General features: G+C 45.1%; 1 protein-coding gene across 1 annotated transcript; it reads right to left on the bottom strand.

Moving 5' to 3' along the window:
* Window positions 1-18,480: 18,480 nt before the first annotated feature.
* On the bottom strand, window positions 18,481-29,591 carry CBY2 (chibby family member 2). Its single transcript, XM_049701207.1, is given in 3 exon segments — window positions 18,481-19,899; window positions 19,901-19,966; window positions 29,538-29,591. Coding segments are annotated over 3 exon segments (1,368 nt in total). The 3' UTR covers window positions 18,481-18,651.
* Between the last annotated feature and the right edge of the window lie 42,498 nt (window positions 29,592-72,089).

The following is a 72,089-nucleotide window of genomic DNA, read 5'->3' as shown; positions in this document are numbered from 1 at the left end:
ACCTCCAGCACCACGTCTACCTTCATGATGGGAAGAAGAAAAGGGGAGGAACTAGCTTCAGTCCCAACCCTGTGGTACAAAAGGTAGGGCAGATGCCCAGGCCTCATGCTTGGGGAAGAAGGGGCATACTTTAGAAAGGTGGGTATGGGGGAGATGTATCTTTTTCTCCTAAATCCACAGGCCATGACTCAGGGTTTTATCAGCTGGTCACCTTTTTGAAATTTTTTTGCTTGGAGGGGTCTCCTTTTTGTAATATGCACAAAAGCACTATTTATGCTGGTAGACTTGGACCTAGTACCCTCAGCTGAAGAGCCTCTGCTTCTCACCCTCCAAGGATGCCCTTAGCCGGCAGTAATGCTCACTTTTCCTATAAAAGTGACCAACAGTTTGGAAAACAGTGCCTTGGGGTTAGAGCGCGTAGCCCACGATGGGTCATCGCTGCAATATATACAGCCCCGTGCTAATCTTAATCCGCACCTCTTTCCCACACCATCACCGCCACTAGCAGCAGGATCCAGACACACAACAGGTTCTTACCTCTCCTTACGGCAGCTGACTGGCAATTCATTCCCACCAAAATCTTAGCAGATAATGACCAAGCATTATGCCCCTGGGAGCCCCTGATACTAAGAGGCTACCATGGAAGTAGCAAAGCTTTTCCTAGAGCTCGAGGGCCTAGGGTAGTTATGGGGCTGAGAGAAGAGGGCAGCTCTCTGGAGGCAGGCCGTCTGACTCCTGCAATCCCACTTCCGGTTCCGGTTCCGGTTCCGGTTCCAGAGGCCAGATGGGATTTTCTGCCACCCCCACTCTGAGAGGGAAGCTGCGCCCATTCCCTAAAGACAGCTCTCACAAATGGCATTTCTGGCTGGGAAAATTGCCCTGCAGCAGAAAGAGCTGGGGCTAATTTAGCGTTCACTTCTCATCAGCTGAAATGTTTTTATTTTTGGAGAGAATCGGCGAGCCACAATTATTATTGATCTCTGTGACAGCAATCAGAGAAAGCTTTCGTGTACCCTCAAAAGAGCAGGACCAGAAATAGATGCCAGCCAATCAGAGCTTCTTCTTGCTCTAAATTGATTTTAGAGCTGACTTGCCATTTAAAGAAAAATAATAATAATAAAGTTCTACAGAGTGAATCTGGATGTGGCAATCACTCCCCTGTCAGTATTTATGGAGCGTTCACTGAGGTCCTAGCCATACAGTCTTAGAGAATGTCTTACCTGACTTTCAACAGATGGATATTAATGGGATATTTATTTACAGAGTACAATTAAACTGGAGCTGCATCTTAATGTACAATTTACATAATCAGCTTTGTTCTGAACTGATGAGCTGTTTTCAATAGCTCTTGGGACCCTTCAGTCACAGCTGCCTCAAAGCCACAGCCACTGAGAATGGAGATTAAACAGCTTCCTGAAGCCAGAAGTCTTGATGAGGATCTATTACCCCATCCTGGAGACCTCATCATTTCTCTAGACACTGGCAAAGGATCAAAGATCCATGTTCGCTTCCTGCCATCATTCGGGATCAAAAGAAAGACGTTCAATTTGCATTTGGAAACCATTACAGCCATGGATAATCTCACCCTCACTTCTATAAAGTTTATGGCATTTCAATTTTTTAATGTCTCACATTCCAAACAACACACATCATTACCGACGTACCACACCATGTGCTTGGGGAGCCTGGAGGAAATCTTCCTAATGATTAATTTCATTTTAATACCTGTGCACATAAAGCTGGTTTCCAGGGAGAGCTGATCACAGGCAAGGCACATTTAGAGCCTGGAGGGGTACAGGGAGTAAATGCTCAAGGAGAGAGCCGGGTTGACAGAACTGGACCCTCAATAAGGAACTGTTATCTCCTTATCCCGACCCCCGCCCAGAGGGCAGTGCGTTGACCAAATACTTCCTGTCCTTCCAACGCATCTGATCTTAACCTGGTGAACAGCATTGCTCCTGCAAGAAGTCACAGCAAATAAACACTTCCTGAAAACTCAAGCTCTTTACGCGGGCCTCTCACTGTTGTGGCCTCTCCCGTTGCGGAGCACAGGCTCCAGACGCGCAGGCTCAGCGGCCATGGCTCACGGGCCCAGCCGCTCCGCGGCATGTGGGACCCTCCCGGATCGGGGCACGAACCCGTGTCCCCTGCATCGGCAGGCGGACTCTCAACCACTGCGCCACCAGGGAAGCCCCAAAACTCAAGCTCTTTAAGTTTGCTTTGTTCATTCCTTCAGACAGCCTTAGAAGACAGCAATTATTACTGGCCCACCACCCTTTCCAGATGAGAAAACTGAGTCCTAGAGAAATTAAGTAATTAGTCCCCAACCCCCTAGTGCATTAAATCGAATAACCGGAGTTTGAACCCAGTCTGTCTGGCTCCATAATACAAAGTGCTTACCCACCCTGTCCTACACAGTCTCCTAGAGCAAACAACACGGACAGTTCTACTAGTAGACCTGAGGTTCCCAAATATTAACAGAAATATAAGAAGAGGCTTAAAATGAGACTTCTGCAACCCAGGGCTGTATTTGCTAACCTTGATTCTTACGTTGGGCAAACAAAAAAATCCTTAAAGGAGAGGTTGATGTAAATTATTTATTCATCCATTCACTCATTTATTCATTACAATAGGGCTTGTAAGCTATAGTTAAGATATAACAAAGAGGTCAACATCATACCCCGTGGGGAGCAAGCAATGTACACCACTGGAATCTCTACAAATTTGGGGTTTTGTGATGTCAACTGGTTATCTAAATAAACTTCAATTCTAACAGAAAGGTTCGTATATGTGAAACATATTCCTAAAATTCACTGAGCTAATTAGCGACCACAAATGCGGTAGGAGAAACATACACCTGGAGGAGGGTCTATTGATTCCTCCACCCGCTAAGCACGCAACCCTCAGCTCGTGGACCTATGTTCCATGATGGGATAAATGGCTAATGACATCCTGTTCACTCCTGAAAGCCTAACTCAGGGGACTTCCCTGGTGGCACAGTGGTTGGGAATCCGCCTGCCAATGCGGGGGACACGGGTTCAAGCCCCGGCCTGGGAAGATCCTACATGCCGCAGAGCAACTAAGCCCATGTCCCACAACTACTGAAGCCCGTGCGCCTAGAGCCTGTGCTCCGCAACAAGAGAAGCCACTGCAGTGAGAAGCCCACGCACCACAACAAAGAGCAGCCCCCGCTCACCGCAACTTAGAGAAAGCCAGTGTGCAGCAATGAAGACCCAACGCAGCCAAAAATAAATTAATAAATAAATAAAAATTGTTTTAAAAAAGCCTAACTCAGTTCCACTGCAGACTCCACGCTTGCTCTGTAATGATCCAGGAACAAATAGATGAGAGCAAGAGAGTGGTCTATTTCCCCATGGCGTCCAGGAAGGGGAGCCCCGCATATATAAGACGCAAAATTAGGAAAGGTCAAACTCTGACTTCTCACTCGGGGTACCCTTTCATGGTTTCAGTCTGCGGGGGACACAAGGTCTTCAGCTAAACATAATCCAGTCCTTTACCCTGTAATGCTCCATGTACCTGACCATTCTTGCCTCTTATTGCTTTACTAAAATTGGCCTCATCTGTCCCCTTCCCCTAGCATCCTGCTCTCTATCCTGTGCTAATGGGCACTAAAAAGTTCAGGTCGGGGTTTCCCTGGTGGCGCAGTGGTTGAGAGTCCGCCTGCCGATGCAGGGGACACGGGTTCGTGCCCCGGTCAGGGAAGATCACACGTGCCGCGGAGCGGCTGGGCCCGTGAGCCATGGCCGCTGAGCCTGCGCGTCCCAAGCCTGTGCTCCGCAACGGGAGGGGCCACAACAGTGAGAGGCCCACGTACCGCAAAAATAAATAAATAAATAAAATTAAAAGTTCAGGTGACCTTTTGCAGAGATATTTTACTTTTAAATAGGAGCTCTCTAGAGGTACTGCGCTTAAATTTCAGTTGTGTTTCCAAACGGCAGCAATTTCAGGCCAAGGCAACAAGTTGAGAGAGAAACGGGTGGGGGGAGAGATGACCACTGTAGTGGGTTGGATGGTGGCCCCCCAAAATATATGTTCATATTCTAACCCCCGGAAATTGTGAAGGTGACCTTATTTGGAAAAGGAGTCTTTATAAGTATAATTAAGTTAGGATCTCAGGATGAAATCATCCTGGATTACCCAGATGGACCCTACCTCCAATAACACGTCCTTATAAGAAACAGAAGAGGAGACACAGACACAGAGGAGAACACCATGTAAAGATGGAGGCAGAGATTGGAGTGATGCAGCCACAGGCCAAGAAGCACCTGGAGCCACCAGAAGCTGGAAGAGGCAAGGAAGGACCCTCCCCCTTGCGCTTTCAGACTTCAGGCACGCTCTTGGAGAGCTGTCTCCCAGGTTGCAGCCCAGTATTCTTCGTGGCATTCTTCCCTACCAACCCACATGCTTACACTGGGAAGAAGGTGGGGAGCAAATGCCAACAGTCTTAAGACCCCAGATCGGGAGGATGGATCGTGAGGAAAATCTGTAGCACCAGGACATGCTTAAGAGAGAAAGTCACAATTTCCTAAGATATTGAAGAAAGGTTTAATATAACAAAGGGGATGGATGGGATAAAGAAATAATGGAATTAAAATGAGAAAACAAATACTTGGACAAGTTCACAAGTTCATTTCCCTGGTGGCGCAGTGGTTAAGAATCCGCCTGCCAATGCAGGGGACACGGGTTCGAGCCCTGGTCCGAGAAGAGGCCGCAGAGCAACCAAGCCCGTGCACCACAACTACTGAGCCTGCGCTCTAGAACCCGCGAGACACAACTACTGAGCCCACGTGCCACAACTACTGAAGCCTGTGCGCCCTAGAGCCCGTGCTCCACAACAAGAGAAGCCACCACAATGAGAAGCCCATGCACCGCAACGAAGAGTAGCCCCCGCTCACCGCAACTAGAGAAAGCCCATGTGCAGCAACAAAGACCCAATGCAGCCAAAAATAAGGGAGGGAGGGAGGGAGGGAGGGAGAGAGAGAGAGAAAGAGAGAGAGAGAGAGAGAGAGAGAGAGGAAGAAAGGAAAGAAAGAAAGAAAGAAAGAAAGAAAGAAAGAAAGAAAAAAGAAAGAAAAAAGAAAGAAAGAAAGAAAACAGGAGGAAAACCAGGTTAGAGCAAGGACTACTGTTCTTCTCTATTAAAAAAAAAAGAACTAAAATTAGAGTACAAAATGATGTCTATAGGTAGATGATGGAAGACTTGTCACTCAGAACATTTAAAGCTAAATCAGTCTGCAGGATACACACAGGAGAAGCGAGATGCATCACTCAGGCCATTATTCAAATGACTCAGGAAGAAAAAGAAAAACGCTCTGTGGGACTAAAACAGTTCTCTTGTCTGAAAAATCTGCATTTGATCTTCATGGAGATTCAATTTACCTGGCAACTGCTTGTCTACTTCTTTGTATACACCCAGATTTTTAAATGCATTTACCTTTCTTAGGAGTACCTAGTTGAGGTTAGGAAAACATCCTCTGCAAGCAGGACAATCAAATTACCGTAAAGACAATTTCAACAGCTTCCAAGAGTTCTGGAAACCAAAGGTCTCCACCTAGGTGCTCTGAGAGGTGAAATGCAGGGGGAGTTTGTGAGCAGGCCCTGCGGCTCCTGCAGCCCCACCATCTTTCTCCATCCCCCTCATCCACACAACAGGGCAGATTACTCTGAGGGCCATGATGTCATTGCTTGAAGGACCCCATCCCTGTGAGGTCACCTAACCAACCTCGTCTGTAGAAGGAGGCGGGAGGGGGCACTCTCCGTCCTCCCAGAGCTCAGTCCCAGTCACCCTTCCCCATAAGGCTCAGCCAGGAACGTACTCTGCCTTCCTCGAAAATCAGCTTTTACCCACGCTGTGCACAAGCTCCTTTACTGCAATGAGCGATTCCCATCAGCACTGTGTCCGCTTCCACTCTGCTTGCTTGGGTCGCGTGTTAGCGTTCCAAGAGATGCATGCAAAAAGGAGGTGAGGTGGGCAATTCCTACTGTAAATTTTCTATCTCTATAGTATGTGTAGAAGTAATCAGGAGCGTGCCATTTTATCTTTTTTGCTTATATCTCCAAGATAAGTGTTTCCATTTAAAAGGTAAAACCTGGGACTTCCCTGGTGGTCCAGGGCCAAGGCTCCATGCTCCCAGTGCAGGGGGCCCGGGTTCCATCCCTGGTCAGGGAACTAGATGCCGCGTGCCGCAACTAAAGTTCCCACACGCCGCAAGGAACCTCCCACGTGCCACAACTAAGACCCGGCACAGCCAAATAAATAAATGAATATTTAAAAAAAATAAAAGTAAAAATAAAATGTAAGACCTTCCAGTCTTCCCACATGGCCCCACAGATGCCCTGAGATCCAGCCCTTGCCTCCATCCTGAACCTGCCTCCTCTCACCTGCCTTTTTTTTAAAACAAGTGATCAGTTTATTAAGAATTAAATGAGGGTATGGAATGTGATACAAGACACTCAAGATGGATATAATAGTACTACTCACACAAAAAGTTAAATCTCTTTTAAAAAACAATCACAAGACAAATGAAAAAGCAATTCTATCATCATAAAGTAAGGTATTTCATGCAAAAACTTCAAAGAAATCCCCAGTCCCCCCCAAACCCCCCCAAAGCTCCTAACAAAGCTATCTGAAATATTGCCATGCTAACATATTAACCACAATATAATCATTCATAGAAAAGCAACACACTAATGAAGCAATGGATTAGATGAAACAACACAGGCTGCAATATCGTAAACTCATAGACCACGACGATTTTACATGATAAGCAGTTCCAGAGTCACTCATAGCCACCTTCTGCCTTGACGCTCATTCAGCCACACTGGCCTCCACAGCAGGCTGCTGCTGCCTCAGGGCCTTTGAACGTGCCACTCACCTGCCTGGAAAAGCACCCCCACCCGTTCCTCCCTCCACAGCTCCTCCTCTTCATTCCAATCTCAGCTCAAGACATATCAAAGGGGCCTTTCACTCTGGTTTCCAGCCAGCACACGAGGAACTTGGAAGTTGTCATTCCCGTCCATCCTCACAAGAAAAACTTTATACAACCTAAAAATCAACACCTCTTCTTAGACCTGTCAGAGAATTGAGGTCACAGGGAAAATCACTGCCCCCCAAATTGGAGAGACAGGAAGAGGGTAACAGAATCACAACTTACTGGAGCAGAAACTTCCGTGAGAACGACTGCTGAGGCAGGAAACTCTGAACTGTAACTGACGAATCGCTGGAGGTTCCGAGTGTACAATTCTGAAAGGAACCCAGCCATGGGGGAACCATCATACTTTTGAGAGTTTTAGGAGCTCCATCAGATTCTCATGGTGGAGATCAGAGAAGAATCCCCTCGCACTTTCGGCAGGGGGAGGAGAAAGGTAGCCATTTTGAAATACACCAGAATGCTCTGTTCTTCTTAACGGGGCCTGCCCTGAGGAGACACTTCCACCAGCACCTAACCTGCGGGGTTTTTATCAGAGCCCAGCCTACCTTGGGGAAGGGAAATACCTAACTCCAGCCCCCTCTAGCCATCCTGTCCCACCTAAAGAGGGGGAAAACTGAGAAGCACTTGTGAAGGTCACAGCCCAGAATCACCAAAAGGCTGACACCATAGGACAACAGACTGCTTCCCCTCCCCCACACCTCTGCAACACATCAGTATACATATGACATCACATCACATCTTCCCACATCACATCATATCACATATCACATCACGTATCACATCACATCTTCCCACATCACATCATATCACATCACATATCACATCACATATGACATATCACATCACATCACACCTTCCCAACACATCAGTACACATCCTGTATAAAAACAGGGGAATGCAATAAAGAACTTCACATCTCACATCTTATTTAAGCAGTCTCAAAGAGGCCTTTCCTTGACGGTGCTGTCTCAAACCGTACACACCTTCCATTCCAGCAGCTCATTCCCTATGTCTTTTTTCATAGCATTTAGCATTACCTAAGATCATCTTGCTTACATGATTACTTGTTTATTGTTTGTTTCTCCTACTGGAATATAAACTCTATGCCTGCCCTGCTCCTTAGTGAAACCCCAGTACCTGTAACAAAGCTGGAACAGAGTGAGGTGTTTAGAAACTATTTGGTAAATTACTGAATAACTGAATAAACACAAGCCCGTTGGTCTATGCATCAGTAGCAAGACTTTCACACTCAGAACATATATTTTGAGCAGCTCCTCTTCTTTGTCTTGGATATTCTTTTTTTGTTTGTTTGTTTTTGTTTTTGTGGTACGCGGGCCTCTCACTGTTGTGGCCTCTCCCGTTGCGGAGCACAGGCTCCGGACGTGCAGGCCCAGCGGCCATGGTTCACGGGCCCAGCCGCTCCGCAGCATGTGGGATCTTCCCGGACCAGGGCACGAACCCGTGTCCCCTGCATCGGCAGGTGTACTCTCAACCACTGCACCACCAGGGAAGCCCTGTCTTGGATATTCTTAAGATGCTTTCCATTTTTCTTGGAAAAAAAATATATATATATATATATACACATATATAAAATGTGTGTATATATGCATATATTTTATGTGTATACTGTACTCCAGCTCTTTATGATGAATGATAACTTAATATAGCTATGCATACACATATCATCAAAACTGTCTCCATATTGAAAGAAGTCAGCCACAGCCATTGGGCAGTCGCTATCTGTTTCACAGATATGGAGAAAGCAGAACGTTAGTAGCTGGGAGTAAGACTTAGGGTTAGAATAAGACTTCAGTTCATTTCCCCCCTCTCATATCCATAATAATATTTTTTTGTCACAGTGCCACTTGCTCTATTTCAGACAGATTTTTTTTTCACTACATTGTAGTATATCAGTTCTTGGATATTAAAATTTGTTAATGTTGGAGAATGCCTAGCTCTTTTGAACATTAGCCAATCCCTGGAGCCCACAAGATCAGAAAGATGAGTTAGGCTGTGATGATCAAATGTTCCCTTGCTGACACTGTAGGGATCCGCTGAACCTAGCAGATGGTGTACAGACATGCTGTCTGATTATACCTTCCCACGGTTTATAACACACATCCAGGGAAAGCTAATTCCTCCCTACCAAGAGGGCCCCGTTATCAAAAATCACTGCTGTACTGGCTCTGTCCTCTTTCTTACTCAAATATCCAGACGCATCACTGCCTCCTCCCTGACCTTTGCTCCACTAAGACAGACCAGGAAAGAAAAGAGGCCATTGTAACTTAACCATGGTGTCCTATTAAGGACACCAATGGAGAACATCTCCATCTTGAAGACCTCGGGACACAGAGGCCTAGGCGAACACTTCTGTAGCTGCTGGGCTCCACAAATCATATTTCTAAAGGGAGCACGTCCTCCGAACTCAAGTGTGTGTGTGTATGTGTGTGTTTTCAAGATCAAGATGTGAGATTTCTACAAACTTCTGGTGTCTCCAACTGGCAGCATCATTCTCTAGTCTCTTTACACGTATATAATCTAGGAAGTGGTTATTTTCTACCAACTAATAGTCTACAAACCCTAACAACTAAAATAACACTAAACTCTCAGGGCTGCAGAAATGGCAACATAAGACCACAGTGCATCTCAGCATCCGGAGGTTTCCTTTCTAATGTAACAATTCTCACTTCTCTGTCACCACCACCCCTGCCCCGCCTTATCAGTACACATAAGTCACTGATTATGACTTAACACCTCATAATCCAGTGCTGGTGGACAATTTCGATCAGACCCCATTAGCGAAGGGCAGGAAGGCATTGGGTTTTTAGCTAAACTGTGAGCAGATGAATGAGCATTGTAGCTCTCCTCCACGTTTTCTCTTGAGCTTATTTACTGAGCACCTACTGTGTGCCAGGCACTGGGCCAGGTAGTAGGAATTCCTAGATGATTAATGTTGTCTTGAAGGGACTTGCAGGCTGGGAGAGGCGACACATACAAAACCAAACTGCTTCTTGGTAGTATGGTGAGTGATCTGGGAAAAGAATACTCATGGCCAGAGGTTTGGCGGGGAGACACAAAAGATGGCCCATTGGCCTAAACTTGAATTTCCAAGAAGGCTTCCTAAAACAGATGGTTCTGGAATGGATTCTTGGAGGATAAATAAGAATTGCAAGATACAAAAGTGTTCAAAGAATGTTTCAGATACCGAGAACTGTGCGGGCAAAGAATGATATCAAGAGGGCTGAAGACAAGAGCTTGGATTTTATTCCATAAGCCTGTGTGCATCGTGGTACACATGGTAAATGACACCTGCGTGGAATATGGAGGTAAATAAATGAGGCTGCTCACAACCGGGCCACCCCTGGAGCCAAAGGGATCAATATTTCCATACACACGTAATCCAACCCAGCATGCCGGTGGGGAAGGTCCACTGAAAGAAATAAGGATCCATTAAAAGCTCTGAAGGAGGGTTATTACACAGTCAGAATTGTAGTTTAAATGGCTCTCTCCGGCTGCAGTGCAGAAACTGGATTTACTTAGGATCTGACTACAATAGATTAGTCAAAGGCTGATGAGGATAGGAGCTGGGTCAGTGGTCATATGGATAAAGAGAAAGGGACAAGTTCAAGAAACATTAAGGAAGAAAAATTGGCCTAATTTGGTGATTTACTACATGGAGGAAATGAGGGAGAAAACATGGTCTAGAGCAGCTTTCTGGTTTCTAGCCTGGATATTGAATGAATGTGTAAATACATAAATCTACTTTGTCCAAAAGATTAAGATCTTTCCCCGTTAACCACATCCACATAGAGAACTAGAGGGCCTGCTGGCTTGTTTTTTAAGACTTCCTATTTCAGACAGGCAAAGAAAATACTGGGGGCTTTTGGCATCCTCTCTTCCTTCCCCAAGTCCTATATGACTACCAGAGCCAATACCCTTAAAGAGGGTGGGATGAATTGAAAGAGTAGCATTGACATATATACACTACCATGTGTAAAATAGATAGCTAGTGGGAAGCAGCCGCATAGCACAGGGAGCTCAGCTCGGTGCTTTGTGACCACCTAGAGGGGTGGGATAGGGAGGGTGGGAGGGAGGGAGACGCAAGAGGGAGGGGATATATGTATACATATAGCTGATTCACTTTGCTGTACAGCAGAAACTAACACAACATTGTAAAGCAATTATACTCCAATAAAAAAATAATTAAAAAAAAAGAAATTTGGTTTCTTGTGTGACAGCCTGATATTAAACTCTCTTTAGCTTGGGGACAGCTCGCCATCTGTCACCTTCTTTGCTTCCATTCTTCCCAAGACTTCAGGTCTCAAGATAATGGTGTGGGTCTCAAATCTTTCAGATGACCTTGAGATTAATCAAGTAGGTCACTTAGGCATTATTGATTCATCACGTCATAGCTCTCGGGAGCACATTTCTGAATAGTTCTAAATCAGGGTGTCTTTAAACACACCAAATGGCATCATCAATGTTTCCTGGGAGATGCAGAAAAAAGTTCCGAAAACCACACTGGTACATGTACCCTGGGTCCATTAGGCCTTTTTCATGTCCCTGGCAGGCTGGACCTCGAATAACACTAGCCAATTCTGGACGCTCCAAGAACTGCACAAGATTCTCTTCCTATAAAACAAACTTATGTTTCTTACATAACAACAAATGCAGTGTATGGATCTCATTTGGATCGGACAATGGGAGAAATTTTATTATGGACTGGATATTAGATGATATTCAGGAATTATGGTTAATTTGGATAGGTGTGATTATAATATGGTAATTATATTAAAAATGTCTATCACTGATACATCCTGAAACATTTATGTGACATCTGGGATTTGCATTAAAAAACTCTACCCAAAAAAGAAAAAACAAAAAAAGAAAGAAAGTTGGGGAGTAAATGAAGACAGACCCATTGATCTACAGAAGATGCATAATGGAGGTATGGGGAATTATTATGTTTTCTCTCTACCTATGTGTATGTGAGAAAATTTCCACTTTGTTCTGCTTCTTCTTCAGGCATTGATCACCTATTAGATTTCTCAGCATCATGCTTATGCCAACTTGTGTTTGTTTTAGCAGTGACGTGGGGCTGTATAAAAGGCAGATTCTTTTCCAAAGCATTAACCTTGTTGCCACAATATAATAATCATAGATACCATTTAGTGTTTATTACATTCCAGATACTGAGTTAATCATTTTGTATACACTAATTTATTCAATCCTCACAATAAATCTGTGTTTAAGAGCATAAGGAGAAGGGACTTCCCTGGTGGTCCAGTGGTAAAGAATCTGCCTTCCAATGCAGGGGACGTGGGTTCGATCCCTGGTCGGGGAACTAAGAGCCCACATGCCGCGGGGCAACTAAGCCTGTGCATCACAACTACAGAGCCCACGCGCCCTAGAGCCTGCACGCCACAACTAGAGAGAGAAAACCCGCACGCCACAACTAGAGAGATCCCGCGCGCTGCAAAGAAGAGCCCATGCGCCACAACAAAGACTCGATGCAGATAAATAAATATTTTTTTTAAAAAAGAAAAGAGCGTAAAGAGGTCAGGTGCTGATTTTAGACACAGCTCTTCCAGGACCACAAAAAAATTATTCTAAACGAACTAAAAAATCCTCAAGAGTCTTTGAGGTAGTTTTCTATGAATTGCCCTAATTTCTATCTATATTTTTAAAGATACGCACAAAAAAATATTACGATAGTAATGTGTAAAACATATTGAGTGCTTACAATGTACTAGTCTCTGTTCTTGTTTTTAGTGTAGCTATAATTTTTATTTTTTTAATATTTATTTATTTATTTTTGGCTGCACCTGGTCTTCGTTATGGCATGCAGACTCCCAGTTGCAGCACGCATGTGGGATCTAGTTCCCCAACCAGGCCTCCTGCATTGGGAGCACAGAGTCTTACCCACTGGAGCACCAGGGAAGTCCCTACTAGCCTCTGTTCTAATAAGCACTTTGTATGTACTATCTCGCCTGATTCGCACAACAACCTGTAACGTAGTATAGTGGATGAAGTGCACTGGGAGCTCCAACCAGATGCTTCCCTGCCTCCACGCCTGTCACAGCTCTTGTCCTCAGGAGGTGGAACGCATTTCCCAACCCTTGAATCTGGGCTGACCCTGTGACTTGCTTTTGCCTATAGAAAGTGGTCAGTAGAAGTAAGGATGGGCCAGTCCCGAGCCTAGACTTCAAGAGGTCTTGCACATCGCTGCTTTCTCTCTCTTGGGCCTCTGCTGTGAGACCTCACCTGAGGTAACTTGCTGGAGGATGAGAGACCACATACAGAAGAACGAAAGGGCCGTAAGTGACAGTCGGACAATCACCTAGCAACCTGCCAGCCAAGCGCAGGGGCACGAGTGGGCTCAGTTGCTGCCCAGCTGAAGCCAGCCTAACTAAATAAGTGTTTCAGCAGCCACTAAGTTCTGGAATGGGTTTATGATGCAACAAGAGTTAACTGATATAGCAGGTGTCACTGTTTTCTCTAGAAGAAGAAACCATGACACAGAATGGTTAAGAGGCTTGCCCAAAGTCACACAGTAAGTGGGGTAGCTGAGACAGATACCCAGAAGTCTGACTCTGAAGTCCATGCTGCTGGTGCATCGCTGTTCGGAGTAAGGACAAAGGAGCAAGGTGAGAGGCTATTGGGCTTTGACACCCGATGGCCCAATCATGGCCAGGAAAGATTCATTACAACCACCTGACAACAGAGGTGTCTCCATCCTTCCTCACTACCCTGAGTACATCTTCCCTAGAGCTCTGCCTGCCCTTCGCAGAAGAAGGAATCTCCCGTCTCTGGATGTAACCTCCAAGAGACAAAGCGGACGTTTGATGAAATGACGTTGAATTCTGAAGGAGCCCACTGGGGGCCCTGAGAAGCACTGATGTGTTAAATGAATTCAGTATATTCAGAAGACTATAAAGTAGCATCCACACTTAAGCCAGAGACCCACAGTAAAGTTTTATTGTGCCCTAAAGACCGTGGAACGCTAGCGATGAATTTTAAATAAGGAAATAATATAACGTTCACATATATAACAAAATCAGTCTGGCTGCAACATGAAGAATGGGCTGAAAGTAACCTTGGCCATATGGAGATAAACTCAGACTTGGAGCAGTCACCCAGGAGATGACGGTGGCCGGGACTAGGGTTACACCCATGGGAACAGAGAGAGGTAGGATTCAAGGGCTATTTAGGAGGTAACACCAGCAGGACCTGACAACTGGCTGAATGAGTGAAGGAAAGGGAAAAGGTGAGGACAACCTGACCATAGGTCCACAAAAAGTAACTGACAACCAGGAAGTTCTGTTCCATCCCTCACAGTGTTTACGGAGCGACAACTGACCGATTTCTGAAAAGGGTTTAGGACTTAGTCTCCCCACGGTGCAAGGGTTCCTGATGGAGAGCTCGGAATCACCCTATTTGCAAAGAATAAAGGCGGGCTTGGAGGGAGAACATGTCGTAAATGAAACAGCCACGTGTCTTGACAGCATTAAAAATAATCTGTCACCTGCTCCTAACTTTGTTTTGTCCCAAAGGCCATTGTGTGAATGAACAAAGAGGGTAAGGAATCTGGAAAGAACTGTTTACCCAGAGACACTGACAAGAGCTCAAGCTGAAGACGACTTGCATGTGAATGAGGAGGGCGGTGGGCAGCTCCAAGCACAAACGTGCTGCAAATAACTCCGGGACTCAATGTTATGAACAGAAAGAATGCAGTTTCCAGTAGCTGCTCTTGGCATTTCCAGAATATTCTAACATTGACTGGTTTCTCGGTGGAAGCCATTTCGCATCTGATGATTCAGAAATTCAACTCAGGGGACAATATAATGATTGTTACTTTTTTTTTTTTTTTTTTTTGCGGTACGCGGGCCTCTCACTGCTGTGGCCTCTCCCGTTGCGGAGCACAGGCTCCGGACGCGCAGGCTCAGCGGCCATGGCTCACGGGCCCAGCCGCTCCGCGGCATGTGGGATCTTCCCGGACCGGGGCACGAACCCGCGTCCCCTGCATCGGCAGGCGGACTCTCAACCACTGCGCCACCAGGGAAGCCCATAATGATGGTTATTGACAAGGCTCTCCAACTTCCTCCATCAGACACCTTACCCCAACGCGCCCAGCTCCCAGCTGCTTCCCATGCTGCCCGACCTACCCCTTGGCTCCTGCAAGCATGCCCGACAGGCAGGTGGAGGTCACTCCACTTTATGAAAAGTCCTTAGGAAAGGGAAGAGTTCAAGAACAGAATCTGAGCGTACAAAAGCCTGCCAGATTTTCTCCACGATTGTTTTGATTCTGATTCCTACGGCCGAAGGATTAGTCTTGCACAGATGATTTTCCTATTGAAAAAATTCGTTCTAATTCTTTAGTTTCCATGAACTAAATACTAGTTTAAGGTTGTGAGTGTTCCCTATTTGACCTGACCCTCAATTTACAAGCACAAAATAGGCCGACAGCCAGGACTCAGGCAGTTCAGTAGGAGGATTATAGTTGATTCCAACAACCAAGAGTGCCAGCCAGCCAGCCAAGGGCCACATGAGAGAGGCTAGGAAAGGCAGCGTGCTTAGCTCTCTAAAGGCAAACCCTAGAAGCTTGGAGCCAAGACCTGACTTGCATAGAGAAAACAAACTTGGCCGTTAGACAAGGACTTCCGGGTGGACCCGGAGGCAACAGAAAGAGTTGGAAAAGGAGCAGAGATGCTTAAAGGAAGCTCTCCACGAAGAATGGAATTTCACTCTGTTCTCCAAGAGGTGAGCTGCCGCTGGATGTTAGCTAATCTGTGACAGATTGCACTACACAATGAAACATTGTTTTGAAGTAAAGCTCCCCCACTCCATAAAAATAACATTTTATGGTTGGTCTTGCTAATTTTTCACCCATTTAGATCCTGCGTGACAGAGAAAGTTCACCGTGTTAAATAGTATTAAGTCCTCCAAGCTCCCTCAGCTTGCAAGAAACCCTCCGACTGCTGTTAGATGGCTTACTCCAAGTTAAATATTTGTAACACAAACACGGTGACAGCGTGCCTTCCAGTTGTCTAGCATCACAGAAATCTATTTGGTTTCATCAAGAAACGAAAATGAAAAAAGCCCTACACCCTGGGGTTAGTACATTGACTTAAACGAAGTATGGCAGTGGTCCCCAACCTCTTTGGCACCAGGGACCAGTTCATGATGTATTTACCAAGTTCAGAAGGGAAAAACTGCAAAGGGCCAGAGGCCCATGAGCAACAACTTCCTAGTTATCAGATTTTGGTGGCAACAGGGGAATAAATGACGTGGCCTCTGCATGCCCATGAGTCACCTTCCACCCTTGCGTACGATCAGATATGTTGTCACTGCCCGGAGAGAGGAAATACTCTGTTCTCCCTCATCTGGAATTTCTGATGCTATTCTGGATAAGACTCGAGTTCCTAAATCTGGAAAATAGGCACCAACACCATTGTTAAACTTCATTTTCTGGAGCCCAGGTTTACTTGGCGGTGTGATCTAATAGGAGTCTGAGATCCACCACCATTAGGTCTGTGCTGAAGCCCCAGTTCGGCTCTTCCTAGCTGGCTATAGCCTCTGGCAAATCACGTGGCATGGTAGTGTCAGAGCCCTATGAGGAACGATAAATGCCTACCGTGCAGGTGCCGAGGATCACAGGGGTCACGTCAAGTGAAAAGTGATGGGCGAAGAGCTCTGCAGGTGTGGGCTGCTGCCTCTGGCTCACCTTCTGGAATTTGCTCACAGCTCAGAAATCGAGCCAGCGTGAACGATGGGTTAGGAGTAAGGACATTCCAGTCTCAAGCTCACATCCGTCACAATTAGTTTTCCATCAGCAAAGCGAGTAAACTCTTTTCCCTCACCTGCACCTACTCACTTATACCCATGACTAGAGAATGGAACATCCTATTGAGAATCAGGTGTCTTAGCTCACCTTACCATGGTGATTCCTCAGCTGTGCTGCATATTGGACCCACCTAGAGAGCTTTTAACCCTCCCGATGTCCAGTCCTACCCAAGACCATATAAGTCAGAACGTCTGGGGGTGGAGTCCAGGCATCAGTATTTTTCAAAGACCCTGAGGTGACTCTACTCCACAGCGAACTTTGGGGAACCTCTGTCCACCTCCCTCCTGCAGTCCCCTGAGGTTACCTTTCAACCTCTTGGTTCTAAAGTATGTCCGCCTTTGAAATGGGAATTGGGGCCCAGGACACCCAGTCTTGAGCCTCTACTGGACAGGAAGGCAGGTCTAGGCATCGGGAGTGCACAGGGCACCCTTCCCAAACTGGGTGACCAGCAGAGTCACATAAACAGAGATTTCAAAGAAAAAACTTAAAGAGATTTCAAGATCAGATAAAATTGGCCAATTCTGGGTTCACCGAAGATAAGCGGTTTTCTTCATCGCAGGACCTCTCAGACCCTTTAAGCTGGAGTGTGATCATGAATCTGCCCGAAAGGATTGGCTTCCCCTCGTGGAAACCTTCACTTCCTCAGAGCATTTCAAGGGCTGTTGTTTCCAGGAAGATTCTCTGAGAGCAGTGTTGGGAGTGGGGCAGGGGTTTAACCTCCCACCCCCGGGGGCCATTTGACAAAGCCTGGAAACACTTGCTTGTCACAGCTGGGGGCCAGGTGGCTGTTCCTGGCATCTAGTGCAAAGGCCAGGGATTCTACTAAACATCCTACAACACACGGGACAGCCCTAGACAGAGCTTTCCAGCTCAGTGTCGCCAGCAGCCCAGGTGAAAAGTCCTGGCCTTGAGTGGGCTCTACTCCCGCATCCTCTCCTCCACACTATGACCTCATCAGATGATGAGAGAGCAAGGAGGACAGGAGAAAGGGGAGGAAAACAAGGAAGGAGAAAGGGAGGAAATGAAAAGCAGATGATAATGAAGGCTGAGGTAAGGAAGAGACAAGAGAAAAAAGAAGAAAAGGAAGCCAGATTCGTAATTGCCAAAACTTGGAAGTAGCCAAGAAGTCCTTCGGTAGGTGAATGGATAAACACACTGCAGTAAATTCAGACAAGGGAACAGCATTCAGCATTAAAAAGAAACGAGCTATCAAGCCATGAAAAGACATGGAGGAGACTGAAATGCCTGCTGCTGAAAAGCCTGCCTACTGTATGATTCCAACCATATGACACTCTAGAAAAGGCAAAACCATGGGGACAGTAAAAAGATCAGTGGTTGCCGGGGGTGGGAGGCAGGGAAGGATGAACAGGCAGAGCACAGAGGAGTTCTAGGGCCGTGAATATACTCTGTATATACTCTGTTCCATCCCATAGAATGAACCCACCCAGAGTGAACCCTAATGTGAACCGTGGCTTTGGGTGATAATGATGTGTCAGTGCAGGTTCATCAGTTGTAACAAGTGCGCCCTCTGGCGGATGATGTTGATAGCGGGGAGGCTGCGGGTTGGTGTGTGGGGTAGAGGTTATGTGGTAAATCTCTGTACTTTCTGCTCCATTTTGCCGTGAGCCCGCAAGTGCTCAAAAGAAAGAAAAACGAGAAAGAAAGCAGAGCAGCACGCGCGATTAGCGGCCCTCGCCTTCTCACATCTTTATTGCTTCTCTGAGTTGACCAGGCCACTCGTTCTGCTCTTGCACGGGCACCAGCTGGTGGAGGCGGGCGAAGCGACCACGGGAAGGCGGGCGATGCCGTTTGGTGGCCCAGCTCTGGGCTTCGGTGCGGCTCGGACGGGGAGCCTCAGACCCTGCTGGGCTTCTTGGGGTCTTTGTTCTTGGTCGGGATGAAGGCGTACAGCTCCTCGATGAGCAGCTCCATCCGGGCGGTGACCTCGGTCACCGTGTCGATGACCAGCTTCTGCTGGAGCTTCAGCTTGTTGTTCTCCCACAGCGCCTTGCTCTCCTGGAAAATGCGGTGCTCCTCGCGCAGCACGTGCAGCGCCCGGTTCTCCTCCTGCAGGAGCCGGTTCTCCTCGCGGAGGGCCTGCAGGGTCTGGTTCTCCTTCTGCAGCGCCTGCAGCGCCTGGCTCATCTCCCGCAGCAGCTCCAGGGACTGGCCGCCGTCGGGCAGGCCCGGGCCCGCCTTGCCCACCTCCTCCCTGGGCTGCCCCGACAGGTTGCTGAGCATCTCCTGCAGGGTCCGGAGCGTCTTGGAGTCCTCCTGCGGGGCCTGGGGGCCCTTGGGCTCCTCGAAGGGGGAAGAGAGGCCCACGCCCTGGTCCGGCAGCAGCCCGTGGGGCGCCTCATGGGGCGAGGGGACCGGTTTGATCTCGGTCGAGGCCGCCTTCTCGTCCGGCTGGGCCCAGTAGGCCTTTCTCTGCTCCAGCAGCTGCTGCAGGGCCCGGTTCTCCTCCCGGAGGAGCTGCAGGGTGCTGCTCTCCCGGCCGCCGTGCACCTGCAGGTCCGGGTCCTTCTTCGCCGCCTCCAGGGACGAGGCGTTGTCCTTGTGCAGCAGTGGCGAGGAGGCCCGGCCGTCCTCGCGGCCCAGCGCGGCCTGGTGCACCTCCCATAGGACCTGCAGGATCTTGCTTTCCTCGCGGAGCGTGCGGTTTTCCGCGCGCAAGAACTGGTTCTCCGCGCGCAAGGACTGGTTCTCGGCGCGCAGGGACTGGTTCTCCGTGCGCAGGGACTGGTTCTCCGTGCGCAGGGACTGGTTCTCCACGCGCAGGGACTGGTTCTCCGCGTGCAGGGACTTGTTCTCCTCCTGCCGCAGGCACTCCTTGGCCAGCCGCTTGTGGTGCAGCTTGTGGTGGAAGGACGAGGACGGGGAGAAGTAGGGGGACTGCAGGCGACAGTTCTCATTCACCCACCGCCCGTCCTGGAAGACGAACGTCTCGTCGCTGAGCTGCACGCGGGGAGGGTTGTAGTCCAGCTCCAGGTCCGCCTGGGAGGTGGGGCTTTCCATGGGGTCCAGGGGCACGGAGGGGAAGCGGTTCGGCAGGTAGGAGTGCTGGCTGACCGCCCGGCGGCTCAGCCTGGGCAGGGAGGTCCTGCCTGGCCCAGCGCGGGGTGGGGTACAAGTTGTGGAGCCTCAGGAAGAGCTCGGCTGTACCCCTCTGCGGGAGAGAACAGGGAAGCCCAGAGTTAGCGAAGGAGCTGACGCACCCGAGGCTGGCTGACCACATGAGAGGCCGGGAGACCCCACAAGAAACCCAGTCTGGAGGTCTGGACTGGCCACAGAGGGCGCTTTTGCACTTGGTCTCTTGGGTTCCTCGCGAGGAAATGACATCGGTCCTCCTTATTCGCGGTTCTATGAAGTCCCGCGAACACACAATTCGCGACTACTGTACCATTGCTCCAAAGAGACGCACGGCGTTAGGTTCCTGCTAGCCTCTGGTCACATTTTCCTCATCCAATCAATAAATAACTTTGTCTGCTGTTGAAAGACACCTTATTTTAAATGTACTTTTGATTCATTACATTGAACTTGCGGTCAACAGCACTGTGACTCATGCGGGAAGGAAGCTTACCTAGCAGGTGTTTTCTCTGTAAGGCACATCACATCACTGCTTTCTGGTGCTTAAGACGACTAGACAGCACTGCAGCGCTATGCTTGAGGGCCATTTTAGACAGAGAAACACCAACAAAAAGCACAAGAGTGTGAAAAGTGACACTAAATAAACTGTGAAACGGACACTTTTACAGTCTGAGAGCTGAAACAAGAAGGCACCTCCAACTGGAAATGTGTGCATCAGGTAACTCAAATTTTTCATCATTCTGTGCATGTCTATGAATAATCATGAAAGTGAGACAAGTATTGATTTTGGGGCTGCAAACTAATTTTAGTGAAAAAAATTTAGGCAGATTCACAAATATGGAATCCATGAATAATGAGAATCAAGAATATATCATGGGGCTTCCCTGGTGGCGCAGTGGTTGAGAGTCCGCCTGCCGATGCAGGGGACGTGGGTTCGTGCCCCGGTCCGGGAAGATCCCACATGCCGCGGAGCGGCTGGGCCCGTGAGCCATGGCCGCTGAGCCTGCGCGTCCAGAGCCTGTGCTCCGCAACGGGAGAGGCCACAACAGTGAGAGGCCCATGTACCGCAAAAAAAAAAAAAAAAAAAAAAAAAAAAGAATATATCATGGAGGATAAAGGCATTGATATTGGAATCAACCAACTGTTTGAGTCCTCGCCCCATTATTTGATTAGTTACAAGAACATGGACAAATTATGTGAGCTTTAGTTACCACGCTTTCAAATTGGGGTAACTGCACCTACTGCCTTGCCTCATAGAAATATTTTAGGATAAAAGAGGTAATGTGTGAAAGCACTAAGCACGGGTTCTGGCACACTTCTGTCACCCTAGAGGAAGAATAAACACTGTTCTCCAGCCACCGGAGCTGTAGATGTGTACCCACAATTGGCATCACCCAACAGCCACTCACATTGTCCCAAATGGCAGTGCTACTGGTAAGTCCCACAGCCCCTTTAACACCAGCCAACATGGTGCTAAGCTTAAAACAGAGTCCAGCTGATAATTTTGCAAAGGAAGGGCACCATCACAGACATATCACCGAGCAATGGGAGTTCAACGTGTGGCAGTGAAGACATCAAAGGATACCGAGGAATTCATACAGAGGAATTCATGATGGTGGCCACGCACCTCAAAACCACCACATAAAAAGAGGATCAGAGCCACAGAGCTTAAACCCAGCAAACCACTGCCACACTTCTCAATACAGAAGATAAGCTGAGTGCGTTTTAAATGCACACTTTGGAGCCTTTACTTACAAGACTCATTCACTCATTCACTCATCCATCTGTATTTCTAACCAGCTCCCTCCGGTGATTCTGGCTTCCGGTGGTCAGAACTGCTCTGAGCCAGGTAGAATGCAGTTTGCTCAGGTGAGGGTTACACCAGGGCTGAAGGCCAAGGGGTCAAGACTGGGGTCACACAGATGCTCATCCTGGTTCTGTTGCTGATGGGCAGCGTGGAACTAGAGAGCTCTCACCCTCTCTGAGACCCAGATTTTCACTAGTACGAAAGAGAGTCAGACTCTGTGACCTTAAAGGCACCACCTTCCAATACTGAAAGTCAGCAAACTGTACCTGTCAAATGGAAATAATAACACATGCCCTGCTTAGTTCACAACACCGTTGTGAGGATTAAATGAGATAATGAATGCAAAAGTGTTTTTAAAACTGCCAGGTGCCACAGAAATGTAAGAAATGTAAATGTAAGGTATTGTTACCAAGAAAAGGAGACTTCACTAATGGAGGAATTCTGAGATGAATTCAAAAAGCAGTGAACAAGTGGGATGCATCCTGGAGAAGAGGTAACAATTGCAGCAATGAATTCAAATAAAAATAAGATCATGAGAGCTACTTCTAAATACACCAAAAGCATTTCATCCAAGTGCACTGCAAGGCTCTCCAAATATTAATTTCTCGTTTCTTAGGTTATTTTCAAAATTGTACAGATAGAGAAGATAGAAAACAAGTCAGGTTATTCACATTATATATATAGGCATATAGAGATACATAATTTGTACAGCGTATAAAGTTGGTTAGAATTCTTTAAGACCCAAAGAGCTAGATAAATAGAAGGCATGATTCTATGCTATTAACTTTCCAATAAGCACGTCATTAACTTTGTAAGGTTGTGCTTAATCTTCCAGAGAGCAAAGGTGCAGGGACATTCTGCAATCAGAACCTTATTCATTTTAAATAAATCCAGCCTCCATGGTTATCATCCTTCTCAATGGGAGAAGCACAATGGCTCTTGTGACTGAACCTGTGATCAGAATGAACCCCATTGTGAAGAGCCCAGACCGTTTCCTTATACATTTAAGGTGCTTTGATCCCAGACTGGGAAGATTAGCCAAGGTCAATAAGGAGTAAATCTTGAGAGGTCCTCTTCATCCTCCAAGGATGAAGCACTACAGGAATCCGTCTCAGCAGTAATATCCTGCTCTTGAAGATGTTACTATGGAAAATGTAGTTTTAATCCATGATGGGTATACCCATCAAGAGAAAGAAAGGGAAGAAGTTTTGCGCTACTGAATTCATTTAATCTTCACAACACTGATTTAATAAGGTGTTATTATTCCCATTTTACAGATGGAGAAACTAAAACTCAGAGAAGTTAAATAACCAGCACCAGTTCACTCAGTAAGTCACAAATCCAGTTCTGGCTCCCTGAACTTATATATGTGAAGCACACATGTAGGAAATCTCCAAGAATTAAGCAAAGGACTTTCACTACTTGGGGACTTTCTATTATGGAAAATTTCAAACATACACAAAAAGAGAGATGATAGTCTAATAAATTTCCATGTACCCAGCTTCGGCAGTTACCAAATCAAGGCCACACCTGCTTCATCTATACCTTCATCCAATTCCAGAACCATTCCCCTGCCGCTGGGTTATTTCAAAGCAAAGTATAGACACTGTGCTGTTTTTTTTATTATTATTATTGTTTGTTTGTTTTTTGCCATACGCGGGCCTCTCACCGCTGCGGCCTCTCCCGTTGTGGAGCACGGGCTCCGGACGCGCAGGCTCAGCGGCCATGGCTCACGGGCCCAGCCGCTCCGCGGCATGTGGGATCTTCCCGGACCAGGGCACGAACCCGTGTCCCCTGCATCGGCAGGCGGACTCCCAACCACCGCGCCACCAGGGAAGCCCCACTGTGCTGTTTTATCCATAAATACATCAATGCGTATTTTTTTAACAAAACCACAATACCATTATCTTCCCTTTAAAATTTAACAATGATTCCTTAATATCAACAAATACTGCTTCAGATTTCCCCAACTCTCTCATTTCTTTTTTTTTTTTTTTTTTTTTGCGGTACACGGACCTCTCACTGTTCTGGCCTCTCCCGTTGCGGAACACAGGCTCAGGACGTGCAGGCTCAGCGGTCATGGCTCACGGGCCCAGCCGCTCGGCGGCATGTGGGATCTTCCCGGACTGGGGCATGAACCCGCATCCCCTGTATCGGCAGGCGGACTCTCAACCACTGCGCCACCAGGGAAGCCCTCTCATTTCTTTTTTATGATTGATTTCTATCAGAAAGATAGTCTCCCTGATCCAGGTGAACAACCAAAGAGAAACCTCTGGTGCTTTATACCTGTTCATAGTATCCTTGATGGCCTTTAAATCACCCTACTCAGTCAGCTGCCTTTATTTTATATCCATATCCTGAACTGGGTACCCAAGGGATTTTCAACTATCCCCTCAACATAAAGGCACTAAAGAAAAACTTAACATGTGGGTGGCGGATCCCTAGCTATATAGACAATTTGGGTATTTGGGCCCTTGTCCTTACGCATGCCATTGGGTGACCTCGGTTACATCCTCTAACCCTCTGACCTTGGTTTCCACTTCTGTAAAATGAAAGGTCAGTAGCATTATCTCTAATATCCTCTTGTCTAACTTCCTCTGGTCGAAGGGATCCATGTTTATAAACTGGCATCACTATGGCCCCAGCAGTCCTCTTTTATCAACCTAGCTGACATCGTGTCCCCTCCCTTAAATGACCAACACCTTCCAAGCAAGTCCTGTGCTGTCTCTGTTCCGTGCCCACGCACCTAATCCGGAAAATACTGATGGACTGATAGGTCTCCTTTACCTCCTTAACCAAGAGACCAAACGCTCCTCTTATGACTAAGTCCTTCTGTCCTTCCTCTTATCCCCAGACAGGACCCAGAAGGTGGCCAAGTCCAGCACTGCCTCATGGCCTAGTTTCTTAGATAAAACACTTAAATACTGTAAACATTTTAATAGTCATATATTTATTTTAATGGGTATTGGGAAAATATACCTATTTTATCAAACCCACAATCCTATGGATAGGATTTAGATGAAGCTAACGTAGAGCAGCATCTTTTCTTTTTCTGAAAATGAGACCATCTAAGGGGAAATACTAAATATACACGATTTCAGATACACCAAGAATCGTGCTTAAACTTTGGGAAGGGATTGAGGCAAGACAAATTCTTTCTTTCCCATATTTCCCTGATTCCAATCAGACCTAGCTGGACTTATTAGTCCTCCAAGGAAATCTCTTTCTTGGCCTTGTGAAAACTTCTCACCCTAATCTATTCCCACTCTAAACATTCTTGCACCAAATCACATTTATGTCAATGAATCAACTAACATTAACTTGGCGTCTGTTCTCAGGGAACTTCCAATCAATTTGAAAATCAGTGCATAGCAACCATTATTTCTTGGGGTAAGTGAGGGAGGTTGACGTGCAGCAAGCATTAATTCTGGCACTACAGTATGGGGAACAGGGGACTGGACATCATAAAACTGAAAAGGGTCCTGGGTCTGTGCTGTATGAGCGCATAGCCTTTACAAAATCACTTAATTTCTCTGCCTCAGTTTCCATAACTAGAAAATGTGGATGCTAGCATGATTCAGAGCCACCCCCTATGTTCGTGCAGGCTATACAATGCCCAGCTCTAGAGGGTGCCATTCACAACTGGTGTTGCAGTGCACAACCTGTGCAACCATCCACAGCAGTTTTACTAACATCTGCCCTATTTATTTCAGATGCTTTGTTGTAGAGTTCAAAAATAAAAGGAGAATATGTGACATCTTCTTTGTTTATAGAGAGCTACAGACATGCAAGAATGGTTACTGCGAATTCAGAAAAGAAGTTGCTTAGCATTTCCTTCGATTGTATAGAGCAAGGAAAAGGAAGTAACACTGAATGACTATTATGTGATGATATGCTAACGGATTTCCATAGTCATAAGTAATATCTTACTGAAAAGAGCTACCATGGTTCCACCAAAGATCACATAGCCAGCAAGGGTTTAAAACCAGGATATCTGACTCCAAACTGCAGGCTCATTCTAGCTCTTCATAATGCCCAGATATTTTATTTTGCATGTGTGTTGATATCATTCCTTTGCAGTGATTATCATACGTCTTGTCCCATCTTGTCCCCAGATGAATAAATTGTAATTATCTGAGCACAGTGACCCGTCCCTTACTTTTTTTGACATCCCTAGTCCTGGAAGTTAGAACAACACATTTCACATACACTGGTGGTGTGATGAGTCCTTGCCAATGCACTAATCAACCAAAGTGCACTGAAAGGTAAGGAGGAGATATCAGATTGAACTACACAAAACTGTTAACATTATACTATTTTGGGCCCTCAAAAGTGGTGATTTTGTTTACCTTAATATGTTTAGTCTATTTAGGAAAGCCGTATCCACATTTCAATTCACATTTTTAAACTGCAGAGCTGTTACATCATGGGGTTTTCCCCATGTCTCTCTACACAGTCCCTAAAGGAAGCCGTCCTCTGCACACAAGCATGCTGGTGGTCCACACTGCCATCTTGAACCTATAATCCAATGAGACTAGAGGTCTTAAATTCCCAGTAGCTTTGGGCTTAAAAGTCCCATCTTTGACTGCTCTTGTGAAAGTCGCTTAACTTCTCTGAATGTCACCTCTAAAATGAACCCCCATGTAGCTGCTCTGCCCTGTTCCTGGTGGTGTTGTGAGACGCTAAGAAAGTGGTCGGTAAGCTGTCATAAAGACCAAACAGGGGCTTCCCGGGCGGCCCAGTGGTTAAGACTCCTCACTTCCAATGCAGGGGGCGCGGGTTCGATCCCTGCTCGGGGAATTAACATCCCACATGCCGCGGAGCCAAAAGATTTTTAAAAAGACCAAACAGATGGCCAGCTCTACTAGTAAAGCTTAAACGTTCCTGGCCCAAAACACTCTAGCAAATGCTGAATGTTTTTCTTTACAAAAGGACTTTGCAAAAAGTGAGCATCTGATAAGCAAACCCTCGAGGTAAAACATCCCAGGCCCCCTTAGCCAATGTCTGAAGCCAGCTCCTTCTTGGTGGGTCTCCTCAACCAGTGGTATCGCTGGGTTGGTTTCATGGGCTAAACTAATCTGTCCTTGGTGTCGTTGAGCCCCACCAAGAGGTCTGGGCCAAGAAAAAGCGCCTGGAACACCCCCGAAAGTTCTCTTCAGCCTAGGAGGCGGAGTCTACAGCAGCCTGATTCAAGCCCCCAGAGAAGCCTGGCCTGGCTTCCCCATGAAGGAAAGGACGGTCTCTTCCTTGACCTGTGGGAAATGCCCTCACATGTGGATGCAGACCCAGTAGGTGGGAGAGGAAGAGGGGGGCTTCCTCATGAAAGAACAGGATATGAGAAAGGATGCAGGAGGGGAAGACAAATGGCCATGGCGCTCATCACACCTCGCATCTGGCTTTGTTAGGAAGGTGACCAAGAGACGCTGCCCTCAGGGGCAATGTGCTCCCACGTGTGACCTAAGTAAGATGCATTAGTGCTGAGGATCCAGGAAGGGCCCTGGGCACCAACATCTCCCTCACTGGTGCCTGAATCCCACCGATGGTTGGGAATCCGTCCTTAACATCAGGCCTGGCCTTCTCCCTGGCATCTCCTTTTTTTGTGGGCCTCTCATTGTCACAGCCTCTCCCGTTGCGGAGCACAGGCTCCAGACACGCAGGCTCAGTAGTTGTGGCTCACGGGCCTAGTTGCTCCGCGGCATGTGGGATCTTCTGAGACCAGGGCTCGAACCCGTATCCCCTGCATTAGCAGGCAGACTCTCAACCACTGAGCCACCCGGGAAGCCCTGGCATCTCCTTTTTAAATGCATTTGGTCCTAGAAGGAAAATGCATGAAATCACCAACTATGTGCTTCTGTCAGATCACCAGCCTTGTGCGTGGCAAGTGGAGACCGTGGAGGAGGAAAAGCCAGTGGAAGGGCGGGCAGGGCAAAGGCAAAGGAGAGGTGATAAGACCAAAGTCTCTCTCTGATGCTAAGGGGTGTCTAAGGACCAGGACTCTGAGGGGGACCTTCTGGGCTGGAATTTCTGGGGCTGCTGGCCTCCCATCTAAATAGTACGGCAACAGCGCTAGACAATGACTAGCCAGTTTAGCTTACATGCACTGAGGTTCTCTCCACTCCTGGAGAAGTACGGCTACCACAGACCAGAAGAGACGTCCAAATGCTCCCAGCAGACGTCAAGCCTGTTGACCAAGATTTTTAAAGCCCTACTTTGCCAGCATTACTGAGGGTTACGGTCAGAGAACATTCAACCATCTGGGGTTACTTTTCAAACATGTGAAGCTGAGAGGCCCAGGATGCTGGAAGGAAAAGCCAGATCCGCCACTAATTTTCAGACCAGGTTGACAAGGCTAGTGTCTCATTATCATATTTTTAAATTAACTCCGTTCCGAGCACCATGAGAAAGTCAACGTTGGTTTTAAGAAATGCGAACAGATAAGAGGATAACTCACAGGTCAGTGTGACTGATTTTGATAGAATCATAAACTAATAGCAAAGAGGATGAAGACGTCTCTGTCATGTATCTGGTAGTTTTAGCTAATTGTTTAACACACAATCTTCTGAAATCTTCCTCCTAACACTTTGGAAATGATGGTACAGCTGGTGTGGAAAACAAACCCAAACAAAGGGGGACTGAGAAAAGGCAACAGCGAGGGATGAGGGGGGCCCTGGAGGGTGCTGTGGGAGCTCATTCTGACCTGGTATAGATCCTTCATTAATGATCTCACAGGAAACAGTGCCTTTATGAAACTCACAGATAGCGCTCACTGGGGAGATGGGAATGCTGGCGAGAACTGAATCATTATGCACAAAAGGAACCAGGAGGGCAGACAGCTTGGGCAGGAAGTAACATCGATGGCTGGCGAGTTAATGTGTTGGAGGGAAATAGACCAGAAAACACAAATGTTTAATGTGAGGAAGAAAAACTGGAAATCAATAAGACCTGAAAAGACCTAAGGGTGAAACAAATAGCGAACCATAGGCATGTGCGATGTAAAGGAGAAGCGCCAGGCATGACTGGGAGCTGGGAGGCCAGAGGTACTTTCTGGAGACACAGAGCTGCTGCTGCAATCCCCTTCCCAGATGAATGGGCTCAGCCTCCAAACGAAGCAGACTGTGGCAGATACACGCAGGGAGCTCACGGTAGGCGGTGAAGATGGGCGGAGAAGAGGCACCATCTCTTAAGAGCAAGGGAAGAAGCAGGTGGCATGTGCCCAGCTTGCGGCATAGCAGAGGAAGTGGGCACTGACCCGGCTTCAAGCCTTTAACTCCAGCTCTGACATTACTAGTGGGCTTCCTAGGGTTCCCAGTTCCCGTTCCTATACAATCTCTCCCTCGCACTGCACGGCCCAGTGCCGCCACATGATCAAATCAGGGCTCAGTCTCCCTTCCTCCCCTTGTTTTTTGTTTTGTTTTGTTTTTGTTTGTTTGTTTGGCCACACCATGCAGCATGCGGGATCTTAGTTCCCCGACCAGGGATCGAACCTGTGCCCCCTGCAGTGGACGTGCAGAGTCTTAACCACTGGACCGCCAGAGAAGTCCTCATTTGGGGAGGTCCAGTCAGCACACTGGTCCCTCTCACAGCTCTAGTGATGACCCAGTTCAGATCATCTAAACTTACAGATGCCCCCTTCACCCCAAGCGCCAGCCTAGAGTACCCTGCCAGGTGTCTGGAACCTGCCGCAGGACTTGTGCCCCCTTGGCAGGTAAACCCATGAGACACATCTGCCCATGTGCCCAGGCAGCAGGTGTCCTCTAATTTCATGCTCTCCAAGATCCCAGGATGCCCACTGGCGATCAATCCTGTTCCTACACGTCCCTGGACAGAGCTTTCAGATAGTTACCTCTGCATTGGATTCCTCCACTCTACATTTCAGCCCCTCTGGTTGCACCACCATAATCTTCCAAGAGGGCCTTGGGTGACTCTGGAGAAGCAAGGCTGCCCCCTTTGTGACACAGCAGTAGGAACAATCCAATCAGGAGGACCTCTCCCAGGAAACCCAGCCTGTCATCCATTCATTGGCCTCCATTCTGAACCCCCCAGGCCCACCCCTCTTACGCTCTCTCTGTCTTTGGTATACAGCAGGCCTTCATTCTCTTGACCCCTCCGCATGACCCTGTACCCCTCAGCCCACATCCTAGGTTCATGGATTCAGTCGTCTGCTTTTGACTGCAAGTCTCAGTTCTAATTCTGCCCCCATAAATCCAGAGTAGTTGTACAACAGCAAGCACCAAAAGATGTAATTTTGAGAAAATTGGCTTATTTCCGAGAGCCACAGAAACTTCAGGTGGTAGGGCTGGAAGCTCTTCCCAGATCACCTAACCCACCCCGCTCATTCAAGGGATGAGAAACCCAAGACGCTGAGTGACTAAGTGGCCTCCCCCAGGGACACAGCTGGCTGGCGGCTGACCTAGAACTAGAATCTGAGGCCCTGACTACTCTGCTCCTTCTATGACATCCTGCTAGAGTTTTGACAGAGGAGGGCTATTCTGGCTAAAACTGAGAGGTTGCATCCTTCTGTGATTATCCCTGCCTGAGGTAGGACCACACTGATTGGAATTTCTAGGCTTTCAGATCTGGTATCTCTTTTTCTTGTAAAATTTGGCCTCAAGTGCTGTGGAAAAGAGGAAATAAGTAGATTTCTGCTTCCCAGCCCATCCTCTGGACCTCAACTTCTCACCTGAAAAACAGAGGACTTTGTACTACTCACTTATCCCCTCTTGTTAATTATGTACGTTATGAAAATCTGAGTCTGAAAGAATGTGAAGATGGTATCTGATACGATGCTTTATCAGTCTCTGAACAGAAATTAAGACAGTTGATGGAAAAGCTTTCTGAAAGCGTGTGGCGCAGAGATACCGATACCTACTACCTTTTCTAAAATTATTATTTCTATCTCAAGTAAAAACCCATACCAATGTTAGGTGCCAGGTGTAGGTCCTATGCAGAAGTTGGTCACCAGAACACTCAGAACATTCCAGGGGTGACATCACAAAACAATATGATGTTTTTCATGGCTCATGGTCTCTCTCTGAGCATCACAGGTGGGAATGAGGCATCTGATGGTCAGCAAGAGCTCACCCTGGTTGTGTCCACATGGCCGGTCAAGGTCGGTGTGTCGGTGTGACACACAATAGCCCAAACACGGGCCCCCTGTTTGGTCATCCTGGCTGACATTTACATCCCCACTGCCAGGCTGGGCCGAGACCCCTATCCTCTCTCCAGGGGTGGCATCTTCTACTTGGATTACTCAAGAAGGAAGAAACCCAGACCAAGAGAAAGAATGTAGTCTGAGATGTTTTTTGATACCAATCTATTCTTCAGTTCTCTGACACCAACTGGATGTCCTATACTTCAATTCTGACACATCCCACCTGGAGTTGGTACCAGATTCCACAAGTTAAAGGGCTCAGTCCCACAAAACTGCTCCCACTTCAGATGTCAGTCACAAGTCTTGGGCCACCAGTACTTCTAACTAACCAGCTATAAATCAGAGGCTCGCAGTTTTGCTGATTTGCTAGAAGAGCTCGAAGAACTCAGGAAAACGCTTTACTTACAAATACAGGTTTGGGGTTTTGTTTTTTTTAATGAAACATACAGCTCAGGAACAGTCAAATGGAAAAGATGCTTAAGGCAAGGTATGAGGGGAGAGGGAGGCAGAGCTTCCATACCCAGCAGGGCACACCACCCTCCCTGCATCTTCACGTGCTCCCCAACTCGGACGTTCTCCAAACCCTGTCGTCTAGAGGTTTTTATGGAGGTTTCATTATACGGTCATGACTGATTATTTCATTGGCCTTTGGTGATCGAATAATAAAAGATAGATCTATCACTCAAGAAATCCCAAGGGTTTTAAGTTACTCTGTGCCAGGAACTGGGAACAAAGACCAAACGTATATTTTTACTAGACCACATGGAGAAACTGCTGACACCTGGGCTTCACGAAAGGGACAGCCTAGTCCCCTGGCCTCAATTCCGTCAAATCATTTGCCTCTAGAGGCTGTCAGTGGGAGCCCTCCTATGTACCTTAAGTCTCCCATTAGGCGGGGAACTCCAACCCCACACTATTATGCCACATGCAGGGAAAGAAGTGGTGGACCAGGGTAGGGTCGCTGTAACAACCCACCAGAAGCTCCCGCACCCAGGTTACATGTAAGCCTCGCTTTAAGAAAATCCAATGTACAAAAAAATCAAGGACACACGTGTGTAAACACCAAGAAAGTAATTAATCACATTATCAAAGAATTTCTCATTTTCAATGGGAACTTCTCCTAGGGATTCTTTTTTAATTTTTATTTTATTTCTTAATTGTGGTTACAAACACATAACATTAAATTTTCCATCTTAGGGACTTCCCTGGTGGTGCAGTGGTTAAGAATCCGCCTGCCAATGCAGGGGACACGGGTTCGAGCCCTGGTCCAGGAAGATCCCACATGCCGCGGAGCAACTAAGCCCGTGCACCACAACTACTGAGCCCACGTGCCACAACTACTGAAGCCCACGTGCCTAGAGCCCGTGCTCTGCAACAAGAGAAGCCACCGCAATGAGAAACCTGCGCACCACAATGAAGGGTAGGCCCTGCTCGCCGCAACTAGAGAAAGCCCGCACGCATCAACGAGACCCAACGCAGTCAAAAATAAGTAAATAAATAAATAAATTTATTAAAAAAAAATTTTTTTCCATCTTAAACGTTTTTGAGTATACAGTCCAGGAGTGTCAAGTACATCCACACTGCTGTGCAATGGATCTCTAGAACTTTTTCATCTTGCAAAACTGAAACTCTATGACCATTAAACACTACCTCCTCTCCCACCTACCCCCCAGCCCTGGGAAACCACCTTTCCACTTGCTATTTCTATGATTTTGACCTCTTTAGATACCTCATATGAGTGGGATCATATAGTATTTGTCCTTTTGTGACTGGCTTAATTTAGCATCATGTCCTCAAAAAACCTCCATCTGGGGGCATGTGACAGGATCTCCTTTTTTTAAGCTGCATAATATTTCTTTGTGTTTATATACCACACATTTTCTTTCTTTATCCATTCATTCATTGATGAACATTGGGTTGCTTCCACCTCTTGACTATTGTGAATAATGCTTCAGTGAACATGAGTGTGCAAAGATCTCTTTGAGATCCTGCTTTTAATTCTTTTGGATATATACACAGAAGTAGGATTGCTGGATCATATGTTTTATGTTTAATTTTTTGAGGAACCTCTATACTGTTTTCCACACCAGCTGTACCATCATTTCCACCAACAGTGCCCAAGGGTTCCCATTTTTCCACATCCTCATTGACACTTGTTTTCTCTTTCTCCAAGTGTCTCTGTAAGTGATTAACTCCCACACTGCCTGAAAACACAATTTGGTTTTTCCTTAAACACACACCTCATGGAAGCACCTGCACATGAACCTCTGAGGCTGAGCTGGGAAGACTAAACAGAGAGGGAAGTGGCTGTATTCATTTCCTAGGGCTGCGCAAAGGACCATGAACTGAATGGCTTAAAACAACAGAAACGCATTGTCTCCCAGTTCTGGAGGCTGGAGGTCCAAAATCAAGGTATTGGCAAGACCAGGCTCCCTCGGAAACCGTAGGGGAGAACCTTCCTCGCCTCTCCGAGCGTCTGAAGGCTGCTGGCAGTCCTTGGCCTGCCTTGATCGCACTGCAGTGCTTCAGTCTGTGCCTATGGCGTCAGACGGCGCTCTCCCCATCTGTATCTGTTCTCGTCTTAAGAGGGCACCAATCATATGGGACTAAGGCCCACCCTACTGTGGTATAACCTCATCTTAACTAATTACATCTGCAATGACCCTCTTTCCAAATAAGATTACATTCAGAGGTACTGGGCGTTCTGCCTTCAACAGATCATTTTGGGGGGACACAATTCAACCCATAACATAACCTAATATTAACCGAACATATAATAAACACCAGCACTGTGCTAGGTACTTTATGTCATCTTCACTTAATCAGAGTCACTGGCAAATATGCAGATCCTACCACCCTTGGGATACAGCCCACCCTTGGGGTCGCTAAGCGCATCACCCTGGCCCACCTCCAGCAAGTTCAGTTGATTCCCTTTTTTCCCACCTCTAGTGCCAAGGAACACAAGCTCTGCCCTGTAAGGCTCCCCACGAACAAAGGACCCTGCTAGTAAGCCTGACGTGTCTTATTACTATTACACATATTATATATCATTCATATTTATTATCATTTCCATTCTATTATTTTGCCTGCTGTTAGACCCCCTTCCTTCTCCATAGTTTTGACCATCTGTCCCCTAGTTCGCTCCGGGGTGAGAAAATCCTTACCCCAATCCTGCCCTGAGGCCATATCTGGAGAAAGAAACAGACCACTCATTTAAGTTACTCAGTGGTTTGCTAGTATGACCCCAAAGTCAGACCCGTGATATCAGGGGAGCTCATGGTACAGTTCACTCCTAGGAAGGAAGTCCTGCTACTAGATGATCACGGAGACTCCCTGGGTCCAGACCATGGTGCAAATCACCAAAGACAGCTGCTGATAGATTTGGATATAGGGTAAGCGAGAAAGGACCTAGGGCACTACTTCCCTCCTTCCTCACCTCTGCCATAGTCCTTTGCCTTTTCTCTGCAGAGGCCTGGCTCCAGGGCAAGGGGCAGCCACCAGATCTGTGGCTGACAGTGACGGCCCTCACAGCACGCAGGTGACTCATTATCCACGCTATCTGGTCAAAGCCCCCCCCACCTCATCCTAGTAGGGGGAGTGCTGAGGGAAGGAAACAAAGCAAATAGGCACACGGACTGGCCTGCCACATTGGCATGAAAAGAACTTCTTTTACTGAACCCAAAGGAAAGGCACCGATAAGAATAAATGAGGCTGCAGATAGCAAGGTCATGGACACTGGCCACAGAAGACCTGTGTGCAAATCTGCAGGTCCAGAAATAGTTATTTACTATGTGTCTTAGTCAGCTCTGTCTGCTATAACATCCACAGACTGGAGGGCCTAACAACTGACTTTTATTTCTCGTAGTTCTAAAGGCTGGGAAGTTCAAAATCAAGGTGCTGGCAGATTTGGTTCCTCATGAGGCCCGTTTCCAGGTTTGCAGATGGCCACCTTCTCACTGCGTCGCTACACGAGAGAGAGAGAGAGAGAGAGACACAGAGACAGAGCGAGAGAGAGACAGAGGCAGAGACAGAGACAGAGACAGAGACAGAGTGTGTGTGTGTGTGTGTGTGTGTGTTCTAGTCTCTCTTTCTTTTTTATAAGGACACTAATCCCATCCTTAAGACTTCATCCAAACGTAATTACCTTCCAAAGGCCAAACCTCCAGATACCATCACACTGTGGATTAGGGCTGCACAATATGAATTTTGGAGGGACACAAACATTCAGTCCATCACTATGTGACCTGGGCAAGTTACCCCAGCTCTCAGACGCTCAGTTTACTCATCTCCAAAATAAGTAAATGACATCTAATTTGAGATCACATATGTAAAGAAGCCGACAGTAAGCTCTCAATAATCATTGTTTTGGTGCCTTCGGACGTGCTCCCTTTGACTTAAAGTCTCAAGCAGCTGACACACAACTGGTGCTGCTGTTAAAACGGCTTCGTACTACGGCCTGGCTGAGGGCTTGTTTGCTTGCTTGTTTGTTTGATTTGCCTTTTTTTTTTTTTTTTTGTGGTACGTGGGCCTCTCACTGTTGTGGCCCCTCCCGTTGTGGAGCACAGGCTCCGGACGCGCAGGCTCAGCGGCCATGGCTCACGGGCCCAGCCGCTCCGCGGCACGTGGGATCTTCCCGGACCGGGGCACGAACCCGTGTCCCCTGCATCGGCAGGCGGACTCTCAACCACTGCGCCACCAGGGAAGCCCTGCCTTTTGTTTTTAAGAGAAGAGCATTTTGAACTGAGAATCCTGGTACCGGCTCCTGCAGTTGCCCATTAGTTGGGTCTCTTCCTCCTCAGCAGGACACACACATCTGTAACCCAGTACTGAAAAACTTCCTTGAGATTGTGCCCCAAATGTTATTACTCAGATTAACACCGTCATCAATCACCCACGTTCCATGAGCGTCCACACTTGGTGGGTACTGCACAGAGCGCAGAGGTAGACATGCCTCGTGGCTTTCTAATCTAAACAGACAGGTAGAACAGAGACGAAGGAAAGGGCAAGCACGCATCCAAGACTCTCCCCGCTTTCCATGTCTGCAGCTTCTCTGGTGATGAATCACACGGGGAAATTCAACAAGAGTAGGGTCCATTAGAGAGCATGGGCCCCTTGCCCTTCCCCAGAGAGCCACAGAAACTGCAGCTCTTGGTCCAGGAGTCAGAGGTGGGTATGGGGCATAGGTTCTGACTTTTCTCTCCTTGTCATTTGTGGAGAAGGGGATGGGGAGTTGCGTGGGTGTAGTAAATTATCATGATGGCTGTCCTCTCCAAATCGCATGACATGTTTGGGAAGGTTTGTTATTTTTGCTACATAGAGCAGAGGGCAGCTCTACACTGGAGCCAGAGGAGCAGCCGGAGCCCAGCCAGGCTTTGGGCCAAGCTGCTCTTGGGACAGGCTAGGAGCTCTCACCTTCTGAGGAAGCAGGAGGCAATGGCCAGGAAGAGCAAGAGAGCAGCAGATGAGTCTGTCAGGCAAAAAATACAGATCAACTGTTGGAAAAAGTCTGGGCGGGAAGGAAGTAGAAAAATACAATGTCTGCTCTCAGAGGTGGCTGGCTGAGGTCAATAGCTGTTGTTGAATCAATCACTCACATTTGTGGGAATACTGAAGGAACCAACAGAAGGGGCAGGTGTTGGAAAGCAGGGCAATTGACACACCCAGGTTCCAGAGATAACAGGACAGCAAATCATTCTTGGTGAGCACCCGGATACCAAAACCAGACAAAGATACTACAAAAGAAGAAAATTACAGACCAATATCACTGATGAATACAGATGAACAAATCCTCAACAAAATACTAGCAAACAGAATCCAACAACATATTAAAAGGATCATACACCATGATCAAGTGGAGTTTATCCCAGGGATGCAAGGATTCTTCAATATACGCAAATCAATCAAAGTGATACACCATATTAACAAATTGAAGAATAAAAATATGATCATCTCAATAGATGCAGAAAAAGCTTTTGACAAAATTCAACACCCATTTATGATAAAAACTCTCTAGAAAGTGGGCATTGAGGGAACCTACATCAACATAATAAAGTCTATATATGACAAACCCACAGCAAACATCATTCTCAATGGTGAGAAACTGAAAGCATTTCCTCTAAGATCAGGAACAAGACAAGGATGTCCACTCTCATCACTATTATTCAACATAGTTTTGGAAGTCCTAGCCATGCCAATCAGAGAAGAAAAAGAAATAAAGGAATACAAATTGGAAAAGAAGAAGTAAAACTGTCACTGTTTGCAGATGACATGATACTATACACAGAAAATCCTAAAGATGCCACCAGAAAACTACTAGAGCTAATCAATGAATTTGGTAAAGTTGCAGGATATAAAATTAATGCGCAGAAATCTCTTCCATTCCTATACACTAATGATGAAAGATCAGAAAGAGAAATTAAGGAAACAATCCCATTCACTATTGCAACAAAAAGAATAAAATACCTAGGAATAAACCTACCTAAGGAGGTAAAAGACCTGTACTCAGAAAACTGTAAGACACTGATGAAAGAAATCAAAGATGACCCAAACAGATGGAGAGATATACCATGATCCTGGATGCAAAGTATCAATATTGTGAAAATGACTATACTACCCAAAGAAATCTACAGATTCAATGCAATTCTTATCAAATTACCAATGGCATTTTTTACAGAACTAGAACAGAAAAATCTTAAAATTTGTATGGAGACACAAAAGACCCCGAATAGCCAAAGTAATCTTGAGGAAAAAAATAACAGAGCTGGAGGAATCAGACTCCCTGACTTCAAACTATACTACAAAGCTACAGTAATCAACACAATATGGTACTGGCACAAAAACAGAAACATAGATCAATGGAACAGGATAGAAAGCCCAGAGATAAACCCATGCACCTATGGTCAACTAATCTATGACAAAGGAGGCAAGGATATACAATGGAGAAAAGACAGTCTCTTCAATAAGTGGTGCTGGGAAAACTGCACAGCTACATGTAAAAGAATGAAATTAGAACACTTCCTAACACCATACACAAAAATAAACTCAAAATGGATTAAAGACCTAAATGTAAGGCCAGACACTATCCAACTTTTAGAGGAAAACATAGGAAGAACACTCTTTGACATAAATCACAGCAAGATCTTTTTTGACCCACCTCCTAGAGTAACTGAAATAAAAACACAAATAAACAAATGGAACCTAATGAAACTTCAAAGCTTTTGCACAGCAAAGGAAACCATAAAAAGATGAAAAGACAACACTCAGAATGGGAGAAAATATTTGCAAACGAATCAATGGACAAAGAATTGATCTCTAAAATATATAAACAGCTGATGCAGCTCAATATGAAAAAGAACAAACAACCCAATCAAAAATGGGCAGAAGGGCTTCCCTGGTGGTGCAGTGGTTGAGAGTCCGCCTGCCGATGCAGGGGACGCTGGTTCGTGCCCCGGTCCGGGAAGATCCCACATGTCGCGGAGCGGCTGGGCCCGTGAGCCATGGCCGCTGGGCCTACGCGTCCAGAGCCTGTGCTCCACGGCGGGAGAGGCCACAACAGTGAGAGGCCCGCGTACCGCAAAAAAAAAAAAAAAAAAAAAAAAAAAAATGGGCAGAAGACCTAAATAGACATTTCTCCAAAGAAAACATACAGATGGCTAAGAGGCACATGAAAAGCTGCTCAACATCACTAATTTTTAGAGAAATGCAAATCAAAACTACAATGAGGTATCACCTCACACTGGTTAGAATGGGCATCATCAGAAAATCTACAAACAACAAATGCTGGAGAGGGTGTGGAGAAAAGGGAACCCTCTTGCACTGTTGGTGGGAATGGAAATTGATACAGCCACTATGGAGAACAGTATGGAGGTTCCTTAAAAAACTAAAAATAGAATTACCATATGACCCAGCAATCCCACTACTGGGCATATACCCAGAGAAAACCATAATTCAAAAAGACACATGCACTCCAATGTTCATTGCAGCACTATTTACAATAGCCAGGTCATGGAAGCAACCTAAATGCCCATCAACAGATGAATGGATAAAGAAGATGTGGTACATATATACAATGAAATATTACTCAGCCATAAAAAGGAATTAAATTGGGTCATTTGTAGAGATGTGGGTGGACCTAGAGACTGTCATACAGAGTGACGTAAGTCAGAAGGAGAAAAACAAATATCGTATATTAATGCATATATATGGAATCTAGAAAAATAGTAAAGATGAACTGGTTTGCAAGGCAGAAATAGAGACACAGATGTAGAGAACAATTGTATGGACACCAAGTGGGGAAGTGGGGGGTGTTGGTGTGATGAATTGGGAGATTGGGATTGACATATATACACTAATATATGTAAAATAGATAATAAGAACCTGCTGTATAACACAGGGAACTCTACTTCAATTCGCTGTACAGTAGAAACCAACAAACACTGTAAAACAGCTATACGCCAATAAAAATAATTAATTAATTAATTTTAAAAAAATCCTTCTTGGTGAAGTCAGAAAGGCGACCATGTGCAGGGCTGGTCCCCACAGGTAACATCGAAGCTTGGGGGTCTCGAGGGCTGCATACTATCCTTGCAAACTTCCCTTCTGAATCTGGAAGCCATTAGAAGTCCCCCCAAAGTTCAGACTTTTTCCTAACACTAGTTAATTTGTTCACTCCGTCCAAGAGTGAGTGAGGCTGTATCAAAAGACATCCCGTGGAAAAGACTATCAGTCTCTAAGAAATTCTCCTTTTTTTTTTTTGGAAAAAGTCAAAAGAGGTAACTGCCTGGTCTCTGGCCCCATTCTGAAACAAAACTTGACCTTGGTCGCAGGCAGGCAGATGTCCTGGGAGCGGATGCTTCCAAATGAAGAGGTGGGTGGTCCCACTCCACTTCCAACCAGGAGGGGCGAAACTGAAGGCTTTGTTTATTAGCACAACTCTAACCGTGATGTATGTGATTCTGTACATTTCAGTCTAAGCAAAATATTTTTCCATCGTTTCAACTTTAATTTATTCTTGATGCTTATTTGCACTCCTGATCTTGAGAGACCCCAACTTCTTTTAATTATTTCTCTTTGCTTGAGCTAGTTAAGGCAAGTTTTTTTAATTTTGTGATTAACACACCAGAAAAGCCAGGAAAACCGTGACAGTGGAAAAATGGTCATCATATTAAATATGGGATTAAAGAGTCTTGAGATTCAAGACAACCACTTCATCTTTCCAGTCCTCCGTTTTCACATCAACGAAACGAAGGAGGTAAATTAGATCAACTTTGTAGTACTCAAAAAATGTTGTTCCACTTCCATGTGGCTTCATGGTTTCTAATGCAAACTCCACAGTCATTTGATTCACTGTTGCCTTGTAAGTAATATATCATATTCTCTGCAGCTTCTTTCAAGATGTTTTTCATTGTCATTAGTTTTTAGCTGTTATTGTGTGCCTAGGCTGGGATTTCTTTAAATTTATCCTGTTTTGGATTCACTGAGCCTTTTATATTTTCCATCAGATTTGAGCATTTCAGCCATTATTTCTTCAAATATATATATTTTTCTGCATCACATTCCTCCTCCTCTCCTTCTTGGACTCTAATGACACAAATGTTAGACCTTTTTTCATATTTTCCCATAGACTCACCCTGCCCCCCGTCTTTTCAATCGTTTTTCTCTCTGTTGTTTAGATTGGATAGTTTTTTACTGATTTACCTTCAAGTTTACTGACTCTTTCCCCTGTCATCTCTATTCTGCTTCTGAGCCTGTGGTAGACAGAATGGCCACCCAAAGATGTCTACTTCCTAACCCCAAGAACCTGTGAATATGTGGCCTTAACAGCAGATGCTAATGAAATTAAGGATCCTAAGAAAGGGAGATTAGTCTGAATTATCTGAGTGGGCCCAATGTAATCACAGGGTCCTTATAAAAGGGAGACAGGAATGCGAGAGACAAAAAACAGGAGATCTACAGCAGAAGCAGTGGTTGGAGGGATGCACTTTGAAGATGAAGGCTGCCATAAGCCAAGGAATGCAGGCAGCCTCTAGAACGTAGAAAAGGCAAAAAAAATGTATTTTTCCCTGGAGTCCCCAGAAGAAATGCAGCCCTGCTGACACCTTGATTTTAATTTTATAAGATTCATTTCAGACTTCCGACCCTCAGAACTGTAAGTTACTATGTTTGTTTTGTTTTAAGCCACTACAGTTGTAGTACTTTGTTACAGCAGCAATGAGGAACTAATACAAAGCCCAGTCATTTAAAAATTTTTGGTTATTGTATTTTTCAGTTCTAAAATTTCCAGTTGGTTCTTTATACTTTCTATTTCTTCACTGAGACTTTTCATCTTTTCATTCATTTCAAGCGTGTTCATACTTATTCATGTCTTTTTTTTGGCGGGGGGCAGGTAGGATCTTAGTTCCCTGACCAGGGATCGAACCCACACCCCCTGCATTGGAAACATGGAGTCTAAACCACTGGACCGCCAGGGAAGTCCCCCTCATGACATTTTTATAATAGTGTCTTTTTTTAAAAAAACATCTTTATTGGAGTATAATTGCTTTACAATGTTGTGTTAGTTTCTGCTGTATAACAAAGTGAATCAGCTATATGTATACATATATCCCCATATCCCCTCCCTCTTGCGTCTCCCCCCCACCCTCCCTATCCCACCCCTCTAGGTGGTCACAAAGCACCAAGCTGATCTCCCTGTGCTGTTCAGCTGCTCCTGACTAGCTAGCTATTTTACATTTGGTAGTGTATATATGTCAAAGCTTCGTCCCAGCTTACCCTTCCCCCTCCCGGTGTCCTCAAGTCCATTCTCTATGTCTGCATCTTTTTCCTGTCCTGTCCCTAGGTTCATCAGAACCATTTTTTTTTTAGATTCCATATTTTAATTAACTTATTTGTTTGTTTGTTTGTTTCTGGCTGCATTGGGTCTTCGTTGCTGCGCACGGACTTTCTCTAGCTGCAGCGAGTGGGGGCTACTCTTCGTTGTGGTGCGTGGGCTTCTCATTGCGGTGGCTTCTCTTGTTGCGGAGCACGGGCTCTAGGCACGTGGGCTTCAGTAGTTGTAGCACGCAGGCTCAGTAGTTGTGGCTTGTGGGCTCTAGAGCGCAGGCTCAGTAGTTGTGGCATATGGGCTTAGTTGCTCCGCAGCATGTGGGATCTTCCCAGACCAGGGCTCAAACCCATGTTCCCTGCATTGGCAGGCGGATTCTTAATCGCTGCACCACCAGGGAAGCACCCCTAAGCAAAATTTTTAAATCAGCAAAGTAGTTAAATGTGTAATCCCTTCAACTAATTATCCATTAGTTGATCCTTAATGATAATGGAATGCTTACCAAATAGCATGTGATCTCTGAATAGTGCCAAATAAAGTGATTAAAATGTTTCTTCAAGAAGTAACAAGGGTTCCGTTTGCTCGGCTTTCTCAGTGAATCTTAATGCATTCAGGCCACTGAAAAGTGGATCCGAGATCAGGCTGGCATCACCATAAGGAAGGACAACCTCTAAAGGTAACCATGTCAGAGAAACACTCACCTCCACACTGGGTAACTAAAAAGGCAAAGTTAGCACCTACATGGGACCCCTTTTCCAACCCCAGCTGGCGGTGTGACCTCTGCCACTTACTTTTACTAAGCCTCAGTTTCTTTGGTGATAGAATGGGTGTGATAGTCCTTAAAATTTAGGGTTGTTGGTAAGGATCAAATTAGATAACATAGGAGATGAAAGACTTCAAAACAGTGGTGAGCAGACTTCGCCCATAGTGGCGATCAATAAATATGTACTGATTGACAAGTTCAGGTGACTGAAACTAACACAACATTGTAAATCAACTATACTCCAATAATAAAATAAATAATATAAATAAAATTTTTTTAAAGTTATAATTACGAGGGAGGAATGGGAAGCTATTGTTTAATGGATACAAAGTTTCAGTTTTGCAAGATGGAAAGAGTTCTGGAAGTGAATGGTAGCAATGGTTGTACAACAATATGAATGTTCTCAGGGCCACTGAACTGGACACTTAAAATGATTAAGATGGGGAGAAGGCGGAAGATGGCGGAAGAGTAAGACGCGGAGATCACCTTCCTCCCCACAGATACACCAGAAATACATCTACACGTGGAACAACTCCTACAGAACACCTACTGAAGGCTGGCAGAAGACCTCAGACCTCCCAAAAGGCAAGAAACTCCCCACGTACCTGGGTAGGGCAAAAGAAAAAACAGAGACAAAAGAATAGGGACGGCACCTGCACCAGTGGGAGGGAGCTGTGAAGGAGGAAAAGTTTCCACACTCTAGGAAGCCCCTTCGCGGGCGGAGACTGCGGGAGGTGGAGGGGGGAGCTTCGAGGCTGCGGAGGAGTGCACAGCAACGGGTGCGGAGGGCAAAGCGGGGAGATTCCCGCACAGAGGATCGGTGCCGACCGGCACTCACCAGCCCGAGAGGCTTGTCTGCTCACCCGCCGGGGCGGGCGGGGCTGCGAGCTGAGGCCGGAGCGCAGGGAGAGGACTGGGGTTGGCGGCTTGAACACAGCCTGAAGGGGTTAGTGCACCACAGCTAGCCGGGAGGGAGTCCGGGGAAAAGCCTGCACCTGCAGAAGAGGCAGGAGACTTTTCCTTCCCTCTTTGTTTCCTGGGGCGTGAGGAGAGGGGTTTAAGAACGCTGCTTAAAGGAACTCCAGAGACGGGCGCGAGCCGCGGCTAAAAGCGCGAACCCCAGAGACGGGCGCGAGCCGCGGCTGAAAGCGCGGAATCCAGAGACGGGCGCGAGCCGCGGCTGAAAGCGCGGAATCCAGAGACGGGCGCGAGCCGCGGATGAAAGCGCGGAATCCAGAGACGGGCGCGAGCCGCGGATGAAAGCGCGGAATCCAGAGACGGGCGCAAGCCGCGGCTAAAAGCGCGGACCCCAGAGGCGGGCGGGAGACGTTAAGGCTGCTGCTGCCGCCACCGAGGGGCCTGTGTGCGAGCACAGGTCACTCTCCACACCCCTCTTCCGCGGAGCCTGTGCAGCCCGCCACTGCCGGGTTCCCGGGATCCAGGGACAACTTCCCCGGGAGAGCGCACAGCGCGCCTCAGGCTGGTGCAAAGTCACGCCGGCCTTTGCCACCGCAGGCCCGCCCCGCACTCTGTGCCCCTACGTCCCCGCCGGCCTGAGTGCGCCAGAGCCCCCAGTCAGCGGCTCTTTTAACCCCATCCTGTCTGAGCAAAAAACAGACGCCCTCCAGCGATCTACACGCAGTGGCAGGGCCAAATCCAAAGCTTAGCCCTGGGAGCTGTGAGAACAAAGAAGAGAAAGGGAAATCTCTCCCAGCAGCCTCAGAAGCAGCGGATTAAAGCTCCACAATCAACTTGATGTACCCTGCATCTGTGGAATACCTGAATAGACAACCAATCATCCCAAATTAAGGAAGTGGACTTTAGGAGCAAGATCTATGATTTTTTCCCCTTTCCTCTTTTTGTGAATGTGTATGTGTATGCTTCTGTGTGAGATCTTGTCTGTATAGTCTTGCTTCCACCATTTGTCCTAGGGTTCTATCCGTCCATGTTTTTTTTTTAATTTTTTTTCTTAATAATTAATTTTAATAACCTTATTATACTTTACCTTCGTTCTTTCTTTCTTTCTTTCCGTCCTTCCTTCCCTCCTTTAGACAACGAATCATCCCAAATTGAGGAGGTGGTCTCTGACAGCAAGATTTAGGATTTTTCCCCATTTACCTCTTTTAGTGAGGGTGTATGTGTATGCTTCTGTGTAAGATTTTGTCGGTATAGCTTTGCTTCCAACATTTGTCCTAAGGTTCTTTCCGTCCCTTTTTTTTTTTTTCTAAATAAGAAGTTTTTAATTCAATAACTTTATTATACTTTATTTTATTTTTACTGTATCTTCTTTCTTTCTGTCTTTTTTCCTTCTTTCCCTCCTTCCTTCCTTCCTCCCTCCCTCCCTCCCTCCTTTCTTTCCTTCTTGCCTTCTTTCCTTCTTTGCTTCTTTCTTTCTTCCTTCCTTCCTACCCTCCTTTCCTTCTTTCTTTCCTCATACTTCTACTAATTCCCTCTACTTTTTCTCCCTTTTATCCTGAGCCTGTGGATGAAAAGCTTTTGGTGCTCCAGCCAGGAGGCAGGTCTCTGCCTCTGAGGTAGGACAGCCAACTTCAGGACACTGATCAACAAGAGACCTCCCAGCTCCACATAATATCAAACGGCGAAAATCTCCCAGAGACCTCCATCTTAACACCAGCACCCAGCTTCACTCAACGACCAGCAAGCCACAGTGCTGGAAAACCTATGCCAAACAACTAGCAAAACAGGAACACAACCCCACCCATTAGCAGAGAGGCTGCCTAAAATCATAATAAGGCCACAGACACCCCCAAACACACCACCAGACGTGAACCTGCCCACTAGAGAGACAAGATCCAGCCTCATCCACCAGAACACAGGCACTAGCCCCCTCCACCAGGAAGCCTACACAACCCACTAAACCAACCTTAGCCACTGGAGACAGACATCAAAAACAGGAGGAACTATAAACCTGCAGCCTGCAAAAAGGAGACCCCAAACACAGTAAGATAAGCAAAATGAGAAGACAGAAAAACACACAGCAGATAAAGGAGCAAGATAAAAATGCACCAGACCTAACAAATGAAGAGGAAATAGGCAGTCTACCTGAAAGAGAATTCAGAATAATGATAGTAAGGTTGATCCGAAATCTTGGAGATAGAATGGACAATAGATTGGACAAAATGCAAGAATCAGTTAACAAGGACCTAGAAGAACTAAAGATGAAACAAGCAACGATGAACAGCACAATAAATGAAATTAAAAGTACTCTAGATGGGATCAATAGCAGAATAACTGAGGCAGAAGAACGGATAAGTGACCTGGAAGATAAAATAGTGGAAATAACTACTGCAGAGCAGAATAAAGAAAAAAGAATGAAAAGAACTGAGGACAGTCTCAGAGACCTCTGGGACAACATTAAACGCACCAACATTCGAATTATAGGGGTTCCAGAAGAAGAAGAGAAAAAGAAAGGGACTGAGAAAATATTTGAAGAGATTATAGTTGAAAACTTCCCTAATATAAGAAAGGAAATAGTTAATCAAGTCCAGGAAGCACAGAGAGTCCCATACAAGATAAATACAAGGAGAAATACGCCAAGACACATATTAATCAAACTGTCAAAAATTAAATACAAAGAAAGCATATTAAAAGCAGCAAGGGAAAAACAACAAATAACACATAAGGGAATCCCCATAAGGTTAACAGCTGATCTCTCAGCAGAAACCCTACAAGCCAGAAGGGAGTGGCAGGACATACTGAAAGTGATGAAGGAGAAAAACATGCAGCCAAGACTACTCTACCCAGCAAGGATCTCATTCAGATTTGATGGAGAAATTAAAACCTTTACAGACAAGCAAAAGCTGAGAGAGTTCAGCACCACCAAACCAGCTTTACAACAAATGCTAAAGGATCTTCTCTAGGCAAGAAACACAAGAGAAGGAAAAGACCTATAATAACGAACCCAAAACAATTTAGAAAATGGGAATAGGAACATACATATCGATAATTACCTTAAATGTAAATGGACTAAATGCTCCCACCAAAAGACACAGATTAGCTGAATGGATACAAAAACAAGACCCTTATATATGCTGTCTACAAGAGACCCACTTCAGACCTAGAGACACATACAGACTGAAAGTAAGGGGATGGAAAAAGATATTCCATGCAAATGGAAGCCAAAAGAAAGCTGGAGTAGCAATTCTCATATCAGACAAAATAGACTTTAAAATAAGGAGTATTAAAAGAGACAAAGAAGGACACTACATAATGATCAAGGGATCGATCCAAGAAGAAGATATAACAATTGTAAATATTTATGCACCCAACATAGGAGCACCTCAATACATAAGGCAAATACTAACAGCCATAAAAGGGGAAATCAACAGTAACACATTCATAGTAGGGGACTTAAACACCCCACTTTCACCCATGGACAGATCATCCAAAATGAAAATAAATAAGGAAACACAAGCTTTAAATGATACATTAAACAAGATGGACTTAATTGATATTTATAGGACACTCCATCCAAAAACAACAGAATACACATTTTTCTCAAGTGCTCATGGAACATTCTCCAGGATAGATCATATCTTAGGTCACAAATCAAGCCTTGGTAAATTTAAGAAAATTGAAATTGTATCAAGTATCTTTTCTGACCACAACGCCATGAGACTAGATATCAATTACAGGAAAAGATCTGTAAAAAATACAAACACATGGAGGCTAAACAATACACTACTTAATAATGAAGAGATCACTGAAGAAATCAAAGAGGAAATCAAAAAATACCTAGAAACAAATGACAATGGAGACACAACGACCCAGAACCTGTGGGATGCAGCAAAAGCAGTTCTAAGGGGGAAGTTTATAGCAATACAAGCCCACCTTAAGAAGCAGGAAACATCTCGAATAAACAACCTAACCTTGCACCTCAAGCAATTAGAGAAAGAAGAACAAAAAAACCCCAAAGCTAGCAGAAGGAAAGAAATCATAAAAATCAGATCAGAAATAAATGAAAAAGAAATGAAGGAAACAATAGCAAAGATCAATAAAACTAAAAGCTGGTTCTTTGAGAAGATAAACAAAATAGATAAACCACTAGCCAGACTCATCAAGAAAAAAAGGGAGAAGACTCAAATCAATAGAATTAGAAATGCAAAAGGAGAGGTAACAACTGACACTGCAGAGATAAAAGAGATCATGAGAGATTACTACAAGCAACTCTATGCCAATAAAATGGACAATCTGGAAGAAATGGACAAATTCTTAGAAATGCACAACCTGCCAAGACTGAATCAGGAAGAAATAGAAAATATGAACAGACCAATCACAAGCACTGAAATTGAAACTGTGATTAAAAATCTTCCAACAAAGAAAAGCCCAGGACCAGATGGCTTCACAGGCGAATTCTATCAAACATTTAGAGAAGAGCTAACACCTACCCTTCTCAAACTCTTCCAAAATATAGCAGAGGGAGGACCACTCCCTAACTCCTTCTACGAGGCCACCATCACCTTGATACCAAAACCAGACAAGGATGTCACAAAGAAAGAAAACTACAGGCCAATATCACTGATGAACATAGATGCAAAAATCCTCAACAAAATACTAGCAAACAGAATCCAACAGCACATTAAAAGGATCATACACCATGATCAAGTGGGATTTATTCCAGGAATGCAAGGATTCTTCAATATACGCAAATCTATCAACGTGATAAACCATATTAACAAATTGAAGGAGAAAAACCATATGATCATCTCAATAGATGCAGAGAAAGCTTTTGACAAAATTCAACACCCATTTATGATAAAAACCCTGCAGAAAGTAGGCATAGAGGGAACTTTCCTCAACATAATAAAGGCCATATATGACAAGCCCACAGCAAACATCATCCTCAATGGTGAAAAACTGAAAGCATTTCCACTAAGATCAGGAACAAGACAAGGTTGCCCACTCTCACCACTATTATTCAACATTGTTTTGGAAGTTTTAGCCACAGCAATCAGAGAAGAAAAGGAAATAAAAGGAATCCAAATCGGAAAAGAAGAAGTAAAGCTGTCACTGTTTGCAGATGACATGATCCTATACATAGAGAACCCTAAAGATGCTACCAGAAAACTACTAGAGCTACTCAATGAATTTGGTAAAGTGGCAGGATACAAAATTAATGCACAGAAATCTCTGGCATTCCTATACACTAATGATGAAAAATCTGAAAGTGAAATCAAGAAACCACTCCCATTGACCATTGCAACAAAAAGAATAAAATATCTAGGAATAAACCTACCTAAGGAGACAAAAGACCTGTATGCAGAAAATTATAAGACACTGATGAAAGAAATTAAAGATGATATAAATAGATGGAGAGATATACCATGTTCTTGGATTGGAAGAATCAACATTGTGAAAATGACTCTACTACCCAAAGCAATCTATAGATTCAATGCAATCCCTATCAAACTACCACTGGCATTTTTCACAGAACTAGAACAAAAAATTTCACAATTTGTATGGAAACACAAAAGACCCCGAATAGCCAAAGCAATCTTGAGAACGAAAGAAGGAACTGGAGGAATCAGGCTCCCTGACTTCAGACTATACTACAAAGCTACAGTCATCAAGACGGTATGGTCCTGGCACAAAAACAGAAAGATAGATCAATGGAACAGGATAGAAAGCCCAGAGATAAACCCATGCACATATGGACACCTTATCTTTGATAAAGGTGGCAGTAATGTACAATGGAGAAAGGACAGCCTCTTCAATAAGTGGTGCTGGGAAAACTGGACAGGTACATGTAAAAGTATGAGATTAGATCACTCCCTAACACCATACACAAAAATAAGCTCAAAATGGATTAAAGACCTAAATGTAAGGCCAGAAACTATCAAACTCTTAGAGGAAAACATAGGCAGAACACTCTATGACATAAATCAAAGCAAGATCCTTTCTGACCCACCTCCTAGAGTAATGGAAATAAAAAGAAAAATAAACAAATGGGACCTAATGAAACTTCAAAGCTTTTGCACAGCAAAGGAAACCATAAACAAGACCAAAAGACAACCCTCAGAATGGGAGAAAATATTTGCAAATGAAGCAACCGACAAAGGATTAATCTCCAAAATTTACAAGCAGCTCATGCAGCTCAATAACAAGAAAACAAACAACCCAATCCAAAAATGGGCAGAAGACCTAAATAGACATTTCTCCAAAGAAGATATACAGACTGCCAACAAACACATGAAAGAATGCTCAACATCATTAATCATTAGAGAAATGCAAATCAAAACTACAATGAGATATCATCTCACACCAGTCAGAATGGCCATCATCAAAAAATCTAGAAACAATAAATGCTGGAGAGGGTGTGGAGAAAAGGGAACACTCTTGCACTGCTGGTGGGAATGTGAATTGGTTCAGCCACTATGGAGAACAGTATGGAGGTTCCTTAAAAAACTACAAATAGAACTACCATATGACCCAGCAATCCCACTACTGGGCATATACCCTGAGAAAACCAAAATTCAAAAAGAGCCATGTACCAAAATGTTCATTGCAGCTCTATTTACAATAGCCCGGAGATGGAAACAACCTAAGTGCCCGTCATCGGATGAATGGATAAAGAAGATGTGGCACATATATACAATGGAATATTACTCAGCCATAAAAAGAAACGAAATTGAGCTATTTGTAATGAGGTGGATAGACCTAGAGTCTGTCATACAGAGTGAAGTAAGTCAGAAAGAAAAAGACAAATACCGTATGCTAACACATATATATGGAATTTAAGAAAAAAATGTCATGAAGAACCTAGGGGTAAAGCAGGAATAAAGACGCAGACCTCTTAGAGAACAGACTTGAGGTTATGGGGAGGGGGAAGGGTGAGCTGTGACAGGGCGAGAGAGAGTCATGGGCATATACACACTAACAAACGCAGTAAGGTAGATAGCTAGTGGGAAGCAGCCGCATGGCACAGGGCTATTGGCTCGGTGCTTTGTGACAGCCTGGAGGGGTGGGATGGGGAGGGTGGGAGGGAGGGAGACGCAACAGGGAAGACATATGGGAACATATGTTTATGTATGACTGATTCACTTTGTTATAAAGCAGAAACTAACACACCATTGTAAAGCAATTATACCCCAATAAAGATGTTAAAAAAAAAAATGATTAAGATGCTAAATTTGAAGTTATGTATATCTCACCACAATTGAAAAAATATAAAATAATTCCGAAAAAAAAGTTCAGGTGAACTGAAATCATTATTAATAAACACGTGAGCATCACCTCTGAGCAAGACACTGCACTTGGTAGTGGGGATAAGGAAGGAAAGGAGGGAAAGAAAGGAGAGGAGAAGAAATCAGATACCATTCTTCACTCTCAAAAAGACTGTAATCTAATTAGAGAGCAGAATTTGGGGAAATAGGAGATATGATGATCATAATAGCCAACATATATTGAATGTTCACTTGTATCATGCACTGTTATAGCCCTTTAAGCATCACTTAATCTTCTCAACGATTCTATAAGGTAGGTAATGTAACTTTCAGCCCCATTTCACAGATAAGGAAACTGAGGCCCCAAGCTAAGTAACTTGCCTAGGGTCACTCAGTAAGTGCCAGAGCTAGGATATGAGCTCCAATTCTGCATCCTTAATACTGCCTGTAGTACTGGGGGCAGGGGGTGGTCCTACACTTAGACTTGGAGTTCTAGATTTGAATCATCCATACCATCTGTGTAGTCCTAACTACTTCAGACTTCAAAACAGTGGAGTTTTGGGCTTCCCTAGTGGCGCAGTGGTTGAGAGTCCGCCTGCCGATGCAGGGGACGAGGGTTCGTGCCCCGGTCCGGGAAGATCCCACATGCCGCGGAGCGGCTGGGCCCGTGAGCCGTGGCCGCTGAGCCTGCGTGTCCGGAGCCTGTGCTCCGCAACGGGAGAGGCCACAACAGCGAGAGGCCCTGCGGTAAAACAGTGGAGTTCCAGAGTGGGAGTCTCTTCAACTGTAAAATGAATTAACAGTCCCCACTGAATGGCTGTTGCGATCATGAAAGTAGGTGAGCATAAGTGCTCTGTGCAGTGCCTGGCATGTGGTATGTGTCTAATAAAGTTCAGATACATCTGATCACTGTTTATAAACCAGAGTTGCCATCAGCTAAAAATTCCCTGATCCCCCCAGATAAAACCTGGACACTAAATATGCTTCCGATCTTCTCATAAAGTTGACCCAGACTATTCTGAACACTGTGTCAAGGAATTACAATACGAACATCACTAATCTACAGTCAGTGAGCTACAAAATCTTTTCATAGTAAATCCCACCAAAAAAATACTTTAAGTGCAAACCCTTAAACCTGTATTTCTTATTTTATAAATTTGATGCTTTTTCTAACCTATTATTATGGTATGCATATTATAAAACATACCCAAAATTGAAATTTTACAGGATAAACAAAGAAAAATAACTGTTTTATAATAGTGTTATTTTATCTTCTTGATTAAAAACACAAAACAAGTTTTGCTTCCACAAAAAACAGTTATCGATAGTAATATTTTTAGTGAGCACAGTGTAATTTTAAAAAGTGTGGTTCCCTCTTTCTTAAAATCTTTCTTAAACAGTGAGCCAAAAGTCAAGTTCTAAGTTCAGTTTACTTATGTTTTTGGATTTAATGACTGTCCTTGCTGAAGAGGGTACCTCACAATGATGTACATATCCAAATGGAAAAACACATTATTGACTACAATTTCTAAACAATATTCAATATTCAGTCCTATCCCCAAATAATGCAATGGTTATTGCTAAAATTTAAAATTTGCATCCAAAATGTTCTTTTCATCGAGTGAGGTTTTTCACACACAAAAAACCACTCAATTCTCTTGCTTACTGTTAAAACACCATCATTTCCATGAAGGGGGAAATATATTTTTTTAATCTCTCAAAAAATGTCAGGTTCCTATATAGCACACTGTTAACAACCACTTGTCACCACAGGAAAAGGTTAGCAAACTTATAACACTGCTCTTTTGTAAAAAGAGACAACTGCAAAATCTCTGAGACACAACAGATTTTTATGGTCGGTCTCCATCTTGGTACAAAGTACTGCAAAAATCCTGGCGTTCTGTATGGCTCTCTCACTTGTTAAAATCAGATCAACTGCATCCTTGATATCATCTAGTTCCTTGTGCACTTCTTGGCTTTGATTGCTTTGCAGCGATAGTTTGACTATAAATTACTCTACGGTGAATAAATTTCACGAGTGATGCCATCCCTGTACCCTCACCCTAGCATCCTCTTGATATTCTAAAGCAGCCGCCCCATCAAATGTTATTTTAAACAACTGTTCCATCAGAACATTATTTCTAGTAAAGTTACTTACAGTTGAGATCTTTTCTGACATGTCTTTCTAACTGGTTCACAAAAGAATAGCACTTTGTTTTATTATTGAAGGGGAAGCTATACCTGTACTTCACTCAGCTGTATAACGAATACTACTTGATTTGTTTCAGTACTTGTTTCTTCAAAGTTTTCTCTGCATCTATCAGCAGTTTTGCTGGCTAAGGAATGAATATTCATTTCATTCAATCATTCAGAAAGGATTTACTGGGCACTTGGGCTGTGCCAGTCGCTGTCCTAGGTGTGAGGATGTCGTGAACAAAATGAAGTTCTCACGGAGCTGTGTGCCTGTGCAGGAAGACAGATGGTAAGCAAATAAAAACCCAAGTATATGTCAGGGTGAGCACACTAAAGAAAAGTTCAATGGGATATTGGGACAGAGAGTGGCAGAGTGAGCTATTTCAGGTGATGAGGAAGACTTCCTTGAGGAGGTGACATTTGACCAAAGGTGTTGCGGGTAAGCTATGGAATACCTGGGAGAAGAGCACGTCAGCAGAGGGGCAGCAAAGCCCCTGAGGCAGGAGCTTGATTGGTGCAGCTGAACCACAAGGAGGCCAGTGTCCCTGGAGCCAGTGAGGGTGGGGATGCGTGAGGACCAGAGGTCAGAGGATTTTTTTCCAGCTGAGATAGGAAGCCACTGAGGGTGTTCAGCAGAGTGTGGCATGATCTGACTCAGGTTTAAAAAGATTTCTGTGGCCACACCATGGAGAATAGATTGCAATGTAGCAAGATAGGAACGGGACAAATTTCAACTGTCCAGATAAGAGATGGACTCAAATGGCCATGGTAAGAGGGCGAGAAATCGTAAGATTCTAGATATATTCTGATACAGAACCAATGAGAGCTGCTGATAGATTTGGATACAGGGTAAGTGAGAAGGGAGCTAGAGCTCTTCACCTAAGCACTTGGAAAATGTAGTGGTCATTTACAGGGGTGGAGAAGACTGACGGTGGAATGGAGATTAAGAATTCATTTAGGGACTTCCCTGGTGGTGCAGTGGTTAAGAATCTGCCTGCCAATGCAGGGGACACGGGATCCCTGGTCCGGGAAGATCCCACATGCCGCGGAGCAACTAAGCCCGTGAGCCACAACTACTGAGCCTGCGCTCTAGAGCCCGCGAGCCACAACTACTGAGCCCACGTGCCACAGCTACTGAAGCCGTCATGCCTAGAGCCCGTGATCCGCAACAAGAGAAGCCACCACAATGAGAAGCCCGCGCACCACAACAAACAGTAGCTCCCGCTCGCCGCAACTAGAGAAAGCCCGCATGCAGCAACGAAGACCCAACGCAGCCAAAAATAAATAAATAAAATAAATTTATTTTAAAAATACATTAAAAAAAGAATTCATTTAGACACGCTAAGTTGAGAAAGACTACACTCAAGGGAAGGTGTCAAGAAACCAGCCACTTATAAGAGTCTGGAGTTACAAGAGAGGCATTTGGAATGGAAATATAAACTTGACACTTGTCAGTGTGTAAATGGCATTAAAAGCCTTGTCACTATATTTTCCCATGTATTATTTCAGCGGTATTTATTGCCGTGGGAAGAACAAGTATTTCCCCCAGCAGTATGCAGCTTTTATTTTTTCACGACTAAGTAAGGAACCTCAAAAGTGGCTTTTAAGTACTTTCTATTACACTAATTAAAAATTTTTAAGATATTGCATTGAACACTACATTATTTTAAGTCAATAAAAAAGATTGTAGACATCTTTATTGTCTGTTTTTCCAATCTTAAAAGCGTCATACTCTTATTAGATAGTATTCCAAGACAGACCACAGTCCAGGTAAAGGTCATCATTAGCGATAGTGGGTGTAAATTTGTATTTGTACACATATTTAGTAATTTCACTGAAAAAGAGATAGTTGAGGCAACTGTGATTTCCTTTAGTAGGTAACTGGATAAACTATGGTACATCCGGACACATTATATTATTAGATATTATATATTATTTAGTGCTGAATATATATTATTCAGCACTAAAGAGAAATGAGCGATCGAGCCATGAAAAGACATGGAGGAAACTTAAATGCATATTACTAAGTGAAAGAAGCCAATTTAAAAAGGCTGCACAATATGATTCCAACTATACGGTATTCTGGAAAAGGCAAAATAGTGTAGATAGTAAAAATACGTGGTTACCAGTGGGTACGAGGTACGGGGGACGAACAGGTGGGGCACAGAGCATTTTTAGAACAATGAAAATACTCCGTATGACACCATCATGATGAATGCATACCGTTATACATTGTCCAAATCCATAGAATGAACCCAGCCATCATCAAAAATATCTACAAACAATAAATGCTGGAGAGGGCGTGGAGAAAAGGGAACACTCTTGCACTGCTGGTGGGAATGTAAATTGATACAGCCACTATGGAGAACAGTATGGAGGTTCCTTAAAAAACTAAAAATAGAGCTACCATACAACCCAGCAATCCCACTACTGGGCATATACCCTGAGAAAACCATAATTCAAAAAGGGTCATGTACCACAATGTTCATTGCAGCACTATTTCCAATAGCCAGGATGTGGAAGCAACCTAAGTGTCCATCAACAGAGGAATGGATAAAGATTGGTACGTATATACAATGGAATATTACTCAGCCATAAAAAGGAACGAAATTGTGCCATTTGCAGAGACATGGATGGACCTAGAGACTGTCGTACAGAGTGGAGTAAGTCAGAAAGAGAAAAACAAATATCGTATATTAATGCATATATGTGGAATCTAGAAAAATAGTACAGATGAACCTATCTGCAAAGCAGAAATAGAGACACAGACGTAGGGAACGAACGTATGGACACCAAAGGGGGAAAGGGAGGGTGGGATAAATTGGGAAATTGGGATTGGCATATATACACTACTATATATAAAATAGATAACTAATGAGAACCTACTATATAGCACAGGGGGAAAAGAAAAAAAGAATGACCCTTAATGTAAACCATGGACTTTGGGTAATTATGATGTGTCTATGTAGGTTCATCAGTTGTAACAAACACACAGCTCCGATGGGGCCATCGATAGGGGTGGGGCTGTGCATGTGTGAGGGCAAGGGTCATAGGGGAAATCTTTGTACCTTCCCCTCAATTTTGCTGTGAATCTTAAACTGCTACAAAAAAAAGTATCTTAATGAAAAAAATTAAAATTAAAAAAGAGATATAGTTCTAGAAGTGGGACTGTCACTGCTGCTTCTCTTCTTGTGCACTTATTCTTGCCTTATTATTACCTTCCACCCATGATCACTGCAGATATCTCCTTAAGGCACATGTTCATTATGTGAGACTAGATATCATCCACAAATCCTCTCTCCCCGACACATGAGAACTGCCATCCACCATCACACCACGTATCAAAGGAAGGGGTCACCACAACCCCTTGAGAAACTCCAGCTTTCCCTTAGGACACTTCCCTTCTCCAACAAGAATGTGACACTGTTCAGGCCACAGGAAGGTGCCAGTGACAGTCCATGCATTATGCATTAGTAGAACTCAGTTTCCTTCTAGTTTTTCTAGGGGAAATAAACATAAATAGAAATTGGAATAGTTTCTCCACCCACCCTCCCAGCCCCCAGCCCCTGCCTAGTGCATCTTGTGTGTCCTTTGCAGTACGGCACACTCTGCCTTGATCGGGTCCATTTCACTGTCACAGAAGATGACTGCTGCAGAGTCAGAATGAGACTGCCCCCAGCTTCTGAATAAGCAATTCCTGTTAACACCTCCATTATCACACGCCCCAGGGGCACCGAACAGTGAAAGTTCACACCGAGTTCCCAAACTTAAAAAAGAAAACACTACAAAGCCACAGTAACTCTTGTGAAACTTTAAAGACTTCCCTAGAGTCTATTAAAATGATAAAACTAGGCCGACTTTCTTGCCTGAAGTAACTGGTGTTGTTATTTTTGTAGGTTGGTTAGAAAAGATGATTTTCGCATGTCTTCACGGCCTCCTGAGTCAATTTGGCTATTCAAGGCAGATTAAGAACCTGAACTTCTCTCCTGAGCAAAGTGTTACATCTAATGTATAGTCAAAAACTGAGTGAACTTCCTTTTATGCTCTATCTGAAACTGAGTTTTACTCAGCAACAAACTAAGCAATGTTCCCTCCTCAGAGGAAACTAAGAAGTCAGTATAAGATGAAACACCTTTATTTCTACAGTAAGACTGAGATTTGAGGTAGCGGCAAGGTGGTTCTCAACTACCTGGTTTCAAATTACCTTGGGTGCTACTCGACACAGGCAGGACCCCAACTTCAAGGTCACATTTCCCAGGCCTCCCTTTCTCTTCCTAGAAAGCCAAACCCGAGAAGGCAGCGGCCATCCAGTGGGCATTCTCTTGCACTGCTGTCAAACAAAGTAGCCAGCGTGCAACCCTTTGAAAGGTGTTAACCAGCACTCACACCGCATCAGGGTAGCACCAGTCACGTGCGTCTGGGTGACATTTCCCTGTAAAGTGGGATTAGCTGACGGGACCCCCAGAAGAGACCCTGCACTGGATGGCTCGAGGTTTACCCTAATCTCACCTCCGCGTGGAGGGGGCTGCTGGTCACAGAGGCCTCCACGGAACGATGGGAAACCTACAACAGACCCAAGTGTGGTGCTCATAAAAGGGAGGGGGAAGCAGGAGGACAAATGTCTGGATATTTTTCCAAGAAGCAAAGACATCATTCACTTCGAGGAGTTTCCCTAAGGGTAAAGGAAGCATCTCAAACCCACTGAAAGGAAGTGATGGCTTCGTGCCTTGCCTGTCATTGCAGCACTGCCTCTTGCAGGGGAATCAGGCTTCCTCCTGGTCCTTTTACTTTCAGCCCACAGTCTGGGCTCTACCGGGCACCTTTAAAGAAGCAGTAGCTCTTTCAGAACAGGAGGGTTGACTTAGAAAGTCAAGTTTTCTAGGATTCCTATACCATTCAAGGTCCCAGCGGAAAGCAGATGGCCACTCAAATTTAAGAGAAGTTCAGAATGACCTCATATTCACAAGATGGTGGGCAGGGCGCAGGGACACGCAAGGCCGTAGTGCAGCCCCTCTGGCCTACACACAGGCCAGTTCTCCCAGCCCAAGGCCCAAGGAGGTGAGGAAAGGGAGTGGTTATGGGAACATGCAAGAAGACAGTATGGAAGACTGCCAGCGGGAGAGGAGCAGTGTCTTCAGTATAGGCCACAGCTAGCCCAAGGAGATGCCACAGGGGAGTCAGGAGAAAGTATGCCCTGCCTGTACCACCTTCCTGCCCTCCTGTCTCCTGGTCAAATTCAAGAAGCCAGAGAGTAAGAGATCTCCCCGACGGAGTCAGCATCCTGGAGCAAAGGGAGGGGCAGAGCCTGGACCTAAGGAACAAACAGAATAACCAACACGATTCCCAAGTGGAAGGAACCGACTACATCGGCGTCTACCGGAGGCACATTTTAAAAAATGTGTGAATTCCCCAGAGCCACCCCCCTCCCCGCAAAGAATTCAGTTAGTATATAGGAGTAGAGCCTAAATAATCTGTTTTCTTTTTTAAAAAAAAATTGCTTAAATGATTCCAATGCACAAGCAAGTTTGGAATCTCAGACGACCTTGAAGATCTCAAAACAGGTCACAAAATCCCTTCTCACCATAAGTCCAAGGCAACAAGACCAAATCACCATAAGAATCTTCCACAAAGGACTGCATTGTGTACTATTACACTGTCAGGTCTGCAGCAGCACTTATCAGTCAAAGAGAGAACTGTGTCACTTTCTATCCTCAAGTACCAATCCTCAGGACAGGTGAGCCAAAGGGTAAGTTTTGTACGCTTGAACATGATTGCCCCTTTACCCCCGAGTAGAAAATACAAGCAAGAGCTCCAAAAGAAAGACCCCGTTCCTTGAAAACTTTGTATACGAATCTAGACCATCAACTTTAAATGGCTGCAGGCTCTAATGGCCAAAAGGGACTGCATTTCCACAAGGACCATCCATCGGCAAGGCATGTCGTTCAGAAGTTTCATTTAAAGATCACTCTTTCTAAAAAAAAAAAAAGATCATTCTTTCTATTATGATCATTGAAGTGAAGAGGGGAAAAAAAAAAGTTGACAGTCTGAACTCCAGACTCTTGACTTCAGAAATGCCTATTAATTCAATACAATAAAACTTACAAACTCCCCGTAATCCTCAAGGTGCTCTTAAAATTGAAATTGATTCTGTGAAACTGCTTTCATCAACTATCATTAAAGAAAGTCCCATTTTAACTCAACTCTTAATAGGGAGGGCATGAAGAAAAGTGTCACGTCCAGGAATACAGAATGCTATCTATGAACACTGGACCTGGAAGGGGGGGAAACAGAAGGCGCACACCCAGCCCGGACCGTGCGTGTGCCCGCTACGCAGGTTCTGGCTCTAGCCACTGCTCGTTTTCCTAGGGAATTACATGGAGGAAGCAGTTCAGAACTTCCAGCCACACAGCACAGTTAAATGGCAAGTCATTTTCCACAAAAGTAATGCAACCCAATATGAAAAGAAGCCTGGGAGGCGGGGCAGGGGGTGAAGAAGGCATTTATTTCGTTTCACGGCCAGAGCCACAAAAGGACTTCCTTTGACTGCAGGTGCTGGAGCTGGAAAGTGGAGCCTAGCTTTATGCATGTAATGAATGGGTCCCCAGGGCTGTGGTTGGCGTTGCTAGACTCCTGGGTCCAGCTCCCTGACAGTCTATTAATCTGCCCTGTAATCTTGAACCAAGGCTTTTAAATGTCTTCTATCAATTTCCCAGATTGATAAATAGGAAGAAAAATACGCCTACCTTACAAATCCTACCAGAGCCAAAATTCCTTTTTCTACAGGTATGTCCCACTGTGCCCAGCAGATATGTCCCAAACTGCAATGAAATGCTTGCCATGAATGAGAGATCAAATGGTTGTCAAGTGGTTTTTAACTACTCCCAGAGAATTGACTTTAAAAGCACTTATTTTTGAGGGTGGCTAAAAGGCCAGTTTCTAGAGACAGACAGCTCTGTTTATTTCTGTAGCAAGATGGTTTTTGGTAGATTAACCAACATTTTTTGCCCTTTCCCCTTACTTCCCATTATTCCATGACTCTTGGACCTTCTGCATTTACTACTTTTGTCAATGACAGCTTACAGATCACCAAAGAAGTGTGTTCCTGCACCTCCATGGAATGAACATGTCTCTGGGAAGTGACAGCCCAGCCAGGACCTGCACTTCCCAGCCCCCATGAGCTAGAGTGAGGCCAGGTCACTGAGTGCTATCGAACTCTGTGGGTAGAAATGACACATACTACTTCTGGACCATCTCTGCCTGGTCATTAGAAAGACGAGGAATGGAAGAGGATGCCTCGCTCAGCACAGAGATTCCTTAAATCAGTTCGAGAAAACAGACATGGGCCTCTTCTCCTATGACTCCTTTAGCATCACATCCGTCCCTGAGAATCAATGTCGCTGACTCCTTTTCCAGGATGCACACGTGCCTCTTTAAAAGTCAGACCAAGGCACCTATTCCATGCCTATGATATGCCAGGATCTTTCACACGCAAATACAAAAGCTCATTTTTAAGAGTAGTAGAATTATCTCCATTTAACAGAGAGGGAAACTCAGGTCAAAGAGATGCAATGACTTGTCCAAGGTCATTCAAATGCAGCAGTGCTGAGGTTTGAAGCCAGGTTTTCTGGCTTTGAAGGCAGTGAAGGCAGCTATTCCACAGCTTCCTCTCTTAGACAGTGTGCCCAAAGGGATCCCTAACTGTCATTCAGCTGTCACCCTCAAAGACCCATGCATCCAATGACTAATCAAACCCACCTGTCTCTAAGAGACATCCTATATGAGATTCTGAGCTAAAAAACCCCTGTTTTCCCCAAACTCTGATCCACGTGGATACATGGGCCATAGGACCTGACCATCTGTCCACCATTATCCTTGTATGACTGACCACTACCAGATGTCACGCCAGCCAGCATAGATTAATTAGTATAAACCAAGTTCAATGTAATTAATCATGCAAACTTAAGTCCTTAATGTCTGATATTACTAAGAGCATACCATAAACTTGGGACACTATAAAGGATTAATGACCAAACTGGAGGCATGAATAAGACCCGGAACACACCTGATTCGTGTTGGAAATCAAGTCTGATCCTCATTGTCCAGAAGGGACTCTCCCAACTCAGTATTGTTACCAATAAAAAATTCATGTTGCCTGAACACATATGGATTTCTGTTCATGTGACCCACTGGAGAAAAGCCTCAGACAATCCTTCAGTGAACCCTTCCCTTTGCTCGTTCCAACCAATTAGCCCAATACATTCCAGACCTACTTGCAAGACACAAGGAGCACACTGCCAAGGTTACCATGGCAGCCCCTCAATGTCTCCCTTGAGAAGGGCCTCCATTTGCAGACCCCATCCCCTCCATTATGGGACTACAACACATTAATCACCTTCACTTCTCAAGGGGGCTTCCAAACTATTTGTGCCATTGATTGTTTCAGCAATTTACCAGGTAGGGAATTAGAGTTACGGGCTAGTAATTTCCTGTATACATCTTCCTTCACTGCTTAAAGTTTGGTGCTAATTTAATCCTTTTAAGAACACTGCGCTGCTTGGATGCCCTGATGGTGACTAGAGAGCTGATTATTTATCTGCAAGACTTACCAAAACTCACTGACTGGCAATATGTCCCTGGCTGATGCAGACACAAGATCGGGCACCAGGAAACTTGTTCAGCTAAAAGAAAGGACTAAGGAGAAGTTGAGGACCCAACTAGACAGAAGATGCCAAAGGCGGGGAAGGGAAGCTTTGCACCATTTTCTGAAGGAGCCCAGGGCTGGACTTTGCCAGGCAGTGGGAAGGATGTGCTTAAACTCCTGCAAGGGAGACCACAGGAGGCACGCATTTACCTCCCGAATTTCTGTTCCCAAGACAGTGTTCTTTATCAGTCAAGTGTGTTCAGTCACAGAAAGCCAAGAAAGAGGGGTAAATGATCTTCACGGGAAAGCAAATTCCAGTAAGTCCCAGCTGCTTCTGCTGCTGACGCTTCTTCTTTTTCTTCCTCTTCTCCTTCTCCTCCTTCTTTTCTTCCCAACGCCTCTTGGGTGATTCTGAAATTTTTCAATTCCTGGGCAGGTATAACTCACTCACTGCACGATGAATTCTAATTTTAACCCTATCCCCACTCACGGATGACTGAGACAAGGCAATCGTTCTCAGTAAATTTCTTCAATCTCCTTACCCCCAAAAGAAAGACTGGCAAAGATTCTTGTGGAAGCATTGGCCGTCTGGGAAATGCAGAAATACAAAAGATCATGAGAGATTACTACAAGCAACCCTATGCCAATAAAATGGACAACCTGGAAGAAATGGACAAATTCTTAGAAAGGCACAACCTGCCAAGACTGAATCAGGAAGAAACAGAAAATATGAACAGACCAATCACAAGCACTGAAATAGAAACTGTGATTAAAAATCTTCCAACAAGCAAAAGCCCAGGACCAGATGGCTTCACAGGCGAATTCTATCAAACATTTAGAGAAGAGCTAACACCTACCCTTCTCAAACTCTTCCAAAATATAGCAGAGGGAGGAACACTCCCAAACTCCTTCTACGAGGCCACCATCACCCTGATACCAAAACCAGACAAGGATGTCACAAAGAAAGAAAACTACAGACCAATATCACTGATGAACATAGATGCAAAAATCCTCAACAAAATACTAGCAAACAGAATCCAACAGCACATTAAACGGATCATACACCATGATCAAGTGAGGTTTATTCCAGGAATGCAAGGATTCTTCAATATATGCAAATCAATCAACGTGATACACCATATCAACAAATTGAAGGAGAAAAACCATATGATCGTCTCAACAGATGCAGAGAAAGCTTTTGACAAAATTCAACACCCATTTATGATCAAAACCCTGTAGAAAGTAGGCATAGAGGGAACTTTCCTCAACATAATAAAGGCCATATACTACCAGAAAACTACTAGAGCTAATCAATGAATTTGGTAAAGTAGCAGGATACAAAATAAATGCACAGAAATCTCTGGCATTCCCATACACTAATGATGGCCGCTTACTTTAACTTAGGCCAAAGCCTTTCAATCTATACAAGTATTTTCCCACCTTATTTTCACGATCTCACCCCCTCCCATTCCGGAGCCTTAAACATTTTTTTCCTAATTGCCCCCCCCCCTCCGCCATCTACGGAATTTTAATGCCACAGATATACAGATACTATGAATCTGTTTGTGTATATCTATCTGAGCTTTATACATAACAAGAATAAGGGTTTTTTTACCTCCCAAGAATAACTTCTGGTTGGCCCTCCTGGGAGTGTTATCTCCCTCTTTGGGAAGGAAAATACAGACTTAAATTCACACTAAAGGAAACAGAGCAGGACCCTGTGGTCCTTCCCTCCACCCCCATGTACTCCGCCTGCCTTTTGTCTGTGGAAAAACTTTAGCCAAACAGTAAGTTTAATCAGGGAAGTGAAAAATGTAGAAACAAAGGAAAACAGTCAAACGAGACCAAATAATAATAGTTTAGTCATGAACGAAAGTCAAGGACATTTAGTTCCTCCTCAACGGCTGTAGATAATATTCTGAGCCCTATCCTGTGAGCTGTTGTAGATACTGAAATCCCCATCAGGTGGAAGAAGTTAACTACATGATGACCAGACTGTAGCCATGACATAAGCTGCCATGATTCTGAGAACTGGCCTCAGAGAAATGGGAACAAACCGACCCTGGAAGTAAGGACTAACTGTACTTAAAACAATCAAGACGATGCTGGTCAGACCACCGCATGACCAACATCAAGGTGACTGTCAGAGCTGACTGTGCTGTTTCTGCATGGAGCCCCCTCGCTCTGTCTACGAAAGCTCTTGCCCACAGGTTGTCGGAGGTACGGGGAGGGGAGGCCTGTGGAGTCCGCCCCCTGCCGCCCCGCCACCCTGGTTGCCAGCCTCCAAGATAAAGCAAACTTGCCTTTCCACCAACCTCGTGTCCTTACTGGCTTTTGAGTGGCACGTAGCCGGACCTCACCTTCAGTAACGTAAAGGTATGATGGTTTGCTATCAAGGCATGTCCTATTGAGTGGAGAAAACTGAGAGCAAAGGGGGTCAATTAGGGGGAAAAGGGTAGAGAGGAAGCAGGGGACCAATTTACATCCTTTATAATACTGTCAAGGGCCAGGCGTGAAACTTGGCCTTATTTACCCACACAGCGTCCATTCATTTATGAAAGGCATAAATATTGCCTCCAATTCTAAACTTACTCGCTTTCCCCACACTTTGGCACGCTCAGTCTTTACAGAAAATGTTACGCCAGGACTGACTGTGAGTAATAAGAAACGCTTTATCGGGGCAGACAGGTTCCTTTCCTCTGCCCTGTTCTCTGCCTCTGCCCTTGTCCCCGCTGTGACACTAGCTCTCCAGCAGCTCTCCACACTAGCCTTGGCCCCTCTCCATGGTGCTCTGGGCCATTCAGAGTTATTACAGCATTTTCTAATTAGCCAGGAGTATTTTAGACCCATATTTTTATTCCTCATCTCCCTGATTGATTTTCTAAACTATGTGTCAGCACAAAGGTGTTTGGAAAAAACACTTAACTCAGCAGCAATTAACTGCAAAGCTTTTAAAGCTTAGTTTTCATTTCATAGGTCTTCAAGAGACAGAAATAATATCAATAATACTGAAATCAAGTTGGTTTTCACCCCTGGTTATAAAGGCGGCAAGTGGCTTGAGAGGCACTATTATCTAAGGCGACATTAACTAATCTTTTCCTTTTCTGCTCCATTTCTGGCTGTCAAATTTTCTTACACACACACACATACACACACACACACACACACACCGTGGGCAGGATTTAATGGAGGGGGTATTGCTCATGAAAATGACGTTTGAAAGAACGTTCGAGATCTCTGAACACTTTGGGAACATCAGTGTTTTGTTTGGGCAAGACATCCTCATCCATTGTCTAGAACTGAAAAAGCTAAGCCTCTAAAAGCATAATCCTCAAGGTTATTCTCAGTTTAGCGTAAAGAGCATATACAAGAAAGACACAACTGCCCAGCTGCCTCTTTTTTTTTTTTAACATCTTTATTGGAGTATAATTGCTTTACAATGGTGTGTTAGTTTCTACTTTATAATAAAGTGAATCAGTTATACATATACATATGTTCCCATATCTCTTTCCTCTTGCGTCTCCCTCCCTCCCACCCTCCCTATCCCACGCCTCTAGGTGGTCACAAAGCACTGAGCTGATCTCCCTTGCTATGCGGCTGCTTCCCACTAGCTATCTATTTTACGTTTGGTAGTGTATATATGTCCATGCCGCTCTCTCGCTTTGTCACAGCTCACCCTTCCCCCTCCCCATATCCTCAAGTCCATGCTCTAGTAGGTCTGTGTCCTTATTCCCGTCTTACCCCTAGGTTCTTCATGACATTTTTTTTTCTTAGATTCCATATATATGTGTTAGCATACGGTATTTGTCTTTCTCTTTCTGACTTACTTCACTCTGTATGACAGACTCTAGGTCCATCCACCTCACTACAAATAACTCAATTTCGTTTCTTTCTATGGCTGAGTAATATTCCATTGTATATATGCGCCACATCTTGTTTATCCATTCATCCAATGATGGACACTTAGGTTGCTTCCATCTCCTGGCTATTGTAAATAGAGCTGCAATGAACATTTTGGTACATGACTCTTTTTGAATTATGGTTTTCTCAGGGTATATGCCCAGTAGTGGGATTGCTGGGTCATATGGTAGTTCTATTTGTACTTTTTTAAGGAACCTCCATACTGTTCTCCATAGCTGCTGTACCAATTCACACAGCCTCCAATTTGCAGGGAGTTTGGAGACCTGGTTATTTTGCAAGGTGTCCTTTCTAGAATTTGGTATTCATTTGGAGATCAGAGCTTGCCCCTAGGGTATATGTTGATATAACTGCCCCCAAGGGTCATTCACAGTTGGAGATTCTATACAAGCAAGCAGTACTGCAAGTCAGGGAGAAGGAAACTGAAAGAACTGATGTAAGAAGAATCTGTGGTTCATCATGGAATACTGCAGAAAGATGGAGGCTGGCAAAAATGTTTTCTCCACTGCCTTCCACCTGTCAGTCACCAAGCGGCCACTTACAGCCTTCTAATCCCATTGCCCCCTTCAAGTCTGCCCTTGATGCTAATTTTAACCACAGTTCACCTTCAACTTTTAAGCACAGGAACACAAGCGTGTGTGTGTGGTGTGTGCGCGTGCGTGCATGTGTGGTGCATTGGGGTGATTTGGCCTTAAGATGCTCCTTCACAAGATGCAAAATGAAACTTTTATTCCTAGGCTACCTTGTCTGCTTGAGCTCACACACCTGAACTCCTCTCGTCTCACAGCACGTTTTATTTTATTAGATAGAGACCTTCATATGTGGTCTAGCTTTCCTTTTAGCCTTGGCTGCCAGGAATCGCAAAGCTAAATGCTATGCTCAGTTGTACTAACCGGCTTTGGCACACATTTTCCGCCTCCACTGTCTTACCCCTGTCCCACCGCTGCCTCCCACCCCGTGCCCAAGGAGGAACTGGCCTGTGGAATTCTGACCGAGCTGAAAATGATGTCGAGTGACAGCAGTCGGATCAGAGAAGGGAGAGCAGTCACCGTCAGGAGGTAGGTGACAAAGTTATGCCTTTGTTCTTTTACCCTTTCTCGGGTATAACCTTTACAACAAGCTACCCTATAGCTTGTTTCGTGAAAATACAAATAAAAGAAAAAGAACTAAATTATCTTTAAATGACTTGGCATTATGGAGCAAAGTCTTTGCGATATGCCTGTGGTGACATCCTTCTGGAGAAAGGCTGATCTAGGGCGGCGGGGGGCGGAGGGGTGCATTTTAGCGAGGCAATTAGCGCACACATCAGAATCCATAAAACCTCGCCACCATAACCTGCTCCACGTGAACGGAAAGTCATTTCTGCCTCCTTTGGTGAAGTTTGCCGTCTATAAGATGATGACAATGCTTGCTCCTGCCGTTATACTCATGTTATGAGGATCAATGCCGCAGCGCCAGTAAGTGCTTTGAGCTCCTCAGGGAACAGGGCTCTATAACTATAATTACCATTATTGACGGCGGCAAGGAACTGCTGTAGGCTTTTCAACGAACAGTCAAGACTCGGGCACCTGCCCGGCCTTTGACTGGAGCTGCAGCTAGGCTCATGAGTTTGTCTTCTGCGAGGGGGCATGGATACCACTAGCTCCAATAACCCAGATAAAAAAGAGTTCTCAAGATGCAGAAAGATTCCAAGAAGGCTGAAAACAACACATCATCACCACTGTCATTAAAAGGAGGCTTGAGGGACTTCCCTGGTGGTCCAGGGGTTAAGACTCTGTGCTTCCACTGCAGGGGGCACAGGTTCAATCCCTGGCTGGGGAACTAAGATCCCACATGCCACCAAAACAAACAAACAACAAAAAAACAGCAAAAAAAAAAAAAAAGGAGGCCTGAAACACCCAACAGCACAGCAGGGTAAACAGGCATATGGTGAGGAGAGCCAGTAGCAAGTGACACGGGGCCCAGAGGCATTCGCAGTTTATCCACACAAAGACCATCCTTTTCCTACTTAGGAACTGCTTTTATAGGATCCCATTCTTTATGTTGGAAAAATATGTATATGATGTCCACATCCATCAAGCTGTCATGGCTTTTCATGACCTTTTTAAATTTTATTTATTTATTTACTTTTGGCTGTGTTGGGTCTTCGTTTCTGTGCGAGGGCTTTCTCTAGTTGTGGCAAGCGGGGCCACTCTTCATCGCGGTGCGCGGGCCTCTCACGATCGCGGCCTCTCTTGTTGTGGAGCACAGGCTCCAGATGCGCAGGCTCAGTAGTTGTGGCTCACGGGCCCAGTTGCTCTGCGGCATGTGGGATCCTCCCAGACCAGGGCTCGAACCCGTGTCCCCTGCATTAGCAGGCAGATTCTCAACCACTGTGCCACCAGGGAAGCCCCATGACCCTTTTAAGACTACACCTTCTAGAAGCCTGCATTATCTATCTCAAGCAGACGCCGGGCTCCAGCCCATAACTTTGTCACCCGCCTCTGATAGTGACTGCTCCTTGATCTTCTCTGATATGACTGCTGTCACTCGACATCATTTTCAGCTCGGTTAGAATTCCACAGGCAAATTCCTCCTTGGGACAGCTCTGATTCCTCCTCTGATCTGAAACATTGCCCTTTCTGGCCAGTGGCATTTTAAGACTGTATTTCTAAAAGATATCTTCTGATTTCTTCTCAAGGCCCTCTCTTTTGAATATTGTCTTTGAAGTCTTTTCTGACCCTAAAGAATGCCAGGACAAATCCTAAAATCAGACATTATTTACCTGACTCCAAAAAAATACATTTGCCTCCTATTTTAAAAGTCTGGGTACAACTCATGTGGTAATGTTGGTGCAGTAGCAATGGCTAAACAGAAACTTCAGGAACTAAATGAGATGGGATGGTGTCTGGGTCAGGAGACTGAAAAACCAAAGCAAAGAGAATAATTGGGGCTTCCCTGGTGGCGCAGTGGTTGAGAGTCTGCCTGCTGATGCAGGGGACGCAGGTTCGTGCCCCGGTCCGGGAAGATCCCACATGCCGCGGAGCAGCTGGGCCCGTGAGCCATGGCCGCTGGGCCTGCACGTCCAGAGCCTGTGCTCTGCAGCGGGAGAGGCCACAGCAGTGAGAGACCCACGTACCACAAAAAAAAAAGAGAGAGAGAATAATTGAAGAAAGATATATACTATGGATGTAGTTCCAAGATTCACTTTGGGTGCAAAAGAAAAATATACTGTACTTCCCACTCTGCTTTCAGTGTAGCATCAATGAATGCCAAGAAAGAAACACAATTTCAGAATATCTGAAATTCAACTGCAAACTTGCATTAACACTTAGCAAAAAGGTGGGGAACATAAAGTGACACATTTACTTGGAGTCTTGCAGACTCTTCTTTGGCCAAATCGCTGGTTCGAGACAGCTCATCATCTCTGTAAGAACAGGAACTGCAGACTTGTCACTTTCCCCGCTCTGTGCTATACAAGCTGAGTGCCCTCCCCAATCAGCAGCGCGGGTCCCATTCTCTGCAGTTCGAGCCGAAGAAGAGCCCTCTCAGGGGACTAATGAACAACTGTCACCAGCACTCTGTGAATGGATGATGGTGGAATAAGCGTTACGGACCAGCGGCACCTTCGAGTGGGAAGCACAGTCTCACTAACCGAGAGAACTGGCTCAGGGACTGGAGGTCCCCAAACACAGCATTCGGGTAACAACACACTGCTGTTAGTTACGTCTGTCCCCTGGCCTGTCCTCGGGGGCTGCCACCCCATTGGCCCACGTGATCAGGCTCATTACAATTCAGCCAATCACTTAAACCGGGAGCACACCTCCGGTGAATGTTCCATGCTCCGGGCTACTTCCAGAAAAAACTCAGACCACTAGTCATGAACTCTGGGGGTAGGAGTTGCCCCTGATCTGACTGTCAATGTCCAGAAGGAGCTCAATAAATGCTTGATGAGAATCAATGAACATATGAAGTGGCTTATTAAATACTTAGATTGTGATGTGCCTGGAATACTCTATTTCGTATGAAGATTTAATTGAATCGTCACATAATCCTATGAGCATGTCACTGTCCTCATTTTAACGAATGAATGAAGAGAAACAGAGTAAGTGACTTGCCCAGGGTCATGCGGCCAGTAAGAGGCCGGCTCTGGACCCCATGCTCTTAACTTCTACACTTCACTTCGTCTGCATGAGAATAGAGGGCTCCCCACCCGGCACTCACTCCCTGAAGCCAGCGATACAGGGCAGACAGCTACACAGAGGTTCTTTCTACAGGAGACAAATGCAGTAGGGAGCTTTATAGGCTCCGTATAAAACCTCCTTTCTGCCCTCCCTCTGGCCCTTCCGCATCCAGTGCTGGCAAAGGAGAGTAAAGAGCAAAGGGCATGGCAAGCGCCCTCGAAAACCCGTCTTCTTGTCCCAGATGGGGCAACGGAGGGACCTTTCTCCCTCCATTCCCACCACCCCTATACGACACAATTGTACACGTGCTCCCACACCAAGGACTGCATTTCTCCCAACTTCAGCTACTGTTTTTGTCACTCGTCCCAGCAAAACACTGAGAAGGTAGTTGCCCCTCTAATGTAGGGGGGACAAGATAAATTCTAGAGTCCCTCCCGTGTCCAAAATTCCAGAACTGAAGTCCTCCTGGCTTTCCAAGAAAGCGCAGAAGCCAGTCTTATGGCCAAAATCTCAGCTGAGCTGTGATACCAAGGCCATCCTGCTCAGGGACAGAGGATCCTGGGGTGTGCTGACATGGTGGTCTGTAAACCCACCATCAAAGAAACCACAGAAATGGGGCTGGGAGGGGCTTCAAGATCATTTATTCCAAACCCCTGCCAAGTGGTGGGAGAACTTTTTCCAAACCAACTTTTTTTTTTTTCATTGAAGTACAGTTGATTCACAATGTTAATTTCTGCTGTACAGAGTGATTCGCTTATACATATATACATTCTTTTCTATATTCTTTTCCATTATGGTTTATCATAGGATATTGAACATAGTTCTCTGTGCCATTCAGTAGGACCTTGCTGCTTACAAACCAACTCTTAAAACTTGGTTTTGTTGTATCAAACCCTATTTACTTGTGGTGGTATTTTTTTTTTCTTTAAAAACAAACACGAAAGGCTTCCCTGGTGGTGCAGTGGTTAAGAATCCGCCTGCCAAGGCAGGGGACACGGGTTCGAGCCCTGATCCGGGAAGATCCCACATGCTGCGGAGCAACTCAGCGCGTGCACCACAATTACTGAGCCTGCGCTCTAGAACCCGCGAGCCACAACTACTGAGCCCGCGTGCCACAGCTACTGAAGCCCACATGCCTAGAGCCCATGTTCTGTAACAAGAGAAGCCACTGCAGTGAGAAGCCTGCACACTGCAACGAAGAGTAGTCCCTGCTCACCTCAACTAGAGAAAGCCTGCGCGCAGCAATGAAGACCCAACACAGCCAAAAATAAAATAAATTTATTTTTTAAAAAAACAACAAACACTAAAACAAAGCACTAATAATATATAAATCTCAAAGAGATTACTGTTCCACATCCTTTAAAGGTGGCTGGGTTTGATAGGTCTAACTCACTCAGTGTATTTTATTCCCGACTCTTGCTTTTGGTTCACGGAGGGCCGAAGAGGGAGGTTGGTGCCCTCCCTCCTACCACTGTGGCTGCCAGGCTGGCACCTGCAAAACTAGAGCCTTTGTTGCACCTCTACAGCCTGGAGCCTGGGGACATACGTCCCCACTGTTCCTGCTTCAAAATTCATTGTTACATCAGCATGATGACGTTATTAACTGATGAAATTATTTTCGTCTACAGACAAACTAAAAACTAAACCAAAGTTTCACTTAAGTAGTTAGCAATAAGTCTACATGCTGATTTGAATGAGATAATAGATATCAAACTGCTTTGGAAAAGCTAAAACACTGTGCTTAAGTATAAGCTATGCCTGTATGTGTAAGGTGGTTTTATATATATATATATATATATATATATATATATATATATATATATATATATATATATGCCTATTTTAATATATATTTAGGTGAAGCACTATTAGAGTTGGTCAAACTTAACTCCTCCCCCCAAAAACCCCTCCACCCGTTTGATGGGTCATGATTTCCATATATGTTCAAATTCTCAGCCGTCTGGGGCTGAGAGCAATTTCTTTCCAATTGGCTCCCTTGGCTTTTGTGTGAGGGGATGGCTGAGTGTTCAAGGGCCAGAGGATTCACCAGAACATTCCACCTGGGCTCATCTCACATTCCCCACCCACACTCACTGACCAGGCAGGGAATTGCTGGTGGAGGCTATTAAACACTATTTTTTAAATTGCTACGCTCTTCAGCGATCCTTCTTTTAAATGATTTCCTTTTCACAACAGCTGGAATGATCGATCAAGAGAGGTTTTCAGCAGAGAAAGGAAGAAATTTCACATTCCAATGAGGACCAGTTCTCACAAATTGTAGCAGAGGCTCCCCCAACTCATGGACAGAGGTTGCAAGAGCTCATCAGAAGGCCCGGCTGTTCTGGGGTATTCTGTGACAATGCCCTAAAGACCACAGTTGGCCAAGAGCAGAGGCTCGACACAAAGTGATTTAGTCAGAAGAATCCAGGTTGATGGTCCCAATTTTTAGGTGTCCAGGCCACTAGGCGATGACCATGACTTTTAGGCCTCTGTTCTGCCTTCAGAAAATACAAGCCTAGAAAAGTGATTCAAACAGAAAACTCACCCGCCTTCCTCAGCATGCA

This window comes from Orcinus orca, chromosome 18, assembly GCF_937001465.1.
Source record: "Orcinus orca chromosome 18, mOrcOrc1.1, whole genome shotgun sequence".
NCBI classification, from domain to species: Eukaryota; Metazoa; Chordata; class Mammalia; order Artiodactyla; family Delphinidae; genus Orcinus; species Orcinus orca.
The sequence above is the reverse complement of the archived record's forward strand: the minus strand, read 5'-3'. Positions and strand labels throughout refer to the sequence as shown.